Below are 72,089 nucleotides of genomic sequence, written 5' to 3'. Positions count from 1 at the left end.
ATCTTATGGTGTTCACCGTGGCATTCGCTATGCCAAGTAGCAACGAGGAGGCTCGTAACTCAAATTTATGCTCGCAACTTAAAGCATAACAAAAAGCCGAGAGACAAGCTCGTATCTCAAAATACTTGTTAGTTAGGGTACCAGTAAGGTGCCAGGACAGGTCTGCAGACAATGAGCTAAAACCTATGCACAGATCTGAAGTTGCCAGGCGGGGAGGTTTAGCAATGTCCTACCATGCAGCCATACTCGCTGGCATCGGTTACACTTGACCTCAATATGGTCACAGGTGAGGTGGAGTCTCACCAGAGACCCCTAAACTTTGCTCTGAATCCAGGTCAGGGCACCAGCTGGCCTCTGTTACGTTCACCCCCCCCAAAACCTTGCTCGCAATCTTGGTAATGGCCTCAAAGTAACCCACCTGGTCCAACCTTTGCATCTTGTCTCAAATGAGGTCCCCTGGTAGAGTCGAGAGTGCTATCCAACGAGCCAAATCCAAAGCTATTGGCTTGTTGTCCTGGCCCATTGGTGTCCTGGGCATGAGGTTTACCAACATTTGACAGCCCATCCACCCTAGTTGGCATCCGTTACACTTGACCTCATTCAGGTCACAGGTGAGCTGGAGTCTATCCTGGACTGGTCTTCAGCCAATCATAGGGCACATATAGACAGACAACCATTCACATTCACGCCAATGGGCACTTTAGATACTCCAATTACCAAATCTTGCAAACTTTTGGAATGTGGGGAGAAGTTGGAGAACGCACAGGGAAAACATGCAAACTCTACAGAGGATTGAACCCTTAATTTCCGCACTGTGAAGCAAGTTACTCACATTTGAGACCAGTGGGAATGAGTCGAGGCCAGGAGATGGAGAAGCGATAATGGTTTAGCCTCAGCTCCTTCATCAACGCGACGTCATCCTATCAAAGATACGAAGGTCAATATTTGCGTTGAACACGTCAATGTTCTTCACAACCTCCTACCTTTGCTTTGTAGTAGCCCTCACAAGAGGAATCTCCTGTATCATTCAGCTGAATTTTGCCTTTCTTGTGACTGAATATGTCCCAGATGCTCAGTCCTTTTCCATCCTTGTCCCAGGCTCCCTCTGTTTGATAGGCTGAACTGCCGGCTCCCCACGAAAATCCTGATTAACAAGCGACCACTTATCTATGTCACACTTTCACTGAAAATAGGATCCATTTGTGTGTCCTTAAACATGCCCTCCTTTCTCATAAACGCTTTAATCAGAATACAATGATTTGCAAATCCTTTCAACTTATATTCAATTGAATAGACTGCAAAGACAAGATTTTTCATGTTCGAACTGAGAAACTTTTGTTTGCAAATAATCATTAACTTAGAATGTAATGGCAGCAACACATTGCAAAAAAGTTGGCACAGGGGCATTTTTACCAGTATGTTACATGGCCTTTCCTTTTAACAACACTCAGTAAACATTTGGGAACTGAGGAGACACATTTTTTAAGCTTTTCAGGTGGAATTCTTTCCCATTCTTGCTTGATGTACAGCTTAAGTTGTTCAACAGTCCGGGGGTCTCCATTGTGCTATTTTAGGCTTCATAATGCGCCACACATTTTCAATGGGAGACAGGTCTGGACTACAGGCACGCCAGTCTAGTACCTGCCAACTACTCCGGTTTTCCCGTAATTAGTACGGTTTTCATCAACTTATTCCGGGTTACGGTTGCAGTGATAAAAAATACGGTTTTTCATTAATTAAAAAAATATATATTTTTAAAAGTTTTATTCCCGAAATCGCGTAACAACAATGACAATCGACACTGCTTCCCGTAACTTCCTATCGAGCAATTCCGAATGCCATGCGCGAGGCTATTTATAGCACCGCTGCCAAGCACCAGTTGCCATTGTTTCCAAACGAGCGAACGATCATGGAATCAGCCGGAGAAAAATCGCAAACGAGTCTTAAACCGAAAAGAAAACTGCAGTCATTCCGTGAAGAATATTCAAAAGCCTATCCGGGAATAATTATCCGTTCCAAAAAGGGTGAAAACTACGCGAAATGCACCTTGTGCAGACAAGATTTTTCGATCGGACACGGAGGAATTAGCGATGTAAAAGACCACGTTGGGACAAAAAAACACAAGTCTAATGCCGTTGCTAGCGATACAAGTGGAAAACTTTCAACGTTTTTCGTCGCCCAAACAGATTCTTTGGATGTGATAAATGCCGAAGTTTTATTTACGGAGGCAATAATTGAGCAAACAAAAAGGTAATGACACCAATGTTATCTATTGGAATTGTTTAGTACTGTTATACTGTTAAAAGTGTTTATACTATTTATGCTTTCAAGTCCAAGTTGAAGAAATCTTGTTAAATGTTGACAGCATAACTACCAAAATACAGAAGTATGTCCTTAATATTTTTGCAGTGCTATTTCTGTTGAAAAGTTAAAATGATTACATTAGAGATGTGATGTGCCACTTTTCAAGTGTCTGATGGCTTAAATTAATTTTCATTAATTTTTCATATTTTGAATTCTTTTGAAAGGCTTACAAAAAAACTACATTTGAATTGTAATTCCATGCTATTGACAGGACTATTAATTTTAATGAAGTTAGCTTACCATGTTTACAGTATGATAATTGTGATAGAAATGTGAATTTTAGGCACAGAATATTTTTTACAATTGAACAAGGCAGTAGATTATACAAGCTTGGACAGAAAGTTAATAATGACACCAATTTTTTTTTTTATGGAATTGTTTAGTACTGTTTTACCATTTGTTTACTGTAAAAAGTGTTTATACTGTTTATACTTTCAATTAACAAATTGAAGTCTTGTGAAAGGTTGACAGGATAACTGGCATTAACTGTCAAAATAATTTCAAACTATTGAAGTTAGCTTACAGAATAAACATGTCAATCAACCCATATGATTTTTGCTGTAATATTTTTGTTTTGAAAAGTCACTGTGACTGATAGAAAAGTGATGGTTTTAGCAACATTTTAACCTGTCTGAATGCTAATAATCATTTTGCGTCGGGGGGCGAAGCCTGAACCCCCCACCAGGACTTTGTCCTGGACCTACCGGGGCCTGCGGCCCCTGGACCCTGGCTACTAGGTTTTTCTGATTTCAAAAGTTGGCAGGTATGCAATCTAGTACCCGCACTCTTTTACTACGAAGCCACGCTGTTGTAACACCTGCAGAATGTGGCTTGGCATTGTCTTGCTGAAATAAGCAGGGGCGTCCATGAAAAAGACGTTGCTTGGATGACAAGATATGTTGTTCCAAAACCTGTATGTACCTTTCAGCATTAATGGTGCCTTCACAGATGTGTAAGTTACCCATGTCTTGGGCATTAATACACCCCCATACCATCACACATGCTGGCTTTTACACTTTGCGCCTATAACAGTCCGGATGGTTATTTTCCTCTTTGGTCCGGAGGACACGACGTCCACAGTTTCCAAAAACAATTAGAAATGTGGACTCATCAGACCACAGAACCCTTTTCCACTTTGCATCAGTCCATTTTAGATGAGCTCGGGCCCAGCAAAGCCGGCGGCGTTTCTGGGTGTTGTTGATAAATAATAATAATAATAATAATAATAACTGGGATTTATATAGCGCTTTTCTAAGTACCCAAAGTCGCTTTACATGTAGAACCCATCAATCATTCACACCTGGTGGTGGTAAGCTACTTTCATAGCCACAGCTGCCCTGGGGTAGACTGACGGAAGCGTGGCTGCAATTTGCGCCAACGGCCCCTCCGACCACCACTTATTCATCATTCAATTCACCGGTGTGAGTGGCACCGGGGGCAAAGGGTGAAGTGTCCTGCCCAAGGACACAACGGCAGCGATTTTTGGATGGTAAGAGGCGGGGAGCGAACCTGCAACCCTCAGGTTTCTGGCACGGTTGCTCTACCCACTACGCCATGCCGCCCCAATAAATGGCTTTCGCCTTGCATAGGAGAGTTTTAACTTGCACTTACAGATGTAGCGACCAACTGTAGTTACTGACAGTGGTTTTCTGAAGTGTTTTTGGGCCAATGTGGTGATATCCTTTACACACTGATGTCGGTTTTTTGATGCAGTACAGCCTGAGGGATCCTAGATCACCGGCATTCAATCTTACGTGCAGTGATTTCTCCAGATTTTTGGAACCTTATGAAGATATTACAGACCGTAGATGGTGAAATCCCTAAATTCCTTGCAATAGCTTGTTGAGAAATGTTGTTCTTAAACTCCATCCATCCATCCATCTTCTTCCGCTTATCCGAGGTCGGGTCGCGGGGGCAGCAGCCTAAGCATGGAAGCCCAGACTTCCCTCTCCCCAGCCACTTCGTCCAGCTCTTCCCGTGGGACCCCGAGGCGTTCCCAGGCCAGCCGGGAGACATAGTCTTCCCAACGTGTCCTGGGTCTTCCCCGCGGCCTTCTACCGGTCGGACGTGCCCTAAACACCTCCCTAGGGAGGCGCTCGGGTGGCATCCTGACCAGATGCCCGAACCACCTCATCTGGCTCCTCTCCATGTGGAGGAGCAGCGGCTTTACTTTGAGCTCCTCCCGGATGGCAAAGCTTCTCACCCTATCTCTAAGGGAGAGACCCGCCACCCGGCGGAGGAAACTCATTTGGGCCGCTTGTACCCGTGATCTTGTCCTTTCGGTCATAACCCAAAGCTCATGACCATAGGTGAGGATGGGAACGTAGATCGACCGGTAAATTGAGAGCTTTGCCTTCCGGCTCAGCTCCTTCTTCACCACAACTGATCGATACAGCGTCCGCATTACTGAAGACGCCGCACCGATCCGCCTGTCGATCTCACCATCCACTCTTCCCTCACTCGTGAACAAGACTCCGAGGTACTTGAACTCCTCCACTTGGGGCAAGATCTCCTCCCCAACCCGGAGATGGCACTCCACCCTTTTCCGGGCGAGAACCATGGACTCGGACTTGGAGGTGCTGATTCTCATCCCAGTCGCTTCACACTCGGCTGCGAACCGATCCAGCGATAGCTGAAGATCCTGTCCAGATGAAGCCATCAGGACCACATCATCTGCAAAAAGCAGAGACCTAATCCTGCAGCCACCAAACCGGATCCCCTCAACGCCTTGACTGCGCCTAGAAATTCTGTCCATAAAAGTTATGAACAGAATGGGTGACAAAGGGCAGCCTTGGCGGAGTCCAACCCTCACTGGAAACGTGTCCGACTTACTGCCGGCAATGCGGACCAAGCTCTGACACTGATCATACAGGGAGCGGACCGCCACAATCAGACAGTCCGATACCCCATACTCTCTGAGCACTCCCCACAGGACTTCCCGAGGGACACGGTCGAATGCCTTCTCCAAGTCCACAAAGCACATGTAGACTGGTTGGGCAAACTCCCATACACCCTCAAGGACCCTGCCGAGAGTATAGAGCTGGTCCACAGTTCCAAGACCAGGACGAAAACCACACTGTTCCTCCTGAATCCGAGGTTGGACTATCCGGCGTAGCCTCCTCTCCAGTACACCCGAATAGACTTTACCGGGAAGGCTGAGGAGTGTGATCCCACGATAGTTAGAACACACCCTCCGGTTCCCCTTCTTAAAGAGAGGAACCACCACCCCGGTCTGCCAATCCAGAGGTACCGCCCCCGATGTCCACGCGATGCTGCAGAGTCTTGTCAACCAAGACAGCCCCACAGCATCCAGAGCCTTAAGGAACTCCGGGCGGATCTCATCCACCCCCGGGGCCTTGCCTTGTTCTTAAACTGTTCAACAATTTGCTCACTTATTTGTTGACAAAGTGGTGACCCTCGCCCCATCCTTGTTTGTGAATGACTGAGCATTTCATGGAATCTACTTTTATACCCAATCATGGCACCCACCTGTTCCCAATTAGCCTGTTCACCTGTGGGATGTTCCAAATAAGTGCTTGATGAGCATACTCTCTTTTTTGCCACTTGTGCCAGCTTTTTTTAAAACATGTTGCAGACATCAAATTCCAAATGAGCTAATATTTGCAAAAAAATAAAGTTTTCCAGTTCGAACGTTACACATCTTGTCTTTGCAGTCTATTCAATTGAATATAAGTTGAAAAGGATTTATTGTATTCTGTTTTTATTTACCATTTACACAACATGTACATAAATAAGTACTGCATGTAGGAGTCATACCAGCTGGAAAAGTGCCATAATAGAAGGAGCCGTGGTCGTTCTTTGTCCAGTCGAAGTCCTCAGACGCAGACACACACAGCACCAACACAAACACATGACACACACTGAGCACACAGCGAGACAACATGGTCTTCTTCAGTCTGCAGCCACACACTTTTGGTCTGGTTCTCCTCTTTTTGTTCACTGCGGTCCACACAAACGCAGAAGACAAATAAACAGTATTTAAAAAAAAATGCATCAGATCTGGACACAATGAGATGAAGCAGAATGACGCGATGGACAGTGAGGCCTCTAGCATCCCAAATGCGCAACGAAAGGTTCTTATTGAAAGTCAACGGCGTGTAAACTCATCTTGCTGACGCTCACACAACTCACACAACCGCCATTTCACGTCTGTAAGCAAAAAAAGTCATTCAGCACTCAACCCTTGTTGTAAATTACATTTTTTTTGCTATTAACCTACACACACAAATATTCATATTACATAATTACATGTAATAATACTTTGTATATTTGATGAAATACATTTAAATCACAATTAGGGAATAATTCCTTATATTCTTCAATTTTCATTCATTAATGATTTTAATAAAATCAATACAAATATTTTGTCCGTGTCAATAAATATTTAGTTTTTTTTTTTACAAACCCCGTTTCCATATGAGTTGGGAAATTGTGTTAGATGTAAATATAAACGGAATACAATACAGAGCTAATGTTTCAACTTCGATGGCTTTAATTCTTTCTTTCTTTCTTTCTTTCTTTAGTTTATTTGGAACATGAACACACTTACATCATAATACATCACACAATTTCATATCATTTCATTTTACATCATGCCCGAAAAGGAGTAGGAAGAAGCAAAGCTTATTTAATCCTACCCCTTTCCCACTTCAAGCGTTTACAAATACAGGTAAAAGCCAGTAAATTAGAATATTTTGAAAAACTTGATTTATTTCAGTAATTGCATTCAAAAGGTGTAACTTGTACATTATATTTATTCATTGCACACAGACTGATGCATTCAAATGTTTATTTCATTTAATTTTGATGATTTGAAGTGGCAACAAATGAAAATCCAAAATTCCGTGTGTCACAAAATTAGAATATTACTTAAGGCTAATACAAAAAAGGGATTTTTAGAAATGTTGGCCAACTGAAAAGTATGAAAATGAAAAATATGAGCATGTACAATACTCAATACTTGGTTGGAGCTCCTTTTGCCTCAATTACTGCGTTAATGCGGCGTGGCATGGAGTCGATGAGTTTCTGGCACTGCTCAGGTGTTATGAGAGCCCAGGTTGCTCTGATAGTGGCCTTCAACTCTTCTGCGTTTTTGGGTCTGGCATTCTGCATCTTCCTTTTCACAATACCCCACAGATTTTCTATGGGGCTAAGGTCAGGGGAGTTGGCGGGCCAATTTAGAACAGAAATACCATGGTCCGTAAACCAGGCACGGGTAGATTTTGCGCTGTGTGCAGGCGCCAAGTCCTGTTGGAACTTGAAATCTCCATCTCCATAGAGCAGGTCAGCAGCAGGAAGCATGAAGTGCTCTAAAACTTGCTGGTAGACGGCTGCGTTGACCCTGGATCTCAGGAAACAGAGTGGACCGACACCAGCAGATGACATGGCACCCCAAACCATCACCCAACCATGCAAATTTTGCATTTCCTTTGGAAATCGAGGTCCCAGAGTCTGGAGGAAGACAGGAGAGGCACAGGATCCACGTTGCCTGAAGTCTAGTGTAAAGTTTCCACCATCAGTGATGGTTTGGGGTGCCATGTCATCTGCTGGTGTCGGTCCACTCTGTTTCCTGAGATCCAGGGTCAACGCAGCCGTCTACCAGCAAGTTTTAGAGCACTTCATGCTTCCTGCTGCTGACCTGCTCTATGGAGATGGAGATTTCAAGTTCCAACAGGACTTGGCGCCTGCACACAGCGCAAAATCTACCCGTTCCTGGTTTACGGACCATGGTATTTCTGTTCTGAATTGGCCCGCCAACTCCCCTGACCTTAGCCCCATAGAAAATCTGTGGGGTATTGTGAAAAGGAAGATGCAGAATGCCAGACCCAAAAACGCAGAAGAGTTGAAGGCCACTATCAGAGCAACCTGAGCAGTGCCAGAAACTCATCGACTCCATGCCACGCCGCATTAACGCAGTAATTGAGGCAAAAGGAGCTCCAACCAAGTATTGAGTATTGTACATGCTCATATTTTTCATTTTCATACTTTTCAGTTGGCCAACATTTCTAAAAATCCCTTTTTTGTATTAGCCTTAAGCAATATTCTAATTTTGTGACACACGGAATTTTGGATTTTCATTTGTTGCCACTTCAAATCATCAAAATTAAATGAAATAAACATTTGAATGCATCAGTCTGTGTGCAATGAATAAATATAATGTACAAGTTACACCTTTTGAATGCAATTACTGAAATAAATCAAGTTTTTCAAAATATTCTAATTTACTGGCTTTTACCTGTATCTAGCCGTGTTGACATATTTTCACCCATCTTTACATATTGCTTCCTGTTGGTTAAATAACTTCTTACCCAATTCAATACCAAACCTCTGATGCCATATCGTTCTAATTTTCCTATTAAAATATCATGATTAATTGTGTCAAATGCTTTTGTTAAGTCCATGAATACTGCGGCCGCACATTCTTTACCATCTATTGCATTGGTAATTTCCTCTGTTATTTTGGTTAGTGTTATTGATGTCAGGGCCGGCCCGTGGCATAGGCCGTATAGGCAAATGCTAAGGGCGCCGTCCATCAGGGGGCGCCACGCAAGTGCCACAAATGTTGGAGAGAAAAAAAAAAAAAAAGAGAAAAAAAGGTGGTACTATTATTTCTAAATACAAAAAATAATCCCACGTTAATTAAAATGCAAAGTAAAGTCTATTTAATAGAAATATTATTTGTTACAACATCCCCCCCCCCCCCCCCGCACGGTGCGCCCCCTCCCTTCCCGTATCATGACTCTTTTTGGACGTCACCACATCAAAAAATCAACACAAGATGTCAAAACGGCCAAAACTGTCAGGTGCCCAGGGAAGAAAAAAGAGAAAAGAAGAGGAGGAGAAACGAGAAAAGACAGAGGTAGCAAGTAGGTAACGTTAGCCTACATGAAATTATTTGTCTGTTACAGAATGTGATAGTAACCTGGCTTTTTAGCATTAAGCTAATGTTACATGATTCGGCAATTGCTAATCAATAAATAGCTAGTTCTGTTTTAACGTCGGGTTAATATTGTGGAGGGGGCTAAATTGTTACGGAAAATAATAATGTAACGATAGGTAATTACAGTACTCCCACCTACATTCCTCTGGGACATTTGTATTAGATCTTTTAAGCAGGTGTTTTTTGTTTACATTGTTATTGCCTTCTGGTTAGCTAATGTTTGCCCTGCAGGTAATAGTCACTTTTCCACCCCTTTATATATTAGGTATAGTTGTAAGTAAAAAAAAAAGGTCAAAGACAAAGCTATTCGGTTTCTTGTGAGTATATACACTTCACTGCCGATGTGGGGGGGCGCCACCTAAAATCTTGCCTAGGGCGCCAGATTGGTTAGGGCCGGGCCTGATTGATGTTGAGATATTTGCTCGGAATCCATATTGGTTCTCCACAAGCGTCCCACTTTTGTTAATAAATAAATCTAATCGACTATTGAATAATTTTTCCAAGATTTTGGAGAATTGTGGAAGTAATGAAACTGGTCTATAGTTAGTAAACTGGTGTACGTCTCCATTCTTATAAATTGGTACGACTTTTGCAATTTTCATTATATCAGGGAATTTACCGGTTAAAAATGATACATTGGTGATATATGTCAGAGGTTCTGAAATGTCTTGTATAACCTTTTTTATCGTTACCATATCTATGCCATGACAGTCGGTTGAGGTCTTGGATTTACAATTTTTTACAATTTTGATTATTTCTTCTTTTGTTACACTTTTAAGAAACATGGAATTGGGATTTCTGTCTATGAGCTCACTCAAGGCCTCAACTGACCCATCGTCTGCATTTGGAATTCTTTGATCCAGATTTTTTCCGATATTAACAAAATAATCATTGAAACGTTCAGCTATTTGGTTCATATTGTCATTTTTTGTATTTCCATCTAGAAAGTACTGGGGGTAATCTTTCTTAGCACCATTTTTAATGATGCTATTTAGGATGCCCCATGTTGCTCTCATGTTGTTTTTGTTCTTGTTTAATAATTGACTAGTATTCCTTCTTACATGTTCGTAGTATACCAATTAGTTTGTTTTTATATTTCTTATACTTATTTTATGCCTCTATAGATCTCTGTGTTATAAATATTCGATGCAATGTGTTTTTTTTGTGACAAGCATTTTTCAGTCTTTTTGTCATCCATGGTTGGTTGTTTTTCTTTTGCTTCTTACTACGTTCTTTCCATGGGCTTTAATTGAAATTACAGAAGAAATTACCAATGCTATAGATAATAAAAAATGTGCGGCAGCAGTTTTTATGGATCTAATGGATCATTTGACACAATTAATCACAATATTTTAATCAAAAAACTAGAACGATATGGCATCAGAGGGTTAGTCTTAAACTGGATAAGAAGTTATCTAATGAACAGGAAACAATACGTGAAGGTAGGCGAACACACCTCTACAACGCTAAATATATCCTGTGGTGTACCTCAGGGATCAATACTAGGACCTAAATTATTCAATCTATATATAAATGACATTTGTAAAGTTACAAAGGATTCAAAGTTAGTATTATTTGCGGATGATACAACAGCGTTTTGTTCAGGAGAGAACACACAGAAGATACTACAAATAATAACAGAAGAAATGAACAAATTAAAAAGATGGTTTGACAAAAACAGACTATCGTTGAATCTCAGTAAAACTAAAATAATGCTATTTGGTAATAGTAGAAGAGAAAGTCAAACACAAATACAAATAGACGGAATAGAAATTGAAAGAGTAAATCCATCCATCCATCCATCCATCTTCTTCCGCTTATCCGAGGTCGGGTCGCGGGGGCAGCAGCCTAAGCAGGGAAGCCCAGACTTCCCTCTCCCCAGCCACTTCGTCCAGCTCCTCCCGAGGCGTTCCCAGGCCAGCCGGGAGAGATAGTCTTCCCAGCGTGTCCTGGGTCTTCCCCGTGGCCTCCTACCGGTCGGACGTGCCCTAAACAACTCCCTAGGGAGGCGCTCGGGTGGCATCCTGACTAGATGCCCGAACCACCTCATCTGGCTCCTCTCGATGTGGAGGAGCAGCGGCTTTACTTTGAGCTCCCCCCGGATGACAGAGCTTCTCACCCTATCTCTAAGGGAGAGCCCCGCCACCCGGCGGAGGAAACTCATTTCGGCCGCTTGTACCCGTGATCTTGTCCTTTCGGTCATGACCCAAAGCTCATGACCATAGGTGAGGATGGGAACGTAGATCGACCGGTAAATCGAGAGCTTTGCCTTCCGGCTCAGCTCCTTCTTCACCACAACGGATCGATACAGCGTCCGCATTACTGAAGACGCCGCACCGATCCGCCTGTCGATGTCACGATCCACTCTTCCCCCACTCGTGAACAAGACTCCGAGGTACTTGAACTCCTCCACTTGGGGCAAGATCTCCTCCCCAACCCGGAGATGGCACTCCACCCTTTTCCGGGAGAGAACCATGGACTCGGACTTGGAGGTGCTGATTCCCATCCCAGTCGCTTCACACTCGGCTGCGAACCGATCCAGCGAGAGCTGAAGATCTTGGCCGGAGGAAGCCATCAGGACCACATCATCTGCAAATAGCAGTGACCTAATCCTGCAGCCACCAAACCAGATCCCCTCAACGCCCTGACTGCGCCTAGAAATTCTGTCCATAAAGGTTATGAACAGAATCGGTGACAAAGGGCAGCCTTGGCGGAGTCCAACCCTCACTGGAAACGTGTCCGACTTACTGCCGGCAATGCGGACCAAGCTCTGACACTGATCATACAGGGAGCGAACTGCCACAATAAGACAGTCCGTTACCCCATACTCTCTGAGCACTCCCCACAGGACTTCCCGGGGTACACGGTCGAATGCCTTCTCCAAGTCCACAAAGCACATGTAGACTGGTTGGGCAAACTCCCATGCACCCTCAAGGACCCTGCCGAGAGTATAGAGCTGGTCCACAGTTCCACGACCAGGACGAAAACCACACTGTTCCTCCTGAATCCGAGGTTCGACTATCCGGCGTAGCCTCCTCTCCAGTACACCTGAATAGACCTTACCGGGAAGGCTGAGGAGTGTGATCCCACGATAGTTGGAACACACCCTCCGGTTCCCCTTCTTAAAGAGAGGAACCACCACCCCGGTCTGCCAATCCAGAGGTACCGCCCCCGATGTCCACGCGATGTTGCAGAGTCTTGTCAACCAAGACAGCCCCACAACATCCAGAGCCTTAAGGAACTCCGGGCGGATCTCATCCACCCCCGGGGCCTTGCCACCGAGGAGCTTTTGAACTACCTCGGCAACCTCAGCCCCAGAAATAGGAGAGCCCACCACAGATTCCCCAGGCCCTGCTTCCTTATAGGAAGACGTGCTGGTAGGATTGAGGAGGTCTTCGAAGTATTCCCTCCACCGATCCACAACATCCGCAGTCGAGGTCAGCAGAGCACCATCCCCACCATACACGGTGTTGGTACTGCACTGCTTCCCCTTCCTGAGGCGGCGGATGGTGGTCCAGAATTGCTTCGAAGCCGTCCGGAAGTCTTTTTCCATGAAAGAGTAAATGAAACCAAATTTCTTGGTATAATGATTGATGATAAATTGAACTGGAAATCTCACGTAAAAAATATACAACATAAAGTAGCAAGAAACACGTCAATAATGAATAAAGCAAAACATGTCCTGGACAAAAAATCACTTCATATTCTCTACTGCTCACTAGTGTTACCATATCTGAGTTATTGTGCAGAAATATGGGGAAATAACTACAAAAGTACACTTCATTCATTAACGGTGTTACAAAAAAGATCAGTTAGAATAATACATCATGTTGGATATAGAGAACACACAAATCCTTTATTTATTGAATCAAAGATACTGAAATTCTACGACATAGTGAATTTGCAAACAGCTAAAATGATACACAAAGCAAACTATAACCTGCTACCCAAGAATATACAACAATTCTTCTCAAAAAAAGAGGAGAAATATAATCTTAGGGAGAAATGTAATTTAAAACATTTGTATGCACTTAAGACCTTCAGTATATCAGTATGTGGAATTAAATGATGGAATGGATTAAGCAAAGCAATCAAACAATGTACTAATATGATCCACTTCAAGAAACTCTTCAAACTTAAAGTGTTTACAAAGTACAAAGAAGAAGAACCATGATAAACATTCTGAATTTATTTTATTTTATTTTTATTTTTTTTATTTTATTTTTTCTGAATTTATTTAACTCATCCATTCTTTCATTCTTTCACTCACAAAATAATCTTACTTATCTCAACATATGAAATGTAACTTACTTCACCAATTATTATTTATTTACTTATTTTTATTGTGATTACTTATGGAGTATATTGTGAATAAATTGAGAACAGGAAGTGAACAAACGTTTTAGCAACTGTTATGTAAAAGAAAAGGGGTAGGATTAAATAAGCTCTGCTTCTTCCTACTCCTTTTCCAACATGTTGAATAGAGAAACTGGAGATTGTGATGTATCATGTTGTATGATTGCATGTTCGAAATAAACTCAAACTCAATGATTTGCAAATCATTTTCAACCCATATTCAGTTGAATATGCTACAAAGACAACATATTTGATGTTCAAACTCATAAACATTTTTTTGTTGTTGCAAATAATCATTAACTTTAGAATTTGATGCCAGCAACACGTGACAAAGAAGTTGGGAAAGGTGGCAATAAATACTGATAAAGTTGAGGAATGCTCATCAAACACTTATTTGGAACATCCCACAGGTGTGCAGGCTAATTGGGAACAGGTGGGTGCCATGATTGGGTATAAAAACAGCTTCCCCAAAAAATGCTCAGTCTTTCACAAGAAAGGATGGGGCGAGGTACACCCCTTTGTCCACAACTGCGTGAGCAAATAGTCAAACAGTTTAAGAACAACGTTTCTCAAAGTGCAATTGCAAGGAATTTAGGGATTTCAACATCTACGGTCCATAATATCATCAAAAGGTTCAGAGAATCTGGCGCATTATGAAGCGTAAAATACGACAGCGCAGACCCCGGACTGTTGAACGACTGAAGCTCGACATAAAATAAGAATGGGAAAGAATTCCACTTTCAAAGCTTCAACAATTTCCTCAGTTTCCAATCGTTTATTGAGTGTTGTTAAAAGGAAAGGCCATGTAGCACAGTGGTGAACATGCCCTTTCCCAACTACTTTGGCACGTGTTGCAGCCATGAAATTCTAAGTTATTTGCAAAAAAAAAAATAAAGTTTATGAGTTTGAACATCAAATATGTTGTCTTTGTAGCATATTCAACTGAATATGGGTTGAAAAGGATTTGCAAATCATTGTATTCCGTTTATATTTACATCTAACCAGAGGTGGGTAGAGTAGCCAGAAATTGTACTCAAGTAAGAGTACTGTTACTTTAGAGATTTATTACTCAAGTAAAAGTAAGGAGTAGTCACCCAAATATTTACTTGAGTAAAAGTAAAAAGTATGTTGTAAAAAAACTACTCAAGTACTGAGTAACTGATGAGTAACATACACACACACATCATATATATATATATATATATATATATATATATATATATATATATATACATATATATATATATACATACACACACACACATATATACATATATATATATACACACACATATATATATATATATATATATATATATATATATATATATATATATATATACATACATTGATATATACAGTATATAATTTATATTTATTTTTTTTGCCGTTTTTGTTTACATGTTAAAGGTGTTTTAATGAATATACATGCATGTTTAACACATATAGATTCCTTTCTTTCATGAAGACAAGAATATAAGTTGGTGTATTACCTGATTCTGATGACTTGCATTGATTGTAATCAGACAGTAGTGATGACAAACGTCCACGTTTTCAAATGGAGGAGAAAAAAAGTTCCTCCTTTCTGTCTAATACCACATGAAAGTTGTTGGTTTTTGGCATCTTATTTGTCCAGCTTCCATATTCGTTTTTATACACTTTACAAGAAATACATTGGCGGCAAACTCCGTAGCTTGCTAGCTTGTTTGCGCAGGCTTTCGGAGACTCTTATTTTGAAAGCGCAGGCGCGATGGAGCGGCACTTTTATTGTGAAGACAGGAACTGTGCAGTCAGTCTTTAGGCTTTTGACGGGGTGTACGGTTGAAATAAAAAATGGTCTTTTTTCCTTCACACTTTTGATTGATTGATTGAAACTTTTATTAGTAGATTGCACAGTACAGTATATATTCCGTACAATTGACCACTAAATGGTAACACCCCAATAAGTTTTTCAACTTGTTTATGTCAGGTCATGTGACCCCTGGCTCTGTTTGATTGGTCCAACGTCACCAGTGACTGCATCTGATTGATGGAACGGAGTGAAACGTCACCAGTGACTGTATTTGTTGAAACGCAGGCACTATGAAGGTCTGTCTGACAGACCAAAACAAACAAAGCGTGCATTAACAGATCGATAAAAATTAGTAGCGAGTAGCGAGCTGAATGTAGATAAAAGTAGCGGAGTAAAAGTAGCGTTTCTTCTCTATAAATATACTCAAGTAAAAGTAAAAGTATGTTGCATTAAAACTATTCTTAGAAGTACAATTTATCCCAAAAGTTACTCAAGTAGATGTAACGGAGTAAATGTAGCGCGTTACTACCCACCTCTGCATCTAACACAATTTCCCAACTCATATGGAAACGGGGTTTGTATCAAAACAAAACAATTTTATATATTTTCCCAAATGTTTCTGTTGAAAACATAACTCAAACTTTTTAGAATTATACGGTACCTCAATATTCTGAGGAATTTAAATTAGCATCAATTTGAATTCTAAAGATTGCATTTTGCAATTACTTTTTTTTTTTTTACAAAGACAACTCATTATTTGCACATTTTAATCCTGTTACTAGCAAGGGAATCATTGTAAAGTCTGATTTATTTAAACTAATTGCAATACTTTTACTAGTAGCATACCAGTATAATCAACCTTTTCCTTTCATTATGTTTAACTTTGCTTATTGGCCGGAAACAAAAAAAATCCAGTTCTGTTTATTTATAGTGAGGCAGCTTGAATTGCAAAATAAAGCACCAATTAATTTGGCACACAGCTATAATAAATCTTACCTTTGTATTTTAGGAAGAGGTCATTTATAGGTGTGTGTTGAGTCCACAATCCCGGTGCAAATGGGGGCCGTCCTGGCACAGTGGGCCATGTGGAAGGCATACATCTATAGGGGCCGGCCACTCTATTGTGGGCAGCCTCTTGTAGCAACAAGCGTGTACAAAAGCTGCCGTGCTGCATTGTTTTAGCTGAGAACGCTGAATGGTTTGTTGGCAGAAAGTGTTTACACTGCATAACCCATTGGCCCGGGTCAGAACGGGAATAAAAAAAACATGACTATTGGCTCAGTGAGGCATCTGTACAGACAAAGGACAAGAACTGTCTAACACTTTATTCCAATCCGAAAAAAAAGCATCGCCGTACCTTTTGTCATAATTAGCAATAAAATGCAACAATAAATGAAAATATTCATATACAACATAAAAACAAATACAAAATGTTTATTTTGTGCTAATGCAATTCCCCATGTGGCCCAGCCATACTGTTTCATGCGAACAGGCACATTTTAACACCTGATAGAGTGTAAGCACCTACTGCTTTACTTTGGTGTGACGATCCTCATGAAGTTGAATAGAGGAGACCATGAGCACCGCACATCAAGCCGACTGCTACACGCTCCATGACAATAAATATACCTTCTCACACGAAAGTAATACACAGGTTAACAAATCTAGAAACAACAAAGCCACGTTAAGCATTTGTGCGGCTCAGTAATCGTCGTCTTCTTCTTCATCCTCATTAGGTGCAAAACCAAACGCGTTGTCACCATCTTCATTGTTCTCCTCGTCTTCCTCCTCCTCCTCCTCCTCCTCCTCGTCGTCGTCTTCCATGTCATAATCTGTAGCAGTGTTCAGCAGAAGCTTGGTGCAGTTGATCGTGTTCTCGTCGTCGAGGTTGATGTTGGTCTGGAAAGAGCAAAAGGGTGTGAATATGCAGCTTTTTCATGGACTCACTCTCAGATTCATGTGCCGTATTTTTCCAGAATGCAAAAGTGATAGCTCTATCCTGGAGGAGAGACTTCATGTCTATTTTCATGCCAACATTTAAGGTACAACCTACAGAGGTTGTTTTCTGGTCACCTCCACATGAACATCTCCTTACATGGTCAGGTTGTGCTGTCCTGACTTAGCACTAAGGCTGCAGCTAACGATTATTTTTCTATCGATTAATCTATAGATTATTTTTTCGATTAATCGGTTAATCTATAGATTATTTTTTTCGATTAATCTATAGATTATTTTTCCTTTTACCGATTATTTTTTTAATTTAAAATGAAGATGAAAAAATAAATGTTGGCCAGTTTTTTCAAAAGGCATGACTTTTATTTACAAAAAAAAAAGTATGGCCACTCAGTCAACATTGACAACAACATGACAAAATATTCTGTAACAATGTAAACATTTAAAACTTTTAACATTTAACAAAATTAAAAGTAGCTTATTTGCTTTTTAATGTGCAAATATAAAAGTAAACATCCAGTGCAAATCTTAATATTCTGCAATAGTATAAGCATTTCAAAAGTAAAAGTATTGCTTATTTTGCTTTAAAATGTGCAAAAATAAAGATAAACATCCAATACAAAAAAGTGCAAAAGGAAATATTCTGTAACAGTGTAAACATTTCAACAAAAGTAAAAGTATTGCTTATTTTGCTCAACAATGACAGTATGATTAAAGTGAAAGTTAATTGTTGGTTTGTACATAGTATATGTAACTGTTAATGTTGTAAAAGGTATTTGCACAACTAGTTAACGTTAGCGTTAAAGAGGAGCGCGTCTTTGTAAACACTGAACAGGCACGCCAAACGCTCCTCTCAGAGCGAAACAGTGTTTTAGTTTATGAATTTACAACGCAGATACAAATGACACATTCATGTTTTTGTGTAATGATGACAACGTATACTCACGCGGACGATTGACTAGTTGATGGTGATGGCAAGAACGCTGTCGGGTGTTTTCTTTTCAAATGTTCCTTCATAGCCGTTGTGCTGCTATGATAGGCCATATTCCGCTCGACACAGTGTGCATACAACAACTGTCAAGTGTTTTGCTTTTTTCGCTGTGCTTATCCCACACTTGAAGGGATGTACCAATGCTGAATGTGGCTTCTGGATTTCACTCAAAAGACCAGACCGTAGTTACTTTGTCCTTTTATTTTCCTTTAGTTTGCAACAGTTTTTCCAACGAAGAAGCAGCTTCTTTTTTCTTCTTTAGTCATTTTAGCAGTCTAGCAGTGTTAGTAGACTTTAGTAGACTTTAGTTTCTTTAGCTGTCATTAGCTGTCTTTAGTAGCCTTTAGTAGCCTTTAGCTTCTTTAGCTTATAAATAAAGTTGATTTGATTTGATTCTTTAGTAGGTGAAAAACTTTTAAGGACAAAACACCACAAGATTAACATGCTGTAAAAAATCAATCAATTATCAATCCCATAATTTACAATTATTAATTAGGCTATCAAACTCTTAACCATTAAACAAGTGCAAGAAAATGGACACATCTTTTCCCTTTAAGTTAAAACAGATTTTAAATAAATTGTCTCAACATAAATGCACCAAGATACATATAAAATACATTTAAACCCAGAAACACAATAGATAAATGCAGCAGAAAACCCAATATGCAAATACATAAATACCTAACCAATTAACCACCTATTTAGATACATATTTAAAATCCATATTCAATATAAATATATTATTAATTTAGCAGTGAAACACTCAATCTTAAACGCCGTCTACTGGTAGAAAAATGCCCCTTTTTCTATGCCCTCACCAGCAGCCAATGATCCAACACAGTTAAATCCAACACTTTAAGTTGAGCGACTTCACCCTCCTGATGAAGCAAACTGCTCCAACATTTATCAAACTAAGCAAAGAATATCAACACTAAACAACAGTTACATAACACACTGTGTGTATTTAGCCTCCAGACTAAGCACGCTACATGCACACAAATCCCCCCCCCAATCTCACCAGCGCAACAGGTGCGCCACACCCACAAAGACAACTAAAGTGCAATCTTACCGGCTGTCCGTTCAGCTATTGGTTTTGGTACACTTTTGGCACAACTCTGGGTTTTCTGTAATGAACTAAACCTTTTTCCACTCTGCGCTGGCGTCTTTTGTACTCCTTGATTTGACACAGCGGTCTAATTACCGGGCTCGCGCACAAGCAGATGAGACGGGAGCGCGCCGCGTTATACCTGCGCGTGAACGTAAACTGATCGGCTCTGATCATATAAGCCGACTGGCCGAAATAATGCCCAATTATATACATTTCCTGGGGTTGCCTAGGTGAATAGGGATGCGGATGTGCTCTAAGATAAAATATAATTTTATTAAGTGGGGTTTGGCTGGTTGCTAAACAGCCACGGTTGCGAGCTCGCGCGTCAGCTGACGAGACAGCTGTTCGCCGCTACAACATTATTAGGCCGTTTATTGAAATACTCCCACACTTTTGACGACTTTTGGCGTGCTTTTTTCCCCTCGCTCGCACCGCTCGCATCATCTGCTTTGCGCTCCGCCATGACGGTAGTGTGACGTAAATATGCGACGCATCGACGCACAAAAACGGCGTCGACGTATTTACGTAACCGATGACGTCGACTACGTCGACGCGTCGTTTCAGCCTTAAGTGAGTATATTGACAGATTTGAGTTAGAACTATACACTAATTCATATTAGAAATAGCAACAGTGGAGGATGCATGTGAGGAGTTTATTGACTACAATGGCGGACTGGCACAAAACTTTTCGGGTAAAACTGAACTCGCTGATGTCGCCAATGGGGAAAACGTCACTAATGGGGAACATTCCAAACAGATTGTTTTGTGGAAGTATGAAGGAATGCAAGATTGTTTTATTAATATCTCAGCAATGCCTCCACAGTTTGATTTAAAATTTTCGAGACTTGCGCAAATTGCTACAGGTACCAATAGGTAAGAAAAGTTATTTTTGCGTAATATCAAAGTTTAAGTAATATTTAATATTTAATATTTAAGTAATATAATATAATAATATAATATAATATATATTATATATATTATAATGTATAATATATATAATATATTACATTATATATTATAATATATTATATTATAATATATTATATTATATATTATATATATAATATATTATATATATAATATATACTATGAATATAATATATAATATAATATAATATATAATATAATATAGTAATATAATATTTAAGTTTAGTTAGCCCTATCACAAGTGTCCCAAAGGGCTGCACAAGCCACAATGACATCCACGGCTCAGATCCCACATCAAGGCAAGAAAAAAACTCAACCCAATGGGATGACAATGAGAAACCTTGGAGAGGACCGCAGATGTGGAGACCCCCCCTGGGCGACCGGTGCAATGGACGTCGAGTTGATCTAACATAATATTGTCATACCTGCCAACTTTTGAAATCAGAAAAACCTAGTAGCCAAATGATTATTAGCATTCAGACAGGTTAAAATGTTGCTAAAACCATCACTTTTCTATCAGTCACAGTGACTTTTCAAAACAAAAATATCACAGCAAAAATCATATGGGTTGATTGACATGTTTATTCTGTAAGCTAACTTCAATAGTTTGAAATTATTTTGACAGTTAATGCCAGTTATCCTGTCAACCTTTCACAAGACTTCAATTTGTTAATTGAAAGTATAAACACTTTTTACAGTAAACAAATGGTAAAACAGTACTAAACAATTCCATTAAAAAAAAAATTGGTGTCATTATTAACTTTCTGTCCAAGCTTGTATAATCTACTGCCTTGTTCAATTGTAAAAAATATTCTGTGCCTAAAATTCACATTTCTATCACAATTATCATACTGTAAACATGGTAAGCTAACTTCATTAAAATTAATAGTCCTGTCAATAGCATGGAATTACAATTCAAATGTAGTTTTTTTGTAAGCCTTTCAAAAGAATTCAAAATATGAAAAATTAATGATAATTAATTAAAGCCATCAGACACTTGAAAAGTGGCACATCACATCTCTAATGTAATCATTTTAACTTTTCAACAGAAATAGCACTGCAAAAATATTAAGGACATACTTCTGTATTTTGGTAGTTATGCTGTCAACATTTAACAAGATTTCTTCAACTTGGACTTGAAAGCATAAATAGTATAAACACTTTGAACAGTATAACAGTACTAAACAATTCCAATAGATAACATTGGTGTCATTACCTTTTTGTGGCTAAAATCCAAATTTATTCTATCAGATTGATCATACTGCAAAAATGATATGGTAACTTTATGATAAGCAGTCAGTGCGATTGGAAGTCCATGTTCAATTATTGCCTCCGTAAATAAAACTTCGGCATTCATCACATCCAAAGAATCTGTTTGGGCGACGAAAAACGTTGAAAGTTTTCCACTTGTATCGCTAGCAACGGCATTAGACTTGTGTTTTTTTGTCCCAACGTGGTCTTTTACATCGCTAATTCCTCCGTGTCCGATCGAAAAATCTTGTCTGCACAAGGTGCAATTCGCGTAGTTTTCACCCTTTTTGGAACGGATAATTATTCCCGGATAGGCTTTTGAATATTCTTCACGGAATGACTGCAGTTTTCTTTTCGGTTTAAGACTTGTTTGCGATTTTTCTCCGGCTGATTCCATGATCGTTCGCTGGTTTGGAAACAATGGCAACTGGTGCCTCGTGCTTGGCAGCGGTGCTATAAATAGCCTCGCGCATGGCATTCGGAATGGCTCGATAGGAAGTTACGGGAAGCAGTGTCGATTGTCATTGTTGTTACGCGATTTCGTGAATAAAACTTTTTTTTTTATATATTTTTTTAATTAATGAAAAAACATATTTTTTATCACTGCAACCGTAACCCGGAATAGGTTGATGAAAACCGTACTAATTACGGGAAAACCGGAGTAGTTGGCAGGTATGTATTGTGAGAGTCTAGTCCAGGGGTCGGCAACCTTTACCAGTCAAAGAGCCATTTTGACCAGTTTCGCAAATTAAAGAAAGCAATGGGAGCCACAAAAATCATTTGAAATTTAAAATGAAATAACACTGCATACAAATTTATTTTTTTTGCTTTGTGCTATGTATAAACCAAGGGTCTCAGACACGCGGCCCACACCTTAATATGAAAATTGAATGTTAGTGCGGCCCGCGGGTTTTACATGAATGCCGCTTGACAGCGTCATACTTGTCAACCCTCACGATTTTTCCGGCAGACTACGAATTTCAGGGCAATTATTCTCTCGAACGTACCGTGATGGTACAGCATTTAGCGCCCACTACAACCAGCGTGCCGGCCCAGTCACACGTTGTGTGGGGCTTCTGTTTGCTCACATAAGTGACAGCAAGGCATACTTGGTCAACAACCACAAAGGTTACACTGACGGTGGCGGTATAAAAAACTTTTAACACTCTTACTAATAATGCGCCACACCAAACAAGAATGACAAACACATTTCGGGAGAACATCTGCACCGTAACACAACATAAACACAACAGAACAAATACCCAGAATCCCATGCAGCCCTAACTCTTCCGGGCTACATTATACACCCCCGCCCACCTCAACCGACGCACAGAGGGGGGGGAGCAGGGTTGGGGTGGTGGCGGGGTTTGGTTGTAGCAGGGGTGTAAAATGTAGCCCGGAAGAGTCAGGGCTGCATGGGATTCTGGGTATTTGTTCTGTTGTGTTTCTGTTGTGTTAAGGTGCAGATGTTCTCCCGATATGTGTTTGTCATTCTTGTTTGGTTTTGGTTCAAAGTGGGGCGCATTATTAGTAAGAGTGTTAAAGTTGTTTTATATGGCCACCGTCAGTGTAACCTGTGTGGCTGTTGACCAAGTATGCCTTGCTGTCATTTACGTGTGCAAGCAGAAGATGCATATACCAAGAGGCTGGGCTGCCACGCTGTTTGTACAGATTGTAGAGTGTGCTAAATATTGTACCATCATGGCACGCCCTTATTATTATTATTGTAAGGGGGAAAATCGGAGAATATTAATCCCGGGAGTTTTCTGCGAGAGGCACTGAAATCCGGAAGTCTCCCGGGAAAATCGGGGGGGGGGGGGTCAGCAAGTATGCAGCTGAGCCACGTCAGAGTGATCAAAGAGCCGCATGCGGCTCCGGAGCCGCGAGTTGCCGACCCCTGGTCTAGTCCATAATGTAATAGTGGCCCCTTTAAAGAAAAAATAGTAACCCTATAATACTGTAACATATGAAGTCTTTAAAAATATATTTCTCAGGTCTGGTGCCCCTGTAAGCCTGACAAAAACTTCCTGGTAACCTCCGTTTGGTTCTGTAAACTTGCAATATTTCTCTTCATGCACCCGTTTTGGGGCTTTTGTGTTTTGGGCACATTTTTGTTGACATAATTGCTGTGTATTTAATTTGCAGAGTCTCCTGTTGCATGCGTTTAACGCTTATTGCGTGTTTTTTGGTCATTTCTGTGCTCGGAGGCTGCTGCACATTTGTCCACGCACGCCACCGTAAGGTCAGCCACATTTTAAACTCTCGATGCACACTCTCTGGTACGGTACCTCAATTTCTGGAGACGGGCATTCAGATACTCCTTCCTCAGTCTGAGCTTTAATTATTGATTTCAAGGCCCCTTCTTCAAACTGAAACACACATGACATAAATATTACTAAACGTACATCATTTGATATGGATATAACACATTGTCTATACAAAGTAAGGGTGTAACGGCACGTGTATTTGTATTGAACCGTTTCGGTACGGGGGTTTTGGTTCGGTTCGGAGGTGTACCGAACGAGTTTCCACACGAACATATTAAGTAGCCGCCAAAGCTAAAGTCTTAACAAGCTGCTCCGCTTCCTTCTGCCTGTCTCTGTCAGTCCTCTACACAGCACCCAGCATTGTCCCACCCACACAACCATCTGATTGCATACCTGCCAACTTTTGAAATCAGAAAAACCTAGTAGCCAGGGTCCAGGGGCCGCAGGCCCCGGTAGGTCCAGGACAAAGTCCTGGTGGGGGGTTCCTGCGCCCCCCGACGCAAAATGATTATTAACATTCAGACAGGTTAAAATGTTGCTAAAACCATCACTTTTCTATCAGTCACAGTGACTTTTCAAAACAAAAATATTACAGCAAAAATCATATGGGTTGATTGACATGTTTATTCTGTAAGCTAACTTCAATAGTTTGAAATTATTTTGACAGTTAATGCCAGTTATCCTGTCAACCTTTCACAAGACTTCAATTTGTTAATTGAAAGTATAAACAGTATAAACACTTTTTACAGTAAACAAATGGTAAAACAGTACTAAACAATTCCATTAAAAAAGAAAATTGGTGTCATTATTAACTTTCTGTCCAAGCTTGTATAATCTACTGCCTTGTTCAATTGTAAAAAATATTCTGTGCCTAAAATTCACATTTCTATTACAATTATCATACTGTAAACATGGTAAGCTAACTTCATTAAAATTAATAGTCCTGTCAATAGCATGGAATTACAATTCAAAAGTAGTTTCTTTGTAAGCCTTTCAAAAGAATTCAAAATATGAAAAATTAATGAAAATGAATTGAAGCCATCAGACACTTGAAAAGTGGCACATCACATCTCTAATGTAATCATTTGAACTTTTCAACAGAAATAGCACTGCAAAAATATTAAGGACATACTTCTGTATTTTGGTAGTTATGCTGTCAACATTTAACAAGATTTCTTCAACTTGGACTTGAAAGCATAAATAGTATAAACACTTTTAACAGTATAACAGTACTAAACAATTCCAATAGATAACATTGGTGTCATTACCTTTTTGTGGCTAAAATCCAAATTGTATCGCTAGCAACGGCATTAGACTTGTGTTTTTTTGTCCCAACGTGGTCTTTTACATCGCTAATTCCTCCGTGTCCGATCGAAAAATATTGTCTGCACAAGGTGCAATTCGCGTAGTTTTCACCCTTTTTGGAACGGATAATTATTCCCGGATAGGCTTTTGAATATTCTTCACGGAATGACTGCAGTTTTCTTTTCGGTTTAAGACTCGTTTGCGATTTTTCTCCGGCTGATTCCATGATCGTTCGCTCGTTTGGAAACAATGGCAACTGGTGCCTCGTGCTTGGCAGCGGTGCTATAAATAGCCTCGCGCATGGCATTCGGAATGGCTCGATAGGAAGTTACGGGAAGCAGTGTCGATTGTCATTGTTGCTACGCGATTTCGTGAATAAAACTTAAATTTTTTTTTTTTTTTTTTAAATTAATGAAAAAACGTATTTTTTATCACTGCAACCGTAACCCGGAATAGGTTGATGAAAACCGTACTAATTACGGGAAAACCGGAGTAGTTGGCAGGTATGTGATTGGTTACACACAGAGCAGTAACAGCCAATCAGCAGTGCGTATTCAGAGCGCATGGAGTCAGTGCTCGTCGTGATAAGCATTTAGGTGTTTTGCAGGTAAGCATCAGGCAGCGGACTCTCCCCAAAATATAATAAACACCTCCCAGTCAACTACTAGTAACATCACTATGAGCCCGTTGACCTTCTAGAAACAAACTGCAGCTCAGCTCGCTCGCAGTCCTGGCTTGAGGTGAAGGCTAATTCACTTCTGGCGTAATGTTAGCTAATTTTGCGGTGTGTGTGTGTGTTACGGACAGCAAAGCCCTGTCTGTCTGTTATTTCACTTGACCTTTTTCTGTGTTGATTGAGCTGTGTTGAAGCAGCAAAAAAGGACATGATGTTAAATGTCTCTGATAGTTGATATAATAATGTAAGTGCATACATGAACTCCATGGTGTTCAGGGATGAATAGTCTCTCCTATTGCTATTGTATCATTTTTTCAGCTATAGTTACATTAATCATTAGGAATGGAGCAGCCTAGTTTTGAATGGCAGGGTCCCTGCTATCACATGTTGATAAAAATATAACATTTACATCATATAAATAAACTACAGGCTTCCCAAATGCTGTAATAAATTAAGCATGATGAGTTGACTTGAAACTGTTTAATGTTACACTTTTTATATATAGAAGACAAGTTTTGTCATTTTATTTAATCTGAGCAACAACTTGAGGCAGTTTAATGTTGATTAGCGTGGACCCCGACTTAAAGGGGAACATTATCACCAGACCTATGTAAGCGTCAATATATACCTTGATGTTGCAGAAAAAAGACCATATATTTTTTTAACCGATTTCCGAACTCTAAATGGGTGAATTTTGGCGAATTAAACGCCTTTCTATTATTCGCTCTCGGAGCGATGACGTCACATCGGGAAGCAATCCGCCATTTTCTCAAACACCGAGTCAAATCAGCTCTGTTATTTTCCGTTTTTTCGACTGTTTTCCGTACCTTGGAGACATCATGCCTCGTCGGTGTGTTGTCGGAGGGTGTAACAACACCAACAGGGACGGATTCAAGTTGCACCAGTGGCCCAAAGATGCCAAAGTGGCAAGAAATTGGACGTTTGTTCCGCACACTTTACCGACGAAAACTATGCTACGACAGAGATGGCAAGAATGTGTGGATATCCTGCGACACTCAAAGCAGATGCATTTCCAACCATAAAGTCAAAGAAATCTGCCGCCAGACCCCCATCGAATCTGCCGGAGTGTGTGAGCAATTCAGGGACAAAGGACCTCGGTAGCACGGCAAGCAATGGCGGCAGTTTGTTCCCGCAGACGAGCGAGCTAAACCCTCTATCGACCCTAGCTTCCCTGGCCTGCTGACATCAACTCCAAAACTGGACAGATCAGCTTTCAGGAAAAGAGCGCGGATGAGGGTATGTCTACAGAATATATTAATTGATGAAAACTGGGCTGTCTGCACTCTCAAAGTGCATGTTTTTGCCAAATGTATTTCATATGCTGTAAACCTAGTTCATAGTTGTTAGTTTCCTTTAATGCCAAACAAACACATACCAATCGTTGGTTAGAAGGCGATCGCCGAATTCGTCCTCGCTTTCTCCCGTGTCGCTGGCCGTCGTGTCGTTTTCGTCGGTTTCGCTTGCATACGGTTCAAACCGATATGGCTCAATAGCTTCAGTTTCTTCTTCAATTTGGTTTTCGCTACCTGCCTCCACACTACAACCATCCGTTTCAATACATGCGTAATCTGTTGAATCGCTTAAGCCGCTGAAATCCGAGTCTGAATCCGAGCTAATGTCGCTATAGCTTGCTGTTCTATGCGCCATGTTTGTTTGTGTTGGCTTCACTATGTGACGTCACAGGAAAATGGACGGGTGTATATAACGATGGTTAAAATCAGGCACTTTGAAGCTTTTTTTAGGGATATTGCGTGATGGGTAACATTTTGAAAAAAACTTCGAAAAATAAAATAAGCCACAGGGAACTGATTTTTAATGGTTTTAACCCTTCTGAAATTGTGATAATGTTCCCCTTTAAACAAGTTGAAAAACGTATTGGGGTGTTACCATTTAGTGGTCAATTGTAGGGAATATGTACTGTACTGTGCAATCTACTAATAAAAGTCCCAATCAATCAATCAATCAAAAAAAAGCACTTTATATGTCGAAAGGTTTTGTTAAGAAACCATTCTGAGCCTTATCTTATTTAGTTTTTATTTTATATATGTTGACCACATTAATCCTGGCAATGGACCCTGTGTGTATATGTATGTTATGCCATTGTTTACAAATTTGGTAAATAAATAACCAAAAAATTTATATTTTGTTGTTTTCTTACTGTACCGAAAATGAACCGAACTGTGACCTCTAAACCGAGGTACGTACCGAACCGACATTTTTGTGTACCGTTACACCCCTAATACAAAGACATCCATCCATCCATCCATTTTCTACCGCTTATTCCCTTCGGGATCGCGGGGGTTGCTGGAGCCTATCTTAGTTACAATCGGGCGGAAGACGGGGTACACCCTGGACAAGTCGCTACCTCATCACAGGGCCAACACAGATAGACAACATTCACACACTAGGGACCATTTAGTGTTGCCAATCAACCTATCCCCAGGTGCATGTCTTTGGAGGTGGGAGGGGCCTATCCCCAGGTGCATGTCTTTGGAGGTGGGAGGGGCCTATCCCTAGGTGCATGTCTTTGGAGGTGGGAGGAAGCCAGAGTACCCGGAGGGAACCCACGCAGTCACAAGGAGAACATGCAAACTCCACACAGAAAGACCACAAGCGCAGGATCGAACCCAGGACCTCCGTATTGTGAGGCAGACGCACCAACCCCTCTTCCACCGTGCTGCCCTATACAAAGACAGTTTATTAACAAATGTAATGCTCACCTTTAACCTGTTCAGCTGGTCTTGGAGCATGACTTTGATTTTGAGGAGGGTCTCCTCTTCCTTCTTCAACTCCTGCAAGCGGCTGTGCATCTTTACCGGTTACACACCAGCTGCTAAATGGAATGCATAGAGTATTCATTTGTTTCATTCACACCATGCCAAAATAACACTGAATTATACAATGTTTGGTTTGATATTGAAGTAGGAACACATGTGCATGTTACATGGATGAATATTACACTTTATGTGCATGTTACATGGATGAATCCATCCATCCATCTTCTTCCGCTTATCCGAGGTCGGGTCGCGGGGGCAGCAGCTTAAGCAGGGAAGCCCAGACTTCCCTCTCCCCAGCCACTTCGTCCAGTTCTTCCCGGGGGATCCCGAGGCGTTCCCAGGCCAGCCGGGAGACATAGTCTTCCCAACGTGTCCTGGGTCTTCCCCGTGGCCTCCTACCGGTCGGACGTGCCCGAAACACCTTCCTAGGGAGGCTTTCGGGTGGCATCCTGACCAGATGCCCGAACCACCTCATCTGGCTCCTCTCGATGTGGAGGAGCAGCGGCTTTACTTTGAGCTCCCCCTGAATGACAGAGCTTCTCACCCTATCTCTAAGGGAGAGCCCCGCCACCCGGCGGAGGAAACTCATTTCGGCCGCTTGTACCCGTGATCTTGTCCTTTCGGTCATAACCCAAAGCTCATGACCATAGGTGAGGATGGGAACGTAGATCGACCAGTAAATCGAGAGCTTTGCCTTCCGGCTCAGCTCCTTCTTCACCACAACGGATCGATACAGCGTCCGCATTACTGAAGACGCCGCACCGATCCGCCTGTCGATCTCACGATCCACTCTTCCCTCACTCGTGAACAAGACTCCGAGGTACTTGAACTCCTCCACTTGGGGCAAGATCTCCTCCCCAACCCGGAGATGGCACTCCACCCTTTTCCGGGCGAGAACCATGGACTCGGATTTGGAGGTGCTGATTCCCATCCCAGTCGCTTCACACTCGGCTGCGAACCGATCCAGTGAGAGCTGAAGATCTTGGCCAGATGAAGCCATCAGGACCACATCATCTGCAAAAAGCAGAGACCTAATCCTGCAGCCACCAAACCAGATCCCCTCAACGCCTTGACTGCGCCTAGAAATTCTGTCCATAAAGGTTATGAACAGAATGGGTGACAAAGGGCAGCCCTGGCGGAGTCCAACCCTCACTGGAAATGGGTCCAACTTACTGCCGGCAATGCGGACCAAGCTCTGACACTGATCATACAGGGAGCGAACCGCCACAATAAGACAGTCCGTTACCCCATACTCTCTGAGCACTCCCCACAGGACTTCCCGAGGGACACGGTCGAATGCCTTCTCCAAGTCCACAACGCACATGTAGACTGGTTGAGCAAACTCCCATGCACCCTCAAGGACCCTGCCGAGAGTATGGAGCTGGTCCACAGTTCCACGACCAGGACGAAAACCACACTGTTCCTCCTGAATCCGAGGTTGGACTATCCGGCGTAGCCTCCTCTCCAGTACACCTGAATAGACCTTACCGGGAAGGCTGAGGAGTGTGATCCCACGATAGTCGGAACACACCCTCCGGTTCCCCTTCTTAAAGAGAGGAACCACCACCCCGGTCTGCCAATCCAGAGGTACCGCCCCCGATGTCCACGCGATGTTGCAGAGTCTTGTCAACCAAGACAGCCCCACAACATCCAGAGCCTTAAGGAACTCCGGGCGGATCTCATCCACCCCCAGGGCCTTTCCACCGAGAAGCTTTTTAACTACCTCGGCAACCTCAGCCCCAGAAATAGGAGAGCCCACCACAGATTCCCCAGGCCCTGCTTCCTCAGAGGAAGACGTGCTGGTAGGATTGAGAAGGTCTTCGAAGTATTCCCTCCACCGATCCACAACATCCGCAGTCGAGGTCAGCAGAACACCATCCTCACCATACACGGTGTTGACATTGCACTGCTTCCCCTTCCTGAGGCGGCGGATGGTGGTCCAGAATCGCTTCGAAGCCGTCCGGAAGTCGTTTTCCATGGCTTCCCCGAACTCCTCCCATGTCCGAGTTTTTGCCTCCGCGACCGCCGAAGCCGCACACCGCTTGGCCTGTCGGTACCTGTCTGCTGCCTCCGGAGTCCTATGAGCCAAAAAAGCCCGATAGGACTCTTTCTTCAGCTTGACGGCATCCCTTACCGCTGGTGTCCACCAGCGGGTTCTAGGATTACCGCCACGACAGGCACCAACCACCTTGCGGCCACATGGATGAATATTACACTTAATGTGCATGTTACATGGATGAATGTTACACTTAATGTGCATGTTACATGGATGAATATTACACTTCATGTGCATGTCACATGGATGAATATTACACTTAATGTGCATGTTACATGGATGAATGTTACACTTAATGTGCACGTTACATGGATGAATGTTACACTTCATGTGCATGTTACATGGGTGAATATTACACTTAATGTGCATGTTACATGGATGAATATTACACCTAATGTGCATGTTACATTAATGTGCATGTTACATGGGTGAATAATTCACACAATGTGCATGTTACATGGATGAATATTACACTTCATGTGCATGTTACATGGATGAATGTTACACTTAATGTGCATGTTACATGGATGAATATTACACTTAATGTGCACGTTACATGGATGAATGTTACACTTCATGTGCATGTTACATGGGTGAATATTACACTTAATGTGCATGTTACATGGATGAATATTACACCTAATGTGCATGTTACATGGATGAATATTACACTTAATGTGCATGTTACATGGATGAATATTACACTTAATGTGCATGTTACATGGATGAATGTTACACTTAATGTGCATGTTACATGGATGAATGTTACACTTAATGTGCATGTTACATGGATGAATGTTACACTTAATGTGCATGTTACATGGATGAATGTTACACTTAATGTGCATGTTACATGGATGAATATTACACTTAATGTGCATGTTACATAGATGAATATTACACTTAATGTGCATGTTACATGGATGGATATTACACTTCATGTGCATGTTACATGGATGAACATTACAATTAATGTGCATGTTACATGGATGAATGTTACACTTCATGTGCATGTTACATGGATGAATATTACACTTCATGTGCATGTCACATGGATGAATATTACACTTAATGTGCATGTTACATGGATGAAAGTTACACTTCATGTGCATGTTACATGGATGAATATTGCACTTAATGTGCATGTTACATTAATGTGCATGTTACATGGGTGAATAATTCACACAATGTGCATGTTACATGGATGAATATTACACTTCATGTGCATGTTACATGGATGAATGTTACACTTAATGTGCATGTTACATGGATGAATATTACACTTAATGTGCACGTTACATGGATGAATGTTACACTTCATGTGCATGTTACATGGGTGAATATTACACTTAATGTGCATGTTACATGGATGAATATTACACCTAATGTGCATGTTACATGGATGAATATTACACTTAATGTGCATGTTACATGGATGAATATTACACTTAATGTGCATGTTACATGGATGAATGTTACACTTAATGTGCATGTTGCATGGATGAATATTACACTTAATGTGCATGTTACATGGATGAATGTTACACTTAATGTGCATGTTACATGGATGAATATTACACTTAATGTGCACGTTACATGGATGAATGTTACACTTCATGTGCATGTTACATGGGTGAATATTACACTTAATGTGCATGTTACATGGATGAATATTACACCTAATGTGCATGTTACATGGATGAATATTACACTTAATGTGCATGTTACATGGATGAATATTACACTTAATGTGCATGTTACATGGATGAATGTTACACTTAATGTGCATGTTACATGGATGAATGTTACACTTAATGTGCATGTTACATGGATGAATGTTACACTTAATGTGCATGTTACATGGATGAATGTTACACTTAATGTGCATGTTACATGGATGAATGTTACACTTAATGAGCATGTTACATGGATGAATATTACACTTAATGTGCATGTTACATAGATGAATATTACACTTAATGTGCATGTTACATGGATGGATATTACACTTCATGTGCATGTTACATGGATGAATATTACACTTAATGTGCATGTTACATGGATGAATGTTACACTTCATGTGCATGTTACATGGATGAATATTACACTTAATGTGCATGTTACATGGATGAATATTACACTTAATGTGCATGTTACATGGATGAATATTACACTTAATGTGCATGTTACATGGATGAATATTACACTTAATGTGCATGTTACATGGATGAATGTTACACTTAATGTACATGTTACATGGATGAATGTTACACTTAATGTGCATGTTACATGGATGAATGTTACACTTAATGTGCATGTTACATGGATGAATGTTACAATTAATGTGCATGTTACATGGATGAATATTACACTTAATGTGCATGTTACATGGATGAATATTACACTTAATGTGCATGTTACACTTAATGTGCATGTTACATGGATGAATATTACACTTAATGTGCATGTTACATGAATGAATATTACACTTAATGTGCATGTTACATGGATGAATGTCACACTTCATGTGCATGTTACATGGATGAATATTACACTTCATGTGCATGTTACATGGATGAACATTACACTTAATGTGCATGTTACATGGATGAATATTACACTTAATGTGCATGTTACATGGATGAACATTACAATTAATGTGCATGTTACATGGATGAATGTTACACTTCATGTGCATGTTACATGGATGAATATTACACTTCATGTGCATGTTACATGGATGAACATTACACTTAATGTGCATGTTACATGGATGAACATTACACTTAATGTGCATGTTACATGGATGAATATTACACTTAATGTGCATGTTACATGGATGAATATTACACTTCATGTGCATGTTACATGGATGAATATTACACTTAATGTGCATGTTACATGGATGAATATTACACTTCATGTGCATGTTACATGGATGCATATTACACTTCATGTGCATGTTACATGGATGAATGTTACACTTCATGTGCATGTTACATGGATGAATATTACTTAATGTGCATGTTACATGATGAATATTACTTAATGTGCATGTTACATGGATGAATATTACACTTAATGTGCATGTTACATGGATGAATGTTACACTTCATGTGCATGTTACATGGATGAATGTTACACTTAATGTGCATGTTACATGGATGGATATTACACTTCATGTGCATGTTACATGGATGAATATTACACTTAATGTGCATGTTACATGGATGAATATTACACTTAATGTGCATGTTACATGGATGCATATTACACTTAATGTGCATGTTACATGGATGAACATTACACTTAATGTGCATGTTAAATGGATGAATGTTACACTTAATGTGCATGTTACATGGATGAATGTTACACTTCATGTGCATGTTACATGGATGAATATTACACTTAATGTGCACGTTACATGGATGAATGTAACACTTCATGTGCATGTTACATGGATGAATGTTACACTTAATGTGCATGTTACATGGATGAATGTTACACTTAATGTGCATGTTACACTTAATGTGCATGTTACATGGATGAATATTACACTTAATGTGCATGTTGCATGGATGAATATTACACTTAATGTGCATGTTACATGGATGAATATTACACTTAATGTGCATGTTACATGGATGAATATTACACTTAATGTGCACGTTACATGGATGAATATTACACTCAATGTGCATGTTACATGGATGAATGTTACACTTAATGTGCATGTTACATGGATGAATATTACACTTAATGTGCATGTTACATGGATGAATATTACACTCAATGTGCATGTTACATGGATGAATATTACACTTAATGTGCATGTTACATGGATGAATGTTACACTTAAGGCTACACAAACAGTTAACGGTTCAACATTCAGGATAAACGCATCGTCAAAACAACAGGTTATTTCCCAAACCGTTCAGTTGAGAATATTGACGTTACCTCAATGGAAAAGAAGGTTTACAGCTGCATATTGTGAAGACTATCCTCCAGGCTCCACAGTAACAACCTGTAGCAGCACTTCTGCTGAGAACAACGAAAGCCTAATATCAGACGTACACACTCCTTGCTTCCGGCTTACTTCCTGCTGCATTACATCATTTCCGCCCCCCTCAAAAAGGGCTTTTTTATTATTTTGTTATTTGTTTATTGTTGCGTTTTACTTTTAGCATGTAAAGAAACATCACTTTACGAGATAAAAAGTCACATCCATTTTATTTATTAAAAAGGTTGGTTATTTTAGTGACGTAATTTCAAAAGCCCATTGGCAGTTCAATGTACGACACCCAGGCTTTGCACTTTGTTACATATATATATGTGTATTACTTTAATGAGTTTACAACCCCCTGGCGCTGTTTTGTACTGTTTTTGTACTTATTTGATTATTATTATTTCTCAATTGTTTGTAAATGTTGCAATTTATAAATAAAGGTTTATAAAATAAAATAAATATATGTATACATACCATACTTGCCAACCCTCCCGAATTTTCCCGGAGACTCCCGAAATTCAGCGCCTCTCCCGAAAACCTCCCGGGACAAATATTCTCCCGAAAATCTCCCGATTTTCAGCCGGAGCTGGAGGCCACGCCCCCTCCAGCTCCATGCGGACCTGAGTGAGGACAGCCTTTTTTCATGACGGGAGGACAACAGGGTGACAAGAACTAAATCATCCAGATTAGAGATAAATTGTATTATAATGTTTATCTTACCTAAAAATAAATATATATATTAATTTAATTTTTTTTTTAAAATGTTTTACTATATTTTGCTAAAAACATCAAAATTAATTATATTTTTTATTTGTATTTTTTCTGACTCTTTATTACACTCAGCCATAGAATTATACATTAAAATAAACATATTTGAAATAATTAATTTTAAATTATCATAATAATTCATTTTAAATGACCATATTTAATTATTAAAATAATTGCTTGTTTATCAACAACTTTAGCATTTTATTCATTACATTTTGAAGCTCTCAGAAGCCAAGTTATGTTATATTCCTTAATATTTATTTATGCAAGTTTGAAGTATCAATTATCTAAACACAGTTTTGTTTGCATATTTTCAGGATGTATATATATATATATATATATATATATATATATATATATATATATATATATATATATATATATATATATATATATATATATATAGTGAAATACTTGACTTGGTGAATTCTAGCTGTCAATATACTCCTCCCCTCTTAACCACGCCCCCAACCACGCCCCCCAACCCCCCCACCACCACCCTCACACCTCCCGAAATTGGAGGTCTCAAGGTTGGCAAGTATGATACATACATATTTAGTCAGTAGGCTGCATCATGGCAGAGATGCTTCAAGGAAAACCTCTTTTTTTTTAAAAGGCAATGATCGTATCCTTTTATTATTTCACACACTCTTTGTTGTTCATTTTTCATCCTCAACATGTGCATTATTTTGTTATACAGGGTGATTTAAGCAATTGTTTTCATTCAGGCTGTAGTTTTGAAATATATATGCATCATCTTTGAAAAAAACTTAAAAAAATAAAATAAAATAAAATAACTTGTGTGAGCCAATGGCTTTACATCTTGTTACATATATATATATATATATTAGAGATGCGCGGATAGGCAATTATTTCATCCGCAACCGCATCACAAAAGTCGTCAACCATCCGCATCCACCCAAACTAACATTTAATCAAAACTGCACCCGCCCGAACCCGCCCGTTGTTATATATCTAATATAGACGATGCAAGGCATTAGTGAGGTTATAAAGCTTTTGCCTGTTAAAGAAAGGAGACTGATCCAATGCAGCACAGACGTTCAATGCGTGCCACGCTGTCACGGCCCAGACGCACACCAGTGCGCAATCATCTGGGAGCCGCGCTGGGCGCACCTCCAAGCGCGTGGAGGTGCGATGTCCCTCGCACCCGCGGCGGCTCCACCCGGACTCGCGCCCGAGGCTTCAGCGCGCACCGCGGCGGCCTTCCTACTCGTCGCGGCCTAGCCCTCGCGGCTCTCGCTGCCGGCGACGGCCGGGTATGGGCCCGACGCTCCAGCGCCATCCATTTTCAGGGCTGGTTGATTCGGCAGGTGGGTTGTTACACACTCCTTAGCGGGTTCCGACTTCCATGGCCACCGTCCTGCTGTCTATATCAACCGACACCTTTTCTGGGGTCTGATGAGCGTCGGCATCGGGCGCCTTAACCCGGCGTTCGGTTCATCCCGCAGCGCCAGTTCTGCTTACCAAAAGTGGCCCACTCGGCTCACCAGGGTGAGCCCCACCCCTTTCGTGAGCGCACTGCGCGCAGAGTGACCCCTGTTACGCGCCCCCGGCAGCGGGGGTGGCGGGCAGGTAAGCTGCGCGGGCGGAGCGCGCAGAGTGACCCCTGTTACAAGCCCCCGGCCACGGGGGTGGCGGGCAGGTAAGCTGCTTACCTGCTGCGCGTGACGCCGGTCGCGGCGAAGGCGGACGAGGCGGGGTGTCGGTGCGGTGGTGACCCTGGACGTGCGTCGGGCCCTTCTCGTGGATCACCTCAGCTACGGCTCCCGGTGGGGCCCCCTCGGGGGAAGGGGCCTCGGTCCCGGACCCCGGCGAGGCGTCCCTTCTCCGCTCCGTAAAAGTGTCCATCTCTTTTTTTTTTTCTTCTTCTGTTGTGGCATATGCTGCAGGTGCCTGCTCGTTTTTCGTATGTGGGTAACAACATTTAACTATGTATATATATTTGCGAATTGGTTTAACTGCCACCCGCCTGAATCTATTTAAAATCTAATTTTTTTTAATTTCAACCGCCCGACCCGACCCGCGGATAAAATCTAATGTTTTTTAATTTCAACCGCCCGACCCGACCCGCGGATAAAATCTAATTTTTTTTTATTTCAACCGCCCGACCCGCGGATAATCCGCGGACTCTGCGGTTGTGTCCGCAAACCGCGCATCTCTAATATATATATATATATTGCATTCTACTTTAGCTGCTTTATTGAGTTTACAACCCCCTGGCGTTGTATTGTACTGTTTCTGTACTTGTTTTGATTATTGTTTCTTTGCCTGTTTGTAAATGTTGAACATTAACAATAAAGGTTTATTTAAAAGAAAAAGGGGGAAAAAAAAGAATGTACGACACTCAAAGGAACCCTTGAAGGCAACACAAGCATGGTTTGCTAGTATTTGGCGACATCTCCTGGTAACAAACTGCAACTTGCACCACCTTATCCCATTTATTTGGAAGGTTTTCTGACATTTCACACGGTAAGAAACGTCTCAACATTTATATATTGTACATGCAACTTTAAAACGAAATAAAAAAACAGCGTGTTTGGCTAAATAAAATCCCCACTCGCTAGCCTAAATCACACTTGAGTACAAACTGTAGTGAGCGTTACCATAGTAACCCCCATGTTTTGTTTTAAGGTTGTCACTCAGTGTTCATACTTGTTTTCAAAAAGGTTTAGCGTGTCGTGCGTGAACAAAGCCGCGGGCCAAGGTTGGACAAATGAACCTTTTAATAGGGACCCAAACAAGTTTTGCATTGAATATTGAACAAGCAAGGCTTATATAACTTTATAGTGACATGCAAAGTCCAGTTTCAAATAATAATAATAATAATTAAAACATATCAATGGCATATCAAATAAAATGTAAATAAAAATGGAATGCCTCTTTTCTATTTGCAACCTTCTGAGGTAAATATCAACATTAAATGTTTCCACAGGCTAATAATACATTTAAAAATAAAACAACAATAATGAATGAATCAAACATTCAAGCCTTGAAGTAGCAAGAGAAAGTGCATGAATAAAACGTTAATTATTGCTCAGTTTGCTACACTGATTTGCTTTAACACTGAATATGGAACAAGCAACGCTTATATCAGTGACGTGCAGTCACTAGAGGCAGGTGAAGCAGAGCCTCACCTGCCATCATGGAAAGAAAAAAAATGTAAAAAGAAAAACAATTAATTAAATTGTTATATGTATCCAGTGATTATACTATAAAGTTATTTTCCATTTAACTTCACCAGTTTTAGATTATTTTTATTCAAAATCGCTGAATTTTCACATTTGCCGTTCAAATACTGAGAAGAGACGGTGCGGTGAACAGCAGCCAGTTGAGGCACGTCACTCAGTGCCTCAACATGGATTGCGGACTCGGCTAACTGCTGGCCTGCTGTGCAGTGAAACTGTATTGCTATATGAATTATATTATACATTTCGATAGTTTAGTTAGCTGAGGTATATAATGTACAGTGTATTTTGTCAACAACTGTATGTGTGTAACGTATTTCTTGTGCTGAGCGATCATAAAACGGCTGCAAAAGACGCACTGGCTGAGGCTCCAGTAATCCCGCCTCCTGCACCCCCGCCGTAGAATTGTTATATCAACTAAAGCCCACACTTAAACTTTCCACGTGCAAGATTGAATCTATTTAAAAAAGTTATTTCATAAGAAGCCAAAAAGTGCAAAAACAATAATGTTCGTGTTGGAGGAGTTCTGAATGACTGCAGGGACACAACATTAGGTACACCTGCAGTCTGCAGTCTGCAGGTGTACCTAATTCACAACTCCTCCAACACGAACATTATTGTTTTTGCACTTTTTGGCTTCTTATTAAATAACTTTTGTAACCTATTTTCATGGGCTTTCCTCTTTGTGATGTTAAGTTCCTGTTATGCGCTGTTATACAGTATATGCCTTGAGCTCTTATTTTGAAGGCGCTAAGAGTGGAAGTGATGACACGTTGCGGAAGTTTTTCAAAGAAGGTAGTATATAAAGTGGTCCTCGTGTAAACTGGAGCCTCCGTGTTTGTTATTTTGTAGTTTCATACAGTATAGGCGACATTTATAAACCCTCGGTTACACTTTTTTAAATAGATTCAATCTTGCACGTGGAAAGTTTAAGTGAGGGCTTTAGTTGCGGCGCATGGACTTAATTTATAAGTAAAGGTAAGACCATAATAATGTTTTTTTTATTAAATGTGCTTTTTTGTGTGCTACAGTTTGTATGTGTAAAGTTAAAGTTAAGTTAAAGTAGCAATGATTGTCACACACACACTAGGTGTAATGAAATTTGTCCTCTGCATTTGACCCATCCCCTTGATCACCCCCTGGGAGGTGAGGGGAGCAGTGGGCAGCAGCGGGAATAATTTTTGGTGATTTAACCCCCAATTCCAAGCCTTGATGCTGAGTGCCAAGCAGGGAAGAATGCTGGTATGAGCTTTTAAACATAACCCGTTAACTGCTGCCAATCAAATGGTGAATAAGATACTCTTTAGGGTTCATATGTTTGTAAATCTGACTGTGATGAAGTCAGTGCCTCACCAGCCATCAACCTCACCGCACGTCACTGACATATACACACATAACACTCCTCTCTCCTCATTGTTGTATTTGAAAGTGCAATGCTTTGCAGCCAGTAGCACAGCCTTTGAAGGAGCATAGGTATGGGCAGTGTAATATTCTGGGTTGGAGTCAATAACCAGGCGAGGTGATGAAGTTACGTCTCTTTACTTCATACTTCAGAACCGACTCCCACACTTGCCGTCAGGGTGCAATACAACGTAAACCGTTGGCCAACCAAAAAGTAACCACAGAACACTATACCGTATAGTGTTCTGTGGTTACTTTTTGGTTGGCCAAGCGGACGTGACGACAGGCTGTCCTCACTCAGGTCCGCACGGACCTGGAGCGGGCGTGCCTTAAGTCCGGCTGGAAATCGGGAGAAATTCGGGAGAATGGTTGTCTCGGGAGAGGCACTGAAATTCGGGAGTCTCCCGGAAAATTCTGGAGGGTTGGCAAGTATGTGGACCACTGTCAGTCACAGAATGGCTTCAATGGTCAAAGTGTGACTAGTATGTACGACTCCCCTTGCCTGGGAGCCTGAAACTGGAGCCGTGTGTTTGTATGGTACTGACCTCAAGGATTTAAAGAGGTCAGACGACAAGGTGCTTTGAGAAGCGAGTGCTGCCACACCTTCCAGGACCCACACGAGAGGCCAGGATGTGGTACCCATGTTTGACATGGCACTGGGTTCAGCTGGCTAATGCTTTGCAGTTATCACCCCCAGATGCAGTTAGCTTTTCCTTGTCATCACGCAGACTGTGACCCTGCTCTGACGGCTCCTTCCCAATCAAAGCCTTGGAGCTGAGACCTAATGGCATACTTGCCAACCTTGAGACCTCCGATTTCGGGAGGTGGGGTGGGGGCATTGTCGGGGTGGGGCGGGGGCGTGGTTGGGGGCGGGGCTAAGAGGGGAGAAGTATATTTACAGCTAGAATTCACCAAGTCAAGTATTTCATATATATATATATATATATATATATATATATATATATATATATATATATATATATATATATATATATATATATGTATATTAGAGATGCGCGGATAGGCAATTATTTCATCCGCAACCGCATCAGAAAGTCGTCAACCATCCACCATCCACCCGATCTAACATTTAATCAGAACCGCATCCGCCCGTTGTTATATATCTAATATAGACGATGCAAGGCATTAGTGAGGTTGTAAAGCTTTTGCCTGTTAAAGAAAGGAGACTGATCCAATGCAGCACAGACATTCGCGTGCCACGCTGTCACGACCCAGACGCACACCAGTGCACAATCATATGGGAGCCGCGCTGAGCGCACCTCCAAGCGCGTCTCGCTGCCGGCGACGGCCGGGTATGGGCCCGACGCTCCAGCGCCATCCATTTTCAGGGCTAGTTGATTCGGCAGGTGGGTTGTTACACACTCCTTAGCGGGTTCCGACTTCCATGGCCACCGTCCTGCTGTCTATATCAACCAGGGTGAGCCCCACCCCTTTCGTGAGCGCACTGCGCGCGGAGTGACCCCTGTTACGCGCCCCCGGCAACAGGGGTGGCGGGCAGGTAAGCTGCGCGGGCGGAGCGCGCGGAGTGACCCCTGTTACGAGCCCCCGGCCACGGGGGTGGCGGGCAGGTAAGCTGCTTACCTGCTGCGCGTGACGCCGGCCGCGGCGAAGGCGGACGAGGCGGGGTGTCGGTGCGGTGGGCGCGGTGGTGACCCTGGACGTGCGTCGGGCCCTTCTCGCGGATCGCCTCAGCTACGGCTCCCGGTGGGGCCCTCTCGGGGGAAGGGGCCTCGGTCCCGGACCCCGGCGAGGCGTCCCTTCCTTCTCCGCTCCGTAAAAGTGTCCATCTCTTTTTTTTTTTTTCTTCTGTTGTGGCATTTGCAGCAGGTGCCTGCTCGTTTTTCGTATGTGGGTAACAACATTTAACTATGTATATATATTTCCGAATTGGTTTAACTGCCACCCGCCTGAATCTATTTAAAATCAAAATTTTTTTTTTCAACCGCCCGACCCGACCCGCGGATAAAATCTAATTTTTTTTAATTTCATCCGCCCGATCCGCGGATAATCCGCGGACTCCGCGGTTGTGCCCGCAAACCGCGCATCTCTAATATATATATATAAGAAATACTTGACTTTCAGTGAATTCTAGCTATATATATATTTATTTTAATTATATATAATATATATATATATATATATATATATATATATATATATAAATAAAAGAAATACTTGAATTTCAGTGTTCATTTATTTACACATATACACACACATAACACTCATCTACTCATTGTTGAGTTAAGGGTTGAATTGTCCATCCTTGTTCTATTCTCTGTCACTATTTTTCCAACCATGCTGAACACCCTTTCGCAGGTACCCAGAAAGGTTTCGAGTACCACCAAAAAAATTGAATCTCTGAAGACAGTATAAAAATCTGTGTTAAAGGTGACAATACTGTTTGTATAATAAGCATGTTATTTTTTTTTTTACAAATGAGGGTTAAGAGTTCAGTACTAAAAAAAAAGAAAAGAATGTGGCTTAAGTACAGTTTTTTAACTGAGCTGCTGCATTTTTTGGTTGGGTTGTGTATTTATTTTGAGTAACTTCTATACATTTCTAAAAGGGGAGGAATGTAATATAGTGATCTATGTTTGTCTGTTGCCATCTCCTGGTGAATGTTGGCTATAGCGTACTGGGGTTACTATTTGGTTGGCCAACTATTTACGTGGTGTTGCGCACCTGACGTCACTCAGGTCCGCATGGAGCTGGAGGGGGCGTGGTTTCCAGCTCTGCCTGAATTTCGGGTGTACACCGCCTTCCGCCCTCAATGCAGCTGAGATAGGCTCCAGCGCCCCCCCGCGACCCCGAAGGGAATAAGCGGTAGAAAAATGGATGGATGGATGTTTTCAACTGTACGCATACTTGCCAACCTTGAGACCTCCGATTTCGGGAGGTGGGGGCGTGGTCGGGGTGGGGCGGGGGTGTGGTTGGGGGCGTGGCTAAGAGGGGAGGAGTATATTTACAGCTAGAATTCACCAAGTCAAGTATATATATATATATATATATATATATATATATATATATATATATATATATATATATATATATATATAAGAAATACTTGACTTTCAGTGAATTCTAGCTATATATATATTTATCATATATATATATATATATATATATATATATTTTTTTTTTTCTTTTCTTTTATTTATGTATATATACATCCATCCATCCATTTCCTACCGCTTATTCCCTTTTGGGGTCGCGGGGGGCGCTGGAGCCTATCTCAGCTACAATCGGGCGGAAGGCGGCGTACACCCTGGACAAGTCGCCACCTCATCGCAGGGCCAACACAGATAGACAGACAACATTCACACTCACATCCACACACTAGGGCCAATTTAGTGTTGCCAATCAACTTATCCCCAGGTGCATGTCTTTGGAGGTGGGAGGAAGCCGGAGTACCCGGAGGGAACCCACGCAGTCACGGGGAGAACATGCAAACTCCACACAGAAAGATCCCGAGCCCAGGATTGAACCCAAGACTACTCAGGACCTTCGTATTGTGAGGCAGATGCACTAACCCCTCTGCCACCGTGAAGCCCGTATATATATATATATATATATACATAAATAAAAGAAATACTTGAATTTCAGTGTTCATTTATTTACACATATACACACACATAACACTCATCTACTCATTGTTGAGTTAAGGGTTGAATTGTCCATCCTTGTTCTATTCTCTGTCACTATTTTTCCAACCATGCTGAACACCCTTTCGCAGGTACCCAGAAAGGTTTCGAGTACCACCAAAAAAACGGAATCTCTGAAGACAGTATAAAAATCTGTGTTAAAGGTGTACAAATACTGTTTGTATAATAAGCATGTTATTGTGTACAAATGAGGGTACAGTTTAAGTACAGTTTTTTAATTGAGCTGCCGCATTTTTTTGGTTGGGTTGTGTATTTATTTTGAGTAACTTCTATACATTTCTAAAAGGGGAGGAATGTAATAGAGTGATCTATGTTTGTCTGTTGCCATCTCCTGGTGAATGTTGGCTATAGCGTACTGGGGTTACTTTTTGGTTGGCCAACGATTTATGTGGTGTTGCGCACCTGACGTCAAGTGTGTGAGTCTGTTCTGAAGTCTACAGTAAAGAGACGTACTGCATCACCTCGTCTGGTTATTGCCTCCAACTCAATATATTACAACAACTTTGCTGTTTACGGCAGACAAACTGCTTTACTGTAGAATAAAACGTGACTGCTGTTGTTGTGTGTTGTTGCCGCGCTGGGAGGACGTTAATGAAACTGCCTAACAATAAACCCACATAAGAAACCAAGGACTCGCCCTCCATCATTCTACAGTTATAACGTGTTTGGGCAGGCACGCTGTTTATATTGTGGGAAAGCGGACGTGAATACAGGCTGTTGACACGTCACTCAGGTCCGCATGGAGCTGGAAGGAGGCGTAGCCCCCAGCTTCGCCTGAATTTCGGGAGATTTTCGGTAGAAAATTTGTCCCGGGAGGTTTTCGGGAGAGGCGCTGAATTTCGGGAGTCTCTCGGAAAATCCGGGAGGGTTGGCAAGTATGCCTAATGGCAGCTGAGGACGCAGCACAGTCGTCTTGCATGTGGTCTGTGAGTGCTCGTCTGCTACGCTTATGGAACTTTTGAAGGTGCTCCCACAGTCTGTGGAATGCCGGCCGTGCTGGGCGTATTGGAAGAGGGGCCTCCCAAAAGGGAGAGGAGGAAAAGAGGCGGGGAACATAAAAGAGGAGGGGGTGACCTTTGAACAGTGCAGTCAGGCCCGTAAAACAGAGCTAAAGCATTGAAAAAGTGGTCCGATGAAGAGATAATTATCCAGGGTGAAAGATGATCTTTTCAGTATGTATGAATGAGAGTACTAAACGGTTAAAAGGGTCAAAAAGGTTGTCTTTTTCTGTAGTGGACTGCACAACAATGTTGTTTAACACCAGCTGTGACTGTATTGTTGTAATAGTTGCTCTTGTTTTGCTAATGTGAACGTGTTATTGATTGCTGTGATGTGCTGCAGGTCAGGTGAAGGGAAACGAGGGGGTGGAAGCTCCAGGATGTTCTCTCTTAAGCGTTCCAGTGATGTGGACGGGCGCCTTGGGTGCCTGTGAAAGGAAAGACTCATGTGACTCTGGAGCCTTTGTTTCCAAGGAACTACCTCAGCCTTTACATATCCGTTTCCGAACTCCCACACACACATAAAGTCATGCATATCGGCACGCACACGCTCCTGATGATTGTGTTCACTTTAATCAACATGAACTGAGGCACATGCATATGGATACATACTTTGTGGGTGACTGACTAGATGTGTGAAGGTGCATAATGTTTACTACTGTCATTGTCTGATGACTGTCTACAAACCCCGTTTCCATATGAGTTGGGAAATTGTGTTAGATGTAAATATAAACGGAATACAATGATTTGCAAATCATTTTCAACCCATATTCAATTGAATGCACTACAAAGACAAGATATTTCATGTTCAAACTCATAAATAATAATTAACTTAGAATTTCATGGCTGCAACACGTGCCAAAGTAGTTGGGAAAGGGCATGTTCACCACTGTGTTACATGGCCTTTCCTTTTAACAACACTCAATAAACGTTTGGGAACTGAGGAGACACATTTTTGAAGCTTCTCAGGTCGAATTCTTTCCCATTCTTGCTTGATGTACAGCTTAAGTTGTTCAACAGTCCGGGGGTCTCCGTTGTGCTATTTTAGGCTTCATAATGACAGGTCTGGACTACAGGCAGGCCAGTCTAGTACGCGCACTCTTTTACTATGAAGCCACGTTGATGTAACGCGTGGCTCGGCATTGTCTTGCTGAAATAAGCAGGGGCGTCCATTGTAACGTTGCTTGGATGGCGACATATGTTGCTCCAAAACCTGTATGTACCTTTCAGCATTAATGGAGCCTTCACAGATGTGTAAGTTACCCATGTCTTGGGCACTAATACACCCCCATACCATCACAGATGCTGGCTTTTCAACTTTGCGCCTATAACAATCCGGATGGTTCTTTTCCTCTTTGGTCCGGAGGACACCACGTCCACAGTTTCCAAAAACAATTTGAAATGTGGACTCGTCAGACCACAGAACACTTTTCCACTTTGCATCAGTCCATCTTAGATGAGCCCAGGCCCAGCGAAGCCCACGGCGTTTCTGGGTGTTGTTGATAAACGGTTTTCGCCTTGCATAGGAGAGTTTTAACTTGCACTTACAGATGTAGCGACCAACCGAGTTACTGACAGTGGGTTTCTGAAGTGTTCCTGAGCCCATGTGGTGATATCCTTTACACACTGATGTCGCTTGTTGATGCAGTACAGCCTGAGGGATCGAAGGTCACGGGCTTAGCTGCTTACGTGCAGTGATTTCTCCAGATTCTCTGAACCCTTTGATGATATTACGGAGCGTAGATGGTGAAATCCCTAAATTCCTTGCAATAGCTGCTTGAGAAAGGTTTTTCTTAAACTGTTCAACAATTTGCTCACGCATTTGTTGACAAAGTGGTGACCCTCGCCCCATCCTTGTTTGTGAATGACTGAGCATTTCATGGAATCTACTTTTATACCCAATCATGGCACCCACCTGTTCCCAATTAGCCTGCACACCTGTGGGATGTTCCAAATAAGTGTTTGATGAGCATTCCTCAACTTTATCAGTATTTATTGCCACCTTTCCCAACTTCTTTGTCACGTGTTGCTGGCATCAAATTCTAAAGTTAATGATTATTTGCACAAAAAAAAAATGTTTATCAGTTTGAACATCAAATATGTTGTCTTTGTAGCATATTCAACTGAATATGGGTTGAAAATGATTTGCAAATCATTGTATTCCGTTTATATTTACATCTAACACAATTTCCCAACTCATATGGAAACAGGGTTTGTATATCAATTTAGTGCCTCTGACAAACGGCTTTGGTATTACCTTCAAAATCAGAAAATTGCAGTGTTGAGTTTTACCAGATTAGCGTTGTCAATACAGCGATAATGAGAAAAGACAGAGGAAATACTGTCTTCCACTGTCATGTCTGTGTAATCATGTTTTGTTTCAGTCATGTTTTGTTTAGTTATTTCTGGCTTTTCACTCCCTCGTCTTGTTTCCATGATTACCCATTAGTTTCACCTGTTCCACGTTTGGACTCATTGTGCACTCTTGTTTGTCACCATAGCAACCCATTAGTTTTCACCTGTCACGTCACGCACCTGTTTCACGTTTTGAGTCACGCACCTGTTTTCGTTAATCATGTCTGTAGTATTTAAGTTCATTGTTTTCAGTTTGTCTTTCTGGTGACATCCCCACATTTATGCTCTGCACATTTCTGACTCTTTTTTTCATGTCCATCGTTCACGCTGCTCCTTTTTTTTCCATGCCAAGTAAGTTTTGTTTATTAATGCTATAGTCTTTTGGTTTCATAGTTTGTTCTCCGCCACTGTGCGCGCTTTTCGTTTGTCCCTTTTTTTTGATATATTAAATAAATCCTGTACCGTATTTTCCGCACTATAAGCCGCGCCTAAAAACCACAAATTTTCTCAAAAGCTGACAGTGCAGCTTATAACCCGGTGCGCCTTATATATGGATTAATATTAATATTCATTTTCATAAAGTTTAGGTCTCGCAACTACGGTAAACAGCCGCCATCTTTTTTCCCCGTAGAAGAGGAAGCGCTTCTTCTTCTATGGTAAGCAACCGCCAAGGTAAGCACCCGCCCCCATAGAAGAGGAAGCGCTTCTTCTTCTACTGTAAGCAACCACCCGCCCCCGTAGAAGAAGAAGCCCCCGGATATTGCGTTTCATTTCCTTTGTGTGTTTACATCTGTAAAGACCACAAAATGGCTCCTACTAAGCGACAGGTTTCCGGTTCATGAAAAGACGCAATCTCTCCATCCGCACACGGACTACTATTTCACAGCAACTGCCTAAAGACTTTCAAGAAAAGCTGGCTACTTTCCGTACATATTGTAAAAACAAGATAGCTGAAAAAAAGATCCGGCCAGAGAACATTATCAACATGGACGAGGTTCCACTGACTTTTGATATTCCTGTGAACCGCACTGTGGATACAACGGGAGCACGTACGGTGAATATTCGCACCACAGGGAATGAGATGTCGTCCTTCACTGTGGTTCTAGCTTGCCATGCTAATGGCCAGAAACTTCCACCCATGGTGATATTCAAAAGGAAGACCTTGCCAAAAGAGACCTTTCCAGCCGGCGTCATCATAAAAGCTAACTCGAAGGGATGGATGGATGAAGAAAAGATGAGCGAGTGGTTAAGGGAAGTTTACGCGAAGAGGCCGGGTGGCTTTTTTCACGCAGCTCCGTCCATGTTGATATACGACTCCATGCGCGCCCACATCACGCTGGTTTTTAATATATTATTAAAGTTTGACTGACCTATCTGACTGTTTTTTTGACATTCCCTTTAGTGCAGTTAGATGCGGCTTATAACACGGGGCGGCTTATAGGTGGACAAAGTTTTGAAATATGCCGTTCATTGAAGGCGCGGCTTATAACCCAGGGCGGCTCATGGTGCGGAAAATACGGTACTCACATTCCCGTCTCGCCCGAGCCAACTTTCCGTTGCATCCCGGAAAAGCAAACACCCAGGACCAAGTCATGACATCCACAGGCGCTGTGAGCGGGGCTATTGTTTATAAAGCCCTGTTCTCACTGTCGCGCAATCGCCCCGATTGCCCACTCGTAGCTGGTCATAATATCTGTGGTCAGATTTCACTTTAGAAGATGATTTGATAAGATCTGACGGAGATTATGATACAATGCATGACACCTTCAAATGCGATCAGATGCGATTTGCGTACCGATTTGATGCACTTTCGTACATTAATTTGTGATTGGATGTGATTGGATTGCCGATTTCGTGCACTCTTGTTTGTTATCATACTTCAATTACCTTCTGTTGTGATTAGAAAATATTTTGGGTGCCGATTGGAGCCCTGGGATCATAGGCGCAGATCTACATTTCTGTCAGTGGGTGCTCAGTGTGCATTAGAGATGCGCGGTTTGCGGGCACAACCGCGGAGTCCGCGGATTATCCGCGGATCGGGCGGATGAAATTAAAAAAAATTTGATTTTATCCGCGGGTCGGGTCGGGCGGTTGAAATGAAAAAAAATTAGATTTTAAATAGATTCAGGCGGGTGGCAGTTAAACCAATTGGGAAATATATATACATAGTTAAATGTTGTTACCCACATACGAAAAACGAGCAGGCACCTGCAGCATATGCCACAACAGTAGAAAAAAAAAGAGAAGAGATGGACACTTTTACGGAGCGGAGAAGGGACGCCTCGCCGAGGTCCGGGACCGAGGCTCCTTCCCCCAAGAGGGCCCCACCGGGAGCCGTAGCTGAGGCGATCCGCGAGAAGGGCCCGACGCACGTCCAGGGTCACCATCGCGCCCACCGCACCGACACCCCGCCTCGTCCGCCTTCGCCGCGGCCGGCGTCACACGCAGCAGGTAAGCAGTTTACCTGCCCGCCACCCCTGTTGCCGGGGGCGCGTAACAGGGGTCACTCCGCGCGCAGTGCGCTCACGAAAGGGGTGGAGCTCACCCTGGTTGATATAGACAGCAGGACGGTGGCCATGGAAGTTGGAACCCGCTAAGGAGTGTGTAACAACCCACCTGCCGAATCAACTAGCCCTGAAAATGGATGGCGCTGGAGCGTCGGGCCCATACCCGGCCGTCGCCGGCAGCGAGACGCGCTTGGAGGTGCGCTCAGCGCGGCTCCCATATGATTGCGCACTGGTGTGCGTCTGGGTCGTGACAGCGTGGCACGCGAATGTCTGTGCTGCATTGGATCAGTCTCCTTTCTTTAACAGGCAAAAGCTTTATAACCTCACTAATGCCTTGCATCGTCTATATTAGATATATACGGGCGGGTGCGGGCGGGTGCGGGCGGGTGCGGTTCTGATCAAATGTTAGATCGAGTGGATGGCGGATGGTTGACGACTTTCTGATGCGGTTGCGGATGAAATAATTGCCTATCCGCGCATCTCTAGTGTGCATACTTGCCAACCCTCCCGAATTTTCCGGGAGACTCCCGAATTTCAGTGCCTCTCCCGAAAATCTCCCGGGACAACCATTCTCCCGAAATTCTGTATCCCATGATCAGATGTAACTTATTTATGTGTGAATAATTGAAGGTGTCTATTGGCAGATGTGTAGTATGCAAAGTTGAAAAGCTTTACACAATGTTTTGATCCCAAGGAAGTCAGAATGGTGACACTTGGTGTGGTTTGAGGAAAAAAACAAATTCCTGCAAAATTGAACGGAGGCTGAAAGTGTTGGCAGGTTCACGATGTAAGGGGATCCAAAGTAACCGCAGTAAAAAGATTGAGGCTGGGCTGAAATAGAATAAGCTGCTGTTTCATGCTGAAGGCAGGGGAATGCCACGGGTCACGGCATGAGGAACGAAGGAACTGGGGCTGCAATGAAGTCCTCTATCACAAGTGAAATTTGTCGACTAATTGACCATTTCGTACAGAGCGTTCTTGTTCCATTGGCCCATCTCCGTGAAGCAGGCAAGAATACCTCCACTGTTGCAGGCCCAAAGATGAATCATTTTCCTTTCTCCTCTCTCTCCCTGTCCTCACCTACTCTCTGGCTTATTACTGCTGCTTCTTTGACGGCTCCTTCACCTCCCTTGATAGAGACATAACATTTCTAATCCCGTGTTTCCCACACATTCATTTATTTGTGGCGGCCCGCCACGAAAGAATTACGTCCGCCACAAATGGATTTTTCGGCTTTTGACTCGCTCGACCGCTCATAAAAGCAATGGGACTCTGTCTGTGAATGTACCTTGTAGTTACAACTCCGGTGCAGTAGGTGGCGGTAGCCTACTATGCATTGTAACTCCGCCAATAGCACTTAATTCACCTGGTGGGCCAGAAGAAGAAGAGGAAGAAGAAGACGAAGACGGACGGACGGACGGGATCAAAATACGAGGGTAATATAGGTTATAGGTAGATAGGTTATAGCTGCATCGCTCGCGGCTCGTCATATATTTAACGTTAATCCGCGATTTCACCGAGCGTTTCACTGACGGTGAGCAGCCTGACGCTGCTTCATCAACACCGCCGCTGTTTGACTCGGGGGCCGGGGCAGACGCACGTAAAAACAATCACCTGTTTTCATACCGACGAGCTAACGTGTCCAGGTTATAACCCTGTTGTCAATAAACACACGTGGAGACGGTGCTTCAGATACTGCATTAATACTCAAGCTAAATGGTCCACTGTCCACTGCAGCATGTGAATGCAATGAAAAGAATAAAATCTGAGCCAACCAGCTGTTAAAATGTTGTCCAGGTTAATGTTTTGGCCATTAAAGGCCCTTCATTTCAAGATATCCGCCCGGAGTTCCTTAAGGCTCTGGATGCTGTGGGGCTGTCTTGGTTGACAAGACTCTGCAGCATCGCGTGGACATTGGGGGCGGTACCTCTGGATTGGCAGACCGGGGTGGTGGTTCCTCTCTTTAAGAAGGGGAACCGGAGGGTGTGTTCTAACTATCGTGGGATCACACTCCTCAGCCTTCCCGGTAAGGTCTATTCAGGTGTACTGGAGAGGAGGCTACGCCGGATAGTCGAACCTCGGATTCAGGAGGAACAGTGTGGTTTTCGTCCTGGTCGTGGAACTGTGGACCAGCTCTATACTCTCGTCAGGGTCCTTGAGGTTGCATGGGAGTTTGCCCAACCAGTCCACATGTGTTTTGTGGACTTGGAGAAGGCATTCGACCGTGTCCCTCGGGAAGTCCTGTGAGGACTGCTCAGAGAGTATGGGGTATCGGACTGTCTGATTTTGGCGGTCCGCTCCGTGTATGATCAGTGTCAGAGCTTGGTCCGCATTGCCGGCAGTAAGTCGGACACGTTTCCAGTGAGGGTTGGACTCCGCCAAGGCTGCCCTTCTGTTCATAACTTTTATGGACAGAATTTCTAGGCGCAGTCAAGGCGTTGAGGGGATCTGGTTTGGTGGCTGCAGGATTAGGTCTCTGCTTTTTGCAGATGATGTGGTCCTGATGGCTTCATCTGGCCAGGATCTTCAGCTCTCGCTGGATCGGTTCGCAACCGAGTGTGAAGCGACTGGGATGAGAATCAGCACCTCCAAGTTCGAGTCCATAGTTCTCGCCCGGAAAAGGGTGGAATGCCATCTTCGGGTTGGGGAGGAGCCCCTGCCCCAAGTGGAGGAGTTCAAGTACCTCGGAGTCTTGTTCACGAGTGAGGGAAGAGTGGATCGTGAGATCGACAGGCGGATCGGTGCGGCGTCTTCAGTAATGCGGACGCTGTATCGATCCGTTGTGGTGAAGAAGGAGCTGAGCCGGAAGGCAAAGCTCTCAATTTACCGGTCGATCTACGTTCCCATCCTCACCTATGGTCATGAGCTTTGGGTTATGACCGAAAGGACAAGATCACGGGTACAAGCGGCCGAAATGAGTTTCCTCCGCCAGGTGGCAGGGCTCTCCCTTAGAGATAGGGTGAGAAGCTCTGTCATCCGGGAGGAGCTCAAAGTAAAGCCGCTGCTCCTCCACATCGAGAGGAGCCAGATGAGGTGGTTCGGGCATCTGGTCAGGATGCCACCCGAACGCCTCCCTAGGGAGGTGTTTAGGGCACGTCCGACCGGTAGGAGGCCACGGGGAAGACCCAGGACACGCTGGGAAGACTATGTCTCCCGGCTGGCCTGGGAACGCCTCGGGATCCCCCGGGAGGAGCTGGACGAAGTGGCTGGGGAGAGGGAAGTCTGGGCTTCCCTGCTTAGGCTGCTGCCCCCGCGACCCGACCTTGGATAAGCGGAAGAAGATGGATGGATGGATGGAATAATAATAAATACTGTGTAGTGTTGTAAATAGTCAACGGGAAGGATTTTAGTAAGATATAAGCCATGAGCACTACACAGCCAGAAAAAAACCTAGGCAGGAAAGTAAAAATATTGGGGCAAGTAGATTTGAGAAGTCGGGCAAGTAGAAAAAATAGGGCGGAGGGAACAGGTGAGACTCAGCAAACACTGAAAAATAAAGCAGGGTCAGATCAGAAATGCACTTTTCTCATGAAAAGGGTCCTAATTTATATTCTAATGTGCCTTATAGAGAGGACCACGACAAAACATAGAGCGACTAGCTCCAGTGCGACCTGTTCAGCAGCAGCAGGAGGAGGAGGAGGAGGAGGTTGACTGACTGTGGCAGGACACCTCTGCCTCTGTTTCACTTTATGTTGCTGGTAAATAATATGGTTGTAGTAGTAGGCTAAAGTTAAATGATTTAGTATGCACTAATTAAAGGGGCAGAGCTTTAAGAGACATTTTAGCTTTTATATTTTATAAGATATATTTTTTGTAAGAACCACAATTAATAAATATATTTCAGTGAATAACTAATTGTTCAAATCGGTATATAAATATGTACATAAAGTGTTGTAATTATATTCCAACTCCGCGTTCTTCTTGGTCATCGCCGCTGCCGCCACCACCCCCCCCCCCCCCTGACCACACCACCACAAATAGATGCCTGTCCTGTGGGAAACACTGTAATCTTTGGCAATATTACAATGGACATCAGGTACAACAAGAACTGGGATTAGGACTTGTGAGGAGCCACAAAGATGCCTGTTTTTGGTGTGTTCTTATAGGTCAACCAGAAAAGCAACACATTAATCCACGCTAGAGTAGAAGAAATAAGCGCAGTGTGATTTCGGCACTAATTCTGGCGACTTTCCAATCCTTTTGAAACTTTTTTTTTGTAAACGGCTACTAGCTAAAAATCGAGCACATTTTTCCGGTGTTATTGGAGACTTTTTTTTTTTAATGTTTTGGTGACTCTGAGGTCAAAACACGCAACACTTACTTTTTTCAAAAATCAGCTGCCATAAACCCCTCCCTGTTCCAAAGCACTCACAGGCAGTCAGCTGGTACTGCTGCTGTGCGAGCAGAGTGGAGACCTCCATTCATACTTGCCAATCCTCCCGAATTTTCCGGGAGACTCCCGAATTTCAGTGCCTCTCCCGAAACGCTTACCGGGACAACCATTCTCCCGAATTTCTCCCGATTTCCAGCCCTCCAGGTCCGTGCAGACCTGAGTGAGGACAGCCTGTCGTCACGTCCGCTTTTCCTTCATATAAACAGCGTGCCGGCCCATCCATCCATCCATCCATCTTCTTCCGCTTATCCGAGGTCGGGTCGCGGGGGAAGTTGCCTAAGCAGGGAAGCCCAGACTTCCTTCTCCCCAGCCACTTCGTCCAGCTCTTCCTGTGGGACCCCGAGGCGTTCCCAGGCCAGCCGGGAGACATAGTCTTCCCAACGTGTCCTGGGTCTTCCCCGCGGCCTCCTACCGGTTGGACGTGCCCTAAACACCTCCCTAGGGAGGCGTTCGGGTGGCATCCTGACCAGATGCCCGAACCACCTCATCTGGCTCCTCTCCATGTGGAGGAGCAGCGGCTTTACTTTGAGCTCCCCCCGGATGGCAGAGCTTCTCACCCTATCTCTAAGGGAGAGACCCGCCACCCGGCGGAGGAAACTCATTTCGGCCGCCTGTACCCGTGATCTTGTCCTTTCGGTCATAACCCAAAGCTCATGACCATAGGTGCGGATGGGAACGTAGATCGACCGGTAAATTGAGAGCTTTGCCTTCCGGCTCAGCTCCTTCTTCACCACAACGGATCGATACAGCGTCCGCATTACTGAAGATGCCGCACCGATCCGCCTGTCGATCTCACGATCCACTCTTCCCCCACTCGTGAACAAGACTCCAAGGTACTTGAACTCCTCCACTTGGGGCAAGATCTCCTCCCCAACCCGGAGATGGCACTCCACCCTTTTCCGGGCGAGAACCATGGACTCGGACTTGGAGGTGCTGATTCTCATCCCAGTCGCTTCACACTCGGCTGCGAACCGATCCAGTGAGAGCTGAAGATCTTGGCCGGAGGAAGCCATCAGGACTACATCATCTGCAAAAAGCAGAGACCCAATCCTGCAGCCATCAAACCAGATCCCCTCAACGCCTTGACTGCGCCTAGAATTCTGTCCATAAAAGTTATGAACAGAATCGGTGACAAAGGGCAGCCTTGGCGGAGTCCAACCCTCACCGGAAACGTGTCCGACTTACTGCCGGCAATGCGAACCAAGCTCTGACACTGATCATACAGGGAGTGGACCGCCACAATCAGACAGTCCGAAACCCCATACTCTCTGAGCACTCCCCACAGGACTTCCCGAGGGACACAGTCGAATGCCTTCTCCAAGTCCACAAAGCACATGTAGACTGGTTGGGCAAACTCCCATGCACCCTCAAGGACCCTGCCGAGAGTATAGAGCTGGTCCACAGTTCCACGACCAGGACGAAAACCACACTGTTCCTCCTGAATCCGAGGTTCGACTATCCGACATAGCCTCCTCTCCAGTACACCTGAATAGACCTTACCGGGAAGGCTGAGGAGTGTGATCCCACGATAGTTAGAACACACCCTCCGGTTCCCCTTTTTAAAGAGAGGAACCACCACCCCGGTCTGCCAATCCAAAGGTACTGCCCCCGATGTCCACGCGATGCTGCAGAGTCTTGTCAACCAAGACATCCCCACAGCATCCAGAGCCTTAAGGAACTCCGGGCGGATCTCATCCACCCCTGGGGCCTTGCCACCGAGGAGCTTTTTAACTACCTCAGCAACCTCAGCCCCAGAAATAGGAGAGCCCACCACAGATTCCCCAGGCACTGCTTCCTCATAGGAAGACGTGTTGGTGGGATTGAGGAGGTCTTCGAAGTATTCCCTCCACCGATCCACAACTTCCGCAGTCGAGGTCAGCAGAACACCATCCGCACCATACACGGTGTTGGTAGTGCACTGCTTCCCCTTCCTGAGGCGGCGGTGTGTGTAATTAGTATGTTCCAATAGCAGCAGAAGTGCACTTTTTGGAGAGCTGTATTATTTTCAGTTTTGTGCCCAAGGGACTTATTTTATTTAACATTATATTATTATTTATACACCTATAGTGATCACAGAGACAGGTTGTTTTTGTTTTACTGTATATATTTGTTTTTCTGAAAAATCCCACTTAATATACTTTGGGTAACAAAATCAATATTTTTTTTATTTTTTATTTTTAGGGGGGTAACAGTCAATATTTATTTATTTATTTAATTATTATTTTTTTTTATAAAATAAAAGTGAGCTTTTGTTAAACCAAATATTGTGGTTTTTTCCCCATATACAACAACCTATCTGGATTCGATAAGAGAATCGATAAGGAATCGGTTCGATAAGAGGATTCTATAATGGGCTCGAACTTGATAATTTATTTTTAAACATCATCCCTATGTACACAATATAATCCTGCACGGGACAATCTGCTTTAATAAAAAAAAAATTGTGATATCAATCGAGATCGGATGATATGAAAAAATTAATCGTGATCATTTTTTTTGCCATATCGCGCAGCCCTAGTGGTACATCACATGTAGGTGTGAAAATACCAAAAACCGAACTACTTGAGAAAGCAGAGTAACTTAGTGCATGGAAACATAGTCATTGTAAGTCTTATTAAACTTAATAGATGTGCACATCATTTGAGCGTGTTCCATTCTTTTGTATTTCTTGCAACTTTGATACATTCCGGTGTCTTATCATTTCATCTACAGCAAATACCGGCTACAAAGGCATAAAGCATTTCTCACATTCCTTTCTGAGAACCTTATCTTGCCCCTGTCAACTAAGCTCCTCGGCTTTGAAGGTATATTTAAATGCCGAAAAACTGTCTTGAACAGAAGATCGATAAAACCAATACAAGAGTATCACCTGCTTCTTCTATTCCCCAGTTTGCTCAAGACTTACTTTTTTCAAACCCATGCTTGGAAAAACAATGTTTTGTATTTTCTAGTGTCAAGCTATTAGCTAATTCTAGCCATTGAAACACTGGATGTTGTACATATGTTCTGTGGTTCACTGTGGCATTCGCTACAGCAGTGTTTTTCAACCACCGTGTGCCGTGAGATACAGTCTGGTGTGCCGTGGGAGATCTAATTTGACATATTTGGGTCAAATTTTTTTTTTGCAAACCAGTAATTATAGTCTGCAAATGATTTGTTGTTGTTGAGTGTCGAGAGCTCGGCAGTGTAACCGTGTAATACTCTTCCATATCAGTAGGTGGCAGCCGGTAGCTAATTGCTTTGTACCGTATTTTCCGCACTATAAGGCGCACCTAAAAACCACAAATTTTCTCAAAAGCTGACAGTGCGCCTTATAACCCGGTGCGCTTTATTACGATTCATTTTCATAAAGTTTCGATCTCGCAACTTCGGTAAACAGCCGCCATCTTTTTTCCCGGTAGAACAGGAAGCGCTTCTTCTTCTACGCAAGCAACCGCCAAGGAAAGCACCCGCCCCATAGAACAGGAAGCGCTTCTTCTTCTACTGTAAGCAACCACCCGCCCCCGGAAGAAGAAGAAAAAACGCGCGGATATCACCGTACGTTTCATTTCCTGTTTACATCTGTAAAGACCACAAAATGGCTCCTACTAAGCGACAAGGATCCGGTTCATAAAAAGACGCAATCTCTCCATCCGCACACGGATTACTACCGTATTTCACAGCAACTGATATTCCTGTGAACCGCACTGTGGAACGGGAGCACGTACGGTGAATATTCGCACCACAGGGAATGAGAAGTCATCCTTCACTGTGGTTCTAGCTTGCCATGCTAACTTCCACCCATGGTGATATTCAAAAGGAAGACCTTGCCAAAAGAGACCTTTCCAGCCGGCGTCATCATAAAAGCTAACTCGAAGGGATGGATGGATGAAGAAAAGATGAGCGAGTGGTTAAGGGAAGTTTACGCGAAGAGGCCGGGTGGCTTTTTTCACACAGCTCCGTCCATGTTGATATACGACTCTATGCGCGCCCACATCACAGATGGTGTCAAAAAACAAGTGAAGCACACAAATACAACACTCGCCGTCATTCCGGGTGGATTAACCAAAGAACTCCAACCGCTGGATATTGGTGTCAACAGGGCATTCAAATCACGACTGCGAACGGCGTGGGAACAATGGATGACCGAAGGCGAACACACCTTCACTAAGACGGGCAGACAGCGCCGGACGACATACGCCAACATTTGCCAGTGGATCGTAAATGCCTGGGCAGATATTTCGGTCACAACTGTGGTGCGAGCTTTCCGGAAGGCAGGATTCACAGAACTACTGGACAACAACAGCGACACTGACTCCGATGACTTCGACGAGACGGAACCGGCCATTTTGGATCCCACGCTTGCGCAACTTTTCAATTCGGACACCGAAGACGAAGAATTCGAAGGATTTACGAATGAAGAATAACTTCAGAAGGTGAGCGCTATGTTTATTTTGTGTGTTGTGACATTAACGTTCCAGCAACATTATGTTGCTATTGCTCTACACCATTTTGAATTTTACTATGTTTGTGATTGCACATTTGCGTACATTTTGGGACAGAGTTGTTAGAACGCTGGTTTTCAATATATTATTAAAGTTTGACTGAACTATCTTGACTGTTTTTTTGACATTCCCTTTAGCGCAGCGTAGGCGCGGCTTATAATCCGGGGCGGCTTATTGGTGGACAAAGTTATGAAATATGTAATTCATTGAAGGTGCGGCTAATAATCCGGTGCGCCTTATAGTGCGGAAAATACGGTAAATGCAGGTAAAAAGGTGTCTTATGCTTAAACCAAAGATAAACAAAAGGTGAGTGTCCCTAAGAAAAGGCATTGAAGCTTAGGGAAGGCTATGCAGAATGAAAGTAAAACTGAACTGGCTACAAAGTAAACAAAAACAGAATGCTGGACGACAGCAAAGACTTACTCTGGAGCAAAGACGGCGTCCACAATGTACATTCGAACATGACATGACAATCAACAACGTCCCCGCAAAGAAGGATAAAAACAATTGAAATATTCTTGATTGCTACAACAAAGTAGATGCGGGAAATATAAGATATGAAACTGCAACAGGAAAATACCAACAAAAGAGAAAAAGCCACCAAAATAGGAGCGCAAGACAATAACTAAAACACTACACACAGGAAAACAGCAAACAACTCAATAAGTCAGGGTGTGATGTGACAGGCGGTGACAGTACACCTACTTTGAGACAAGAGCTATATCGATGCATGCTTGGTTATGCTTTAAAGTCATATCCAACAATTGCGACAACGACTTTTAACTGTCAACTGAGTTTATGATTTCTGCTGGTGGTGTGCCTCCGGATTTTTTCAACGCAAAAAATGTGCCTTGGCTCAAAAAAGGTTGAAAAATACTGCGCTACGGCAACTATAGGTGAGGTGGCATCTGAAGCTGGCTCGCAACTTAAAGCCAAGAGATGGCTCATATTGCAAACAAAATCATACGAGTAAACTGAGGTCAGGGCCGGCCCGTGGCATAGGCCGTATAGGCAAAGGCTAAGGGCGCCGTCCATCAGGGGGCGCCACGCAAGTGCCACAAATGTTGGAGAGAAAAAAAAAAAAAGAGAAAAAAGTTGGTCCTATTATTTCTAAATACAAAAAATAATCCCACGTTAATTAAAATGCAAAGTAAAGCCTATTTAATAGAATTATTATTTGTTACAACATCCCCCCCCCGCACGGTGCGCCCCCTCCCTTCCCGTATCATGACTCTTTTTGGACGTCACCACATCAAAAAATCAACACAAGATGTCAAAACGGCCAAAACTGTCAGGTGCCCAGGGAAGAAAAAAGAGAAAAGAAGAGGAGGAGAAACGAGAAAAGACAGAGGTAGCAAGTAGATAACGTTAGCCTACATGAAATTATTTGTCTGTTACAGAATGTGATAGTAACCTGGCTTTTTAGCATTAAGCTAATGTTACATGAGTCGGCAATTGCTAATCAATAAATAGCTAGTTCTGTTTTAACGTCGGGTTAATATTGTGGAGGGGGCTAAATTGTTATGGAAAATAATAATGTAACGTTAGGTAATTACAGTACTCCCACCTACATTCCTCTGGGACATTTGTATTAGATATTTTAAGCAGGTGTTTTTTGTTTACATTGTTATTGCCTTCTGGTTAGCTAATGTTTGCCCTGCAGGTAATAGTCACTTTTCCACCCCTTTATATATTAGGTATAGTTGTAAGTAAAAAAAAAAGGTCAAAGACAAAGCTATTCGGTTTCTTGTGAGTATATACACTTCACTGCCGATGTGGGGGGGCGCCACCTAAAATCTTGCCTAGGGCGCCAGATTGGTTAGGGCCGGGCCTGACTGAGGTACATTTGTTTACATTTTTTGAGCGCCTTTCAGGGAAACTACTGTGTTCTATTGTACTTGTAAAAGTGGATATGCTATTATTAGTATGATATATAGGGGACATATTGTACAAAACCAACTTTTCTTACCTATTGGTAACTTTTTTGTGTATTTGTGATCTGCATGAGTTCCAAAATCTTGAAATCAAACCATATATTGTGTTTTTTTTCCATATACAACAACCTATCTGGACTCCATAAGAGAATCGATAAGGAATCGGTTCGATAAGAGTATTCGATAATAGGCTCGAACTCGATAAGTTCTTATCAAACATCATCCCTAGACGTCAGTGGATACCTCTATCTGTGGCAAAGTTTTACCCAAAGAGCTATGGTCAGGAAAATACGGTATTGTCTTTTAGTATATCTGTGAATTCCAGTAGCGTAAAGAGTTTGATTCTAACAGACAACTGTGAGGATGCCATCCTAGTCTAAGACGGTGCAAGGCTGAGAGGGCTCCTTGCTTACAGGAATGTGGGAACACGGTGACAAAACCATTTATTTACAGGCACTTCCACTGTGCGGTCTCGCACCACCTGGCCAAGTGCAAACCCAGAAGACACACAGCTGTGTGTGAACACACAAGTGCTAGTGCTGCCGGCTTTGATCGTCCCGACGTCGAGAGTGGTCCTGATCTCCTCCAACACCACCCAACTTGTCCGATATTCTGACTTTACAAAGTGAGACATTCCAGACATGCGAGATGGCCGTGACGAATGACAACCCATTGAAGTTTTGACTTTCCACTGCCGTGAGCCTCTTGGTATGATGAATTGACTTTGACTCTTGCAGTACACTTTCAATAGCCAGGTCAGAACAACGGAACGTAAACAAGTCCTGGTTTGGATTATTATGCTCGTAGCGGCGATGATTTAGTTCATCTTGCGCACGAAAGCATGGACAAGACTGTTGGGTATATGTGTCATCAGTTTATTGCTGATTGGATTCAATTCATTTGATTACATAGCTACAGGGACACATCATAATAAAACGTTGGTGTGGTTTCAAAACATAATCTCATAGTATAAATATAATAAATTGCTGCCAGATTAGTGACAGAATATTGGATGATTATGTTGCTTTTGATGGTATTCCAGTTTGTGGTATTTTATGGGGTTGGATGAACTATGTACTCCTCGTATCAGATTGTTTTGTTGTTCTTGTTCAACATTAGAGCAGACCTGGGCAAATTAAGACCCGGGGGCCACATGAGGCCCGTTAAGCTTTTCAATCTGGCCCGCCAGACATTCCCAAATAATTGTTTTAGATCTTTAAGATGGAAAGTGTAGCTGCCATTATGATGTGCAGTGATGTTTTCTAATGACCGTAAGTCTTGAACTATACAAAGTATTTCAATGGTTGGAATCTGCGCTTTTGCCTGATATTATTATGTTTGCAGAAAGGGAGGTGACGGCAACAGACACCAGGGGGTGTAATAATTTATTATATATATAGTCAATGTATATATATAATAATACAAAACAATACTAATAAACTATAGAATGGTGTGTGACAAAATCCAAGAGCGTATGTGTGGGACTATGTGTGTAGATTAGCTGAAGTGTGTTACCAAGTGTTGATGAGAGCGAAGGAACGAGGCAGTCCGTGGGGCAGGCAGGTGATCCGGGGCGAGAGAGAAGCGTCAGAGTCCGTGTCCATGCGAGGGGGGGGTCGAGATCCGGGAAGGCAGTCGAGATCCAGGGGGGGGAAGTCCAAGGGAGCGAGACGCACAGCTCGAAACCAAGGCAACGGAAGGAAAACACTGCGGGCACAAGGGAGAAGACGGGACAAATTGTCAAGACTTGGACTATGGCTTGGTTTGTTCTCCCGAGGTGCAAGTGAATTGGACCGGATGTGGCGTGAAGGTGAATACATGATTTATTTAAACACTATAAAAAAAGTACAAACGAAAAGCGCGCACAGTGGCGGAGAAACGACCCGGCTATGAAAACAAATACTTGCACAAAGGCAGAAACTATGAACAACAAAAAACACTAACTGTGGCTTAATAAACAAAAACTTACTTGACATGGAACCGGCATGAAAAAAGAGCAGCAAGGGTCATAAGGGTGTGAATAGTGTGCAGAAGCATAAATGCGGGATGTCGTCAGAACGACAAACTGAAAACAATGAACTTAAATACTATGGACATGATTAACGAAAACAGGTGCGTGACTCAAAACGTGAAACAGGTGCGCGACGTGACAGGTGAAAACTAATGGTTGCTATGGTGACAAAACAAAAGTGCACAAAAAGTCCAAAAACAAAACCGAACATGATCACACAGACATGACACAAATCAAGCACAGGGAAGAAAGACGGAGGGAGCAAAAGAGAGCATAAAGCTTGTGTCGGCTTACGGTACAGAAGACTATATTCCGGCCCGGGATGGCAGGTTGTGCCGGCTTATGAAGACAGGTCGCTCATCACGGGCAGGTGCAGTGATTGCAGATTGTCTGCAGGCACGAGGAGGCATGCCCGCATTGGAGAGAGAGCGCCCGTGGGCGTGGCACACGGTGCGCTCGTCAGGACGCCCAGGGGGGGAAGTCCAAGGGAGCGAGACACACAGCTCGAAACCAAGGCAACGGAAGGAAAACACTGCGGGCACAAGAGAGAAGACAGGGGACAAATCAAGCTCGAGGAAGAAAGATGGAGGGAGCAAAAGAGGGCATAAAGCTTGTGTTGGCTTACGGTACAGAAGACTATATTCCGGGCCGGGATGGCAGGTTGTGCCGGCTTATGAAGACAGATCGCTCATCACGGGCAGGTCCAGTGATTGCAGATTGTCTGCAGGCACGAGGAGGCATGCCCGCATTGGAGAGAGAGTGCCTGTGGGCGTGGCACGCGGTGCGCTCGTCAGGACGCCCAGGGGGGGAAGTCCAAGGGAGCGAAACACACAGCTCGAAACCAAGACAAAGGAAGGAAAACACTGCGGGCACAAGGGAGAAGACAGGGGACAAATCAAGCACAGGGAAGAAAGACGGAGGGAGCAAAAGAGAGCATAAAGCTTGTGTCGGCTTACGGTACAGAAGACTATATTCCGGCCCGGGATGGCAGGTTGTGCCGGCTTATGAAGACAGGTCGCTCATCACGGGCAGGTGCAGTGATTGCAGATTGTCTGCAGGCACGAGGAGGCATGCCCGCATTGGAGAGAGAGCGCCCGTGGGCGTGGCACGCGGTGCGCTCATCAGGACGCAAAGATGAGGCCGTGACAGATATACTAGTTACTGTGGTAATGTAAGTCACAGCAGCTCAGACGAGGCACCAAGCAGTGTGGGTGGGGAGTGTTTCCACAGAGTGTTTCCACAGAGTGTTACCAGAGCGGCCAGCCTGAAATGCGGGTGTCAGGGACAGACGCGGAAGGAGATTTTTACAACAAAGTTCTAAAGCTTACTAATGTATCAGATATATCAGATTGTAGTTGGGTTTATTTTTTACCCTTCACGTTCATATTTCGCTGTGTTTGTTGCATTTTTGTTGCGTTTTGCTTGATTGTAAAATATGTGGATGGAGAGGGGGTGTGACGTTCATATGTTGTCAATATTCAGTGTTTTATCCTTCATAGTTAATATTGTAAATCCCACATTCTTTATTTTCATGTACATTCTGGGTGTCTCATTCACTAAAAACATTTAAAATTCCATTCCGTTTTTTTAAGGCGGTCTGTCATAACGTTTTTAGCATTCAATCAGAAATTATTGTGAGGTTTTGTATTAATGTTCCTAAAAATAGATAAAACCAGCCCCCAGACACATTTATTTCTCTATATTTGGCCCCCTGAGTCAGAATAATTGCCCAGGCCTGCATTAGAACATAGTTTTGTGCAAAGTAAAAACAAAAGTGGTGCCAAATTATACATTTGAAAACAAATTATGATTCTTTAATCAGAGTAAACACACATTTAAATTTGGATTAATTATGATTAATCACAGGTTAATACTCACTTGCATAATTTAAATTAACTAGAAAAAGACACAAAAGTAATTTTATTGTCAGATTGTCATGCAGGATTTTTTTTTTCATTGTTTTACTCGAATGCACTTAATCCATCCATCCATCCATCTTCTTCCGCTTATCCGAGGTCGGGTCGCGGGGGCAGCAGCCTAAGCAGGGAAGCCCAGACTTCCCTCTCCCCAGCCACTTCATCCAGCTCCTCCCGGGGGACCCCGAGGCGTTCCCAGGCCAGCCGGGAGACATAGTCTTCCCAACGTGTCCTGGGTCTTCCCCGCGGCCTCCTACCGGTCGGACGTGCCCTAAACACCTCCCTAGGGAGGCGTTCGGGTGGCATCCTGACCAGATGCCCGAACCACCTCATCTGGCTCCTCTCCATGTGGAGGAGCAGCGGCTTTACTTTGAGCTCCCCCCGGATGGCAGAGCTTCTCACCCTATCTCTAAGGGAGAGCCCTGCCACCCGGCGGAGGAAACTAATTTCGGCCGCTTGTACCCGTGATCTTGTCCTTTCGGTCATAACCCAAAGCTCATGACCATAGGTGAGGATGGGAACGTAGATCGACCGGTAAATTGAGAGCTTTGCCTTCCGGCTCAGCTCCTTCTTCACCACAACGGACCGATACAGCGTCCGCATTACTGAAGACGCCGCACCGATCCGCCTGTCGATCTCACGATTCACTCTTCCCTCACTCGTGAACAAGACTCCGAGGTACTTGAACTCCTCCACTTGGGGCAAGATCTCCTCCCCAACCCAGAGATGGCACTCCACCCTTTTCCGGGCGAGAACCATGGACTCGGACTTGGAGGTGCTGATTCTCATCCCAGTCACTTCACACTCAGCTGCGAACCGATCCAGTGAGAGCTGAAGATCCTGGCCAGATGAAGCCATCAGGACCACATCATCTGCAAAAAGCAGAGACCTAATCCTGCATCCACCAAACCAGATCCCCTCAACGCCTTGACTGCGCCTAGAAATTCTGTCCATAAAAGTTATGAACAGAATGGGTGACAAAGGGCAGCCTTGGCGGAGTCCAACCCTCACTGGAAACGTGTCCGACTTACTACCGGCAATGCGGACCAAGCTCTGGCACTGATCATACAGGGAGCGGACTGCCACAATCAGACAGTCCGATACCCCATACTCTCTGAGCACTCCCCACAGGACTTCCCGAGGGACACGGTCGAATGCCTTCTCCAAGTCCACAAAACACATGTAGACTGGTTGGGCAAACTCCCATGCACCCTCAAGGACCCTGCCGAGAGTATAGAGCTGGTCCACAGTTCCACGACCAGGACGAAAACCACACTGTTCCTCCTGAATCCGAGGTTCGACTATCCGGCGTAGCCTCCTCTCCAGTACACCTGAATAGACCTTACCGGGAAGGCTGAGGAGTGTGATCCCACGATAGTTGGAACACACCCTCCGGTTCCCCTTCTTAAAGAGAGGAACCACCACCCCAGTCTGCCAATCCAGAGGTACCGCCCCCGATGTCCACGCGATGTTGCAGAGTCTTGTCAACCAAGACAGCCCCACAACATCCAGAGCCTTAAGGAACTCCGGGCGGATCTCATCCACCCCCGGGGCCTTTCCACCGAGAAGCTTTTTAACTACCTCGGCAACCTCAGCCCCAGAAATAGGAGAGCCCACCACAGATTCCCCAGGCCCTGCTTCCTCATAGGAAGACGTGTTGGTGGGATTGAGGAGGTCTTCGAAGTATTCCCTCCACCGATCCACAACATCCGCAGTCGAGGTCAGCAGAACACCATCCTCACCACTTAATTTATTTGCTAAAAACTTCCTTACAGTTTTATCTGAAGTCCAGTCTAGTATTTTGGAGTGAAATTCACCAGTGAGCACACCAGTGGTTGTCTCCTCATTCATCTCTGCACTGACGTGAGCATTGACCTGATCAATGATCATATAACAACCGTGCTACCTTTCAGGTAACCATCCACGGTTAAGGTAAAGGAAGATCTACGGTTAAAATAAATTGGGTTATTAAACTGCATATATACATGATTAATGCAATATTTTTTGTGATTAATCACATGAGTTAACTCGCAATTTTTGACAGCCCTAAAAATGTATTATTGATAAATTATTAATATTTTTATTTGACAAATGTAAACAATCATTCACTGTTATGCTATGATGTGTGTGTCTGAAACCTATACATTATGGATTGTATTTTCAAAAATGCAGAATTATAAATCTAATCGCATTTTTCACCTAATCATGCTCTAATAAATTAGTCCGCCTTGCATCTTGTTGCCTTAACTAAGGGGCACATGATAACAAACCCCGAAAGCAGTGAAGTTGGCACGTTTGTGTAAATGGTAAATAAAAACAAAATACAATGATTTGCAAATCATTTTCAACTTATATTCAATTGAATAGACTGCAAAGACAAGATATTTAATATTCAAACGAGAAAACTTTATTTTTTGCAAATGTTAGTTCATTTGGAATTTGATGCCTGCAACATGTTTCAAAAAAGCTGGCACAAGTGGCAAAAAAAGAGTGAGAAAGTTGAGGAATGCTCATCAAACACTTATTTGGAACATCCCACAGGTGTGCAGGCTAATTGGGAACAGGTGGGTGCCATGATTGGGTATAAAAGTAGATTCCCATGAAATGCTCAGTCATTCACAAACAACGATGGGGCGAGGGTCACCACTTTGTCAACAAATGCGTGAGCAAAGTGTCCAACGGTTTAAGAACAACATTTCCCAAGCAGCTATTGCAAGGAATTTAGGGATTTCACCATCTACGCTCCGTAATATCATCAAAATGTTCAGAGAATCTGGAAAAATCACTGCACGTAAGCAGCTAAGGCCGTGACCTTCGATCCGTCAGGCGGTACTGCATCAAAAAACAACATCAGTGTGTAAAGGATATCACCACATGGGCTCAGGAACACTTCAGAAAACTACTGTCAGTAACTACAGTTTGTCGCTACATCTGTAAGTGCAAGTTAAAACTCTACTATGCAAAGCCAAAGCCATTGATCAACAACACCCAGAAACGCCACCGGCTTCGCTGGGCCTGAGCTCATCTAAGATGGACTGATGCAAAGCGGAAAAGTTTTCTGTGGTCTGACGAGTCCACATTTCAAGTTTTTTTTGGAAACTGTGGACGTCGTGTCCTCCGGACCAAAGAGGAAAAGAACCATCCGGATTGTTCTAGGCGCAAAGTGTAAAAGGCAGCATGTGTGATGGTATGGGGGTGTATTAGTGCCCAAGACATGGGTAACTTACACATCTGTGAAGGCACCATTAATGCTGAAAGGTACATACAGGTTTTGGAGCAACATATGTTGCCATCCAAGCAACGTTACCATGGACGCCCCTGCTTATTTCAGCAAGACAATGCCAAGCCACGTGTAACATCAACGTGGCTTCATAGTAAAAGAGTGCGGGTACTAGACTGGCCTGCCCGTAGTCCAGACCTGTCTCCCATTGAAAATGTGTGGCGCATTATGAAGCCTAAAATACCACAACACGGTATAGCTCGGTTAGTAGAGTGGCCGTGCCAGCAACTTGAGGGTTCCAGGTTCGATCCCCGCTTCCACCATCCTAGTCACTGCTGTTGTGTCCTTGGGCAAGACACTTTACCCACCTGCTCCCTGTGCCACCCACACTGCTTTAAATGCATACTTGCCAACCCTCCCGGATTTTCCGGGAGACTCCCGAAATTCAGCGCCTCTCCCGAAAACCTCCCGGGACAAATTTTCTCCCGAAATTCAGGCGGACTCAGGTCCATGCGGACCTGAGTCCGCTAACCCACAACATAAACAGCATACCTGCCCAATAACGTTATAACTGTAGAATGATGGAGGGCGAGTTCTCTGTTTCTTATGTGGGTTTATTGTTAGGCAGTTTCATTAACGTCCTCCCAGCGCGGCAACAACACACAACAGCAGTCACGTTTTTCGTCTACCGTAAAGCAGTTCGTCTGCCGTAAACAGCAATGTTGTGACACTCTTAAACAGGACAATACTGCCATCTAGTTCATTTGATGAAAGCACTTTTGTGCGTGCCACACATCAATGCATCATCAGAGAGGGTGTTCAGCATGGTTAGAAAGATAGTGACAGAGAATAGAACAAGGATGGACAATTCAACCCTTAACTCAACAATGAGTAGATGAGTGTTATGTGTGTGTATATGTGTAAATAAATGAACACTGAAATTCAAGTATTTATTATATATATATAATAAAATAAATATATATATAATAAAATACATATATATATGTATATATATATATATATATATATATATATATATATATATATATATATATATATATATATATATATATATATATATAGCTAGAATTCACTGAACGTCAAGTATTTCTTAGATTATATATATATATATATATAATCTGTGAAATAAATTGACTTGGTGAATTCTAGCTGTAAATATACTCCTCCCCTTTTAGCCACGCCCCCCACCACGCCCCCGTCCCACCCCGACCACGCCCACCCCCCACCTCCCGAAATCGGAGGTCTCAAGGTTGGCAAGTATGTTTAAATGTAACTTAGGTATTGGGTTTCACTATGTAAAAGTGCTTTGAGTCACTAGAGCAAAGCGCTATATACCGTATTTTCCGCACCATAAGGCGCCCTGGGTTATAAGCCGCGCCTTCAATGAACGGCATATTTCAAAACTTTGTCCACCTATAAGCCGCCCCGTGTTGTAAGCCGCATCTAACTGCGCTAAAGGAATGTCAAAAAAACAGTCAAATAGGTCAGTCAAACTTTAATAATATATTAAAAACCAGCGTGATGTGGGCGCGCATGGAATCGTATATCAACATGGACGGAGCTGCGTGAAAAAAGCCACCCGGCCTCTTCGCGTAAACTTAAACTTACCTTAACCACTCGCTCATCTTTTCTTCATCCATCCCTTCGAGTTAGCTTTTATGATGACGCCGGCTGGAAAGGTCTCTTTTGGCAAGGTCTTCCTTTTGAATATCACCATGGGTGGAAGTTTCTGGCCATTAGCATGGCAAGCTAGAACCACAGTGAAGGATGACTTCTCATTCCCTGTGGTGCGAATATTCACCGTACGTGCTCCCGTTGTATCCACAGTGCGGTTCACAGGAGTATCAGTTGCTGTGAAATAGTAATCCGTGTGCGGATGGAGAGATTGCGTCTTTTCATGAACCGGATCCCTGACGCTTAGTAGGAGCCATTTTGTGGTCTTTACAGATGTAAACACACAAAGGAAATGAAACGTACGGTATATCCGCGCGCTTTTTCTTCTTCTACGCGGGCGGGTGGTTGCTTACAGTAGAAGAAGAAGCGCTTCCTGTTCTATGGGGGCGGGTGCTTACCTTGGCGGTTGCTTGTGTAGAAGAAGAAGCGCTTCCTGTTCTACCGGGAAAAAAGATGGCGGCTGTTTACCGAAGTTGCGAGATCGAAACTTTATGAAAATGAATCGTAATATTAATCCATATATAAAGCGCACCGGGTTAAAAGCCGCACTGTCAGCTTTTGAGTAAATTTGTGGTTTTTAGGTGCGGCTAATAGTGCGGAAAATACGGTACAACTTGCTGTGTTGGAACAGGTATCGACAGAAGTGTCAAAGTCTCCTATCTGACTAGACAAAGTTGACTATGTCTATGACGACCGAGGCTCACATTGCTGGACCAGGCAGGAAGTGTTATGGGGGGGGTGTGGGGGCGTTGCTAAGCAACACGGCGGGCAACTTGGCGTAATGAGCGCAGGGGCTCAGGAACTGTCTGCTCAGTGTTCCAGACCCTGACAAGAACAGACAGGCCGGCCTGGGACGACCTGCGTGGAGCTGCCACCGCGGCCACCTGCTCCCAGCAATCATCACCAGCGCTGCGGCCAGCTAGCGATCCAGCATGCAGCCCCAATTAAGAGCTGCGTATGTCCTCCTGCAGCCAGCCATCACAAACACTACAGCCAGGCTGACAAGGCTGCCTTTTCAACCCTGAACAAATCTCTAATTAACAACATTGGTAGTGGCAAAGAAGGGCCGCACAGAGCTGCCACAGAGGCCAGGCCTGCGCTCGGGTAATCAGCTTAAATACAAGTTTATTTCCTGCCCCCTGTGCCTCGCCGCTTCCAACAGCGACTGTTTATATCCAATTTCCTCTTGCTGCTAATGTGTCTTGCAGACACACTGTCACTTCCACTTGAGGCCGGGTCGGCTGATCTCGTGATCGGATGTCTTCAGTGCGGTGACGCAAGTTTGGGGTGGTGGACACGACTCCCAATAATCTCCTTTCTGCAGCTGGCTAAGTCAAAAAGTCTTGTACAGTATTATGGACACCTGGAATAGGAACATCATAATACAAACCCCGTTTCCATATGAGTTGGGAAATTCCATCCATCCATCCATCCATCTTCTTCCGCTTATCCGAGGTCGGGTCGCGGGGGCAGCAGCCTAAGCAGGGAAGCCCAGACTTCCCTCTCCCAGCCACTTCGTACAGCTCTTCCTGTGGGATCCCGAGGCGTTCCCAGGCCAGCCGGGAGACATAGTCTTCCCAACGTGTCCTGGGTCTTCCTCGCGGCCTCCTACCGGTCGGACGTGCCCTAAACACCTCCCTAGGGAGGCGTTCGGGTGGCATCCTGACCAGATGCCCGAACCACCTCATCTGGCTCCTCTCGATGTGGAGGAGCAGCGGCTTTACTTTGAGCTCCTCCCGGATGACAGAGCTTCTCACCCTATCTCTAAGGGAGAGACACGCCACCCGGCGGAGGAAACTCATTTCGGCCGCTTGTACCCGTGATCTTGTCCTTTCGGTCATAACCCAAAGCTCATGACCATAGGTGAGGATGGGAACGTAGATCGACCGGTAAATTGAGAGCTTTGCCTTCCGGCTCAGCTCCTTCTTCACCACAACGGACCGATACAGCGTCCGCATTACTGAAGACGCCGCACCGATCCGCCTGTCGATCTCACGATCCACTCTTCCCTCACTCGTGAACAAGACTCCGAGGTACTTGAACTCCTCCACTTGGGGCAAGATCTCCTCCCCAACCCGGAGATGGCACTCCACCCTTTTCCGGGCGAGAACCATGGACTCGGACTTGGAGGTGCTGATTGGGAAATTGTGTTAGATGTAAATATAAACGGAATACAATGATTTGCAAATCATTTTCAACCCATATTCAGTTGAATATGCTACAAAGACAACATATTTGATGTTCAAACTCATAAACTTGATTTTTTTTTTGCAAATAATAATTAACTTAGAATTTCATGGCTTTGGACACTTACGACTACAACTGGACAAAAGTATTTGGACACTTAGGACTAACACTTGACAAAAGTATTGGGCCACTTGGGACTACAACCTGACAAAAGTACCGTATTTTCCGCACCATAAGGCGCCCTGGGTTATAAGCCGCGCCTTCAATGAACGGCATATTTCAAAACTTTGTCCACCTATAAGCCGCCCCGTGTTATAAGCCGCATCTAACTGCGCTAAAGGAATGTCAAAAAAACAGTCAGATAGGTCAGTCAAACTTTAATAATATATTAAAAACCAGCGTGATGTGGGCGCGCATGGAGTCGTATATCAACATGGACGGAGCTGCGTGAAAAAAGCCCCCCGGCCTCTTCGCGTAAACTTAAACTTACCTTAACCACTCGCTCATCTTTTCTTCATCC

At 43.2% G+C, this 72,089-nt stretch overlaps 2 protein-coding genes across 6 annotated transcripts in view; both read right to left on the bottom strand.

Annotated features, from left to right (window-relative positions):
• The window catches only part of lctlb (lactase-like b), a 24,463-nt gene extending 18,150 nt beyond the window's left edge, over positions 1 to 6,313 (bottom strand). For all 5 annotated transcript variants that reach the window (XR_012050649.1, XM_072913986.1, XM_072913987.1 and 2 more), the window contains exons 1-3: positions 6,142 to 6,313; positions 984 to 1,144; positions 833 to 920 (exon numbers count right to left, since the gene is read on the bottom strand). Coding sequence is in view for 4 of the 5 variants with exons in the window: in XM_072913986.1 (XP_072770087.1) it covers positions 833 to 920; positions 984 to 1,144; positions 6,142 to 6,268 (376 nt within the window). In the remaining variant the exon portion in view is untranslated. The remainder of the gene's footprint in view (positions 1 to 832; positions 921 to 983; positions 1,145 to 6,141) is intronic.
• Positions 6,314 to 16,976: 10,663 nt separating this feature from the next.
• snapc5 (small nuclear RNA activating complex, polypeptide 5) lies at positions 16,977 to 34,902 on the bottom strand. The gene is made up of 4 exons (XM_061969489.2): positions 34,763 to 34,902; positions 28,693 to 28,805; positions 23,992 to 24,072; positions 16,977 to 17,372 (listed from the first exon to the last, which is right to left on the bottom strand). The coding sequence occupies exons 2-4, from the start codon at positions 28,780 to 28,782 to the stop codon at positions 17,175 to 17,177; spliced, it is 369 nt and encodes a 122-aa protein (XP_061825473.1). The 5' UTR covers positions 28,783 to 28,805; positions 34,763 to 34,902; the 3' UTR covers positions 16,977 to 17,174.
• Between the last annotated feature and the right edge of the window lie 37,187 nt (positions 34,903 to 72,089).

This window comes from Nerophis lumbriciformis, linkage group LG10 (assembly GCF_033978685.3).
Source record: "Nerophis lumbriciformis linkage group LG10, RoL_Nlum_v2.1, whole genome shotgun sequence".
NCBI lineage: Eukaryota > Metazoa > Chordata > Actinopteri > Syngnathiformes > Syngnathidae > Nerophis > Nerophis lumbriciformis.
Note: the sequence above shows the minus strand (reverse complement) of the source record. Positions and strands in the feature narration are given on the sequence as shown.

Bases quoted from the DNA above. Each gene is read 5' to 3' on its own strand.
- snapc5 (XM_061969489.2), bottom strand. From the start codon at position 28,782: ATGCACAGCCGCTTGCAGGAGTTGAAGAAGGAAGAGGAGACCCTCCTC. The intron at 24,073-28,692 runs GTGAGCATTACA...TGTGTGTTTCAG, and splicing joins ACCAGCTGAACAGGTTAAAG to TTTGAAGAAGGGGCCTTGAA. The intron at 17,373-23,991 runs GTACCGTACCAG...TGCTCTTTCCAG, and splicing joins GCCCGTCTCCAGAAATTGAG to ACCAACATCAACCTCGACGA.